This window comes from Cryptomeria japonica, chromosome 3 (genome assembly GCF_030272615.1).
Source record: "Cryptomeria japonica chromosome 3, Sugi_1.0, whole genome shotgun sequence".
Lineage (NCBI taxonomy): Eukaryota > Viridiplantae > Streptophyta > Pinopsida > Cupressales > Cupressaceae > Cryptomeria > Cryptomeria japonica.
In genome coordinates, this window is record NC_081407.1 from 1,001,207,228 (window position 1) to 1,001,279,316 (window position 72,089).

General features: G+C 36.0%; 1 protein-coding gene across 1 annotated transcript; it reads left to right on the forward strand.

Annotated features, from left to right (window-relative positions):
* The first annotated feature begins 2,114 nt into the window (after positions 1–2,114).
* Positions 2,115–41,920, forward strand: LOC131077770 (TMV resistance protein N-like). The gene is made up of 3 exons (XM_058015321.2): positions 2,115–2,331; positions 39,471–40,843; positions 41,108–41,920. The coding sequence occupies exons 1-3, from the start codon at positions 2,115–2,117 to the stop codon at positions 41,918–41,920; spliced, it is 2,403 nt and encodes an 800-aa protein (XP_057871304.2).
* Positions 41,921–72,089: the final 30,169 nt, after the last annotated feature.

The following is a 72,089-nucleotide window of genomic DNA, read 5'->3' on the forward strand; positions in this document are numbered from 1 at the left end:
CTTTGCTGAGTAAGTACTTTAGTGGATCAATCTTGGCAATGAGCTATACTTTATGTGTTAACAAATAGTGCCTTAGTTTAGTAGCTGCCAAGATTACTGCTAGGCAAGATCGCTCAATAGGTGTGTAATTAAGCTCATATCCAACCAGTGTGTGAGAGATGTAGTAAATAACACACTCTTTCCCTTCTGCATTATGTTGAGCCAGTAGCACACCCAATGCTATACTTGTTGCTGAAATATAAAGCAATAGAGGTCTACTTGGATCTGGTGGGATCAACAATGGTGTATTCATGAGATAGTCTTTAAGCATCTAAAATGCTTGTTGGCATTTGTTATCCCATTGAAAGTGGATGTCCTTGTGTAGTAGGTGCATAAAGGGGTGACACTTATTTTCTAGTTGTGCAATGAATCTTCAGATGGATTGTAGCCGCCTTTGTAATGTCCTTAGTTGACTGATGTTCCTAGGAGGTGGCATGTCCATGATTGCTTTGACTTTTGTAGGTTCGACTTCAATGCCTTTGCTTGAGACAATGTATCCTAGAAGCTTCCCTGAGGTTACTCCAAAGACACATTTTTTTGGGTTGAGTTGAACAATGATATTGTTGTAGTCTATCAAAGATTTTCTCTAATATTTATAGATGACCTTCTCATGTTAAGGATTTTGCCAATAAGTCATCGACATAATCTTCCATGATGGTGTGCATCATATCATGAAATATGGTGGTCATTTCTCTTTGATAGGTCGCTCCTGCATTCTTTAGACCAAAAGGCATTACATTCCAGCAGTATGTTCCCCATGTACATGTGAAGGATGTCTTATGTTGATCCTCTGGTGTGATTTTTATCTGGTTCTACCCGGAAAAACCATCCATGAGAGAAAGCATGACATGTCCTGCTGTTAGGTTTACAATGATGTCGATGTTTGGTAGGGGGAAATCATCTTTAGGACATGCCTTGTTTAGATCTTTGAAGTCACAAATACAGATGCCCCCATTGGGTTTGCCGACAGGCACAATGTTGGATATCTAATCTACATAATCAATTGGTCTAATAAAACCAACATCAAGGAGTTTCTTAAGTTCTACTTTGACTAGTACTATAATTTGGGGATGCATCTTGCGAAGTTTCTATTTGACAGGCTTAGCTCCTTCTACTACGATGAGGTGATGCATGACTAAATCAGGATCGAGACCAGGCATGTCAACATATGACCATGCAAAGTTGATCTGACGCTTCTGAAAGAATTTGACAAACTTAGGTTGTTCCTCTAGAGTTAATAGAGATGCCAAATGTATGTGGTGAGGAGTTTCAGGAGTCCCCACGTTGAATTCTTTGGTTTCCTCAATGAGGATTGTTGATCATTCCTATTGTGTACTGGAGGGGAGAATGTCAAACCTTTCATCCTCAGGCACCTCAGAGAGGTTTTCACCATGGGATATGCTCTTTCTTTTTACTTTTGTGGGATCAAACAGTGCCATAGTGTGGTTTTTGCTAGAAGATCCATGTTTTATTATTATATTTTTGCTACTGAAAGGTTTGGCATCCACCCCAAATTATGTTGCACTATTAAGTTCTATGGCGAATCCAACTTTGTGATCCCCACTTGTTATGTTATCTCATAGTTCCAAAAAGTCAATGATCGCCTCAACATTTTGGAAGTGGTCAAGGTAGGGGGATTAGGTTGGTTCCATTTGATGAGTTCAGGATGGATAATGGGCATTACCTCATCAATCAGGTTAAGTTCATTAGATGTGTCAGTGAGGGTTAAGACATTATGGTGAAGGTCATTGATGGTACTCTCCTTGTCAGAATCAGGCGTAGGATGAGATGTAGGGTCTGTGGAAGGTGTTTCCAGTTCAGGAACCCAAGAGGTCTTTATCTGTGCTTCTTTGTAAATAGGGATGTCTTTGTGAGGTGGAGGTAGTGATGCATCTTCCTCATCTGAAGTATTAAGCTGTACGGAATCAAATTCCCACTCATGTGAGTCAATCTCTGAGTCACTTTCTAGTAGCCGATTACTGTACCATACTGGGATATCCTTTGAGTTAAACACTGCAGGTGTGATCGGTTGATGTACCCTTGTGGATGAAATGATCGGTGCTGAAGGAAGGATTATGGGGATTAGTGAATTCAATATAGAGAGTATTGGTAGTGTTGTATCTGCTGCTTCTGTTGGAATTGCCAGTGTTGTCGCCACTTCTAGGGGTTCAGATACTGCTAATGGTGCCATTGATGTAGTTGCTATTGCTAATTGGGTTGCTGGTTTGAATGGTGGGATAATTGGTGCTGTGGAGGGTATTGCTGGGATTTTTTGCCTTATTGGGGCAGTTGGTACAGTGCTTGGTGTTATTTTTATAATCAAAGGTGGCCTCTTTGTAGTAGGTTGATATAGAGGTTTGTTGGGTTTCCCTTTAAATCTGAGCTTAGGAAGGATCTCCTTTTGAAAGCCTAAGCCCGTGTTATCTTTGGGCTTTAATTCTGGCTGCAATGGTTCATGTCTTCCTTGCTTGCAAGGTCCTAACACACTCTGACCATCATAGCCCATTCTTTGCATAATGAGAAGGCCTTTTCCATATTGATCTGTGGGAAGCTTAGCTTGTGGGATGTCGGTGGTAATAGGATCTTTATAGATCCATTCTGCTAAGTCCTCATCTTTGGTCTCTTCTTCTTGACTCTTTCCAAGGATAAAAGGCATCAAAGGGCATGCCAGTTCGACCAGTGGTGCTTGTAGTAACCTTTGTGGTTTACCATGAGTTCTAGGGGAAATCGGTAGTTGCCCAACACAAAAAAGTTGGCTTAGATTGTACTCCCCATGACCTTCCTCTGTTATTTTCATCTTGAGCTTCTCTTACTTGGGTATAATGGTGTTTGAACTGGAAAGAGAAGTGGGACTTGTAGACACTCAAAATTGTCCAGTCTAATTAAATAAATATTTTATTTATTTAATTATCTAAGCCTAATTCTTCTATTAATTAAATAAATTTTTATTTATTTAATTAATTCATTTATCCTCTTCTAGCCTTATTTCTCATTTAAATAAATTCATTTATTTATTTAAATTATCCCTTTCCTAAATTAAATAAATATTTTATTTATTTAATTGTCCTATTTCTTCTATTAATTAAATAAATCTTTATTTATTTAATTAATTCATTATCTTTTTCTACACATGACACATGTCATTCATCTCTTAATTCCTACACTACCTACCTCTTTCATTATTTTACTATTTCTTTTACCTACCCTCTAATCCTAGCCGACCTCTCTTTTTACGCCTCTCAATCTTAACCCTCCATTTCATATTGTGTCTTCTATTTAAGGAGATGCTTCCTTCATTGTCAAAGCTAATCAACAATTTTGGAGGACTTAGCTACACTACAATCCTACTTGCAACCACATTCTGTTCTTTGTTGAGCTCTTGTGCATATAAAAATCTGAGAGCAAATGTACATCAAGCAAGATCAATGGAGATAGGAAGAATGGAGATCAAAACCCTATTGGACATGTGATGGTATAATCTTTGTGATTTTGAGTTATTTGCATTGTCTTAGGTAATCTTCATATGTTATGGTGGATCTTTGATCATTGTTAGGCTAGGGTTTAGTGGTTGGATTCATTTAGCCTTTCAATATTGTTGTTATTGTTATCCATTTTCACCATGAACAGGACTTACGTAGGACGTGGCTGGGATAGCTTCTCTATTGTTGGGAATGGTAATCTCTAGTTGATGGTTGATATTGTTGCAATATGCAAATGGATTTGTATCTCCCAGGACTGTAATTTCTACACCATTATGTGGGAACTTGATACATTGATGATAGGTGGATGGAACAACTTGCATGGCGTGTATCCAAGGTCTTCCTAACAACAAATTGTATGGCAGAGGAAGGTCCAGAACTTGACATATGATGTGCTTTATTACTGGGCCCACTTGGATCAGTAGCACAATTGCACATTTGGATGACTGCTCTGCATCATCATAAGCTTTGATTATTATCTTTTTGTGGGGATCCACTGATTCAATGGTATAGACCAGTGTTGTGACCAATTGTAGTGTACAGATATTCAGGCATGCTCCATTATTGATCAAGACTCGCTTGATCCTATGTTGGTTGATAAACCCTTCAATGTGGAGTGAGGCGTTACGAGGTTACTGGAAGGATGTGTTGTCACTTTCAGAGAAAGTGAGACAAGGTGATGACCTTAGATTTCCAACCATGGCTTGGAACTAATCTGTATTTAGGTTTGTAGGGACTGACACCTCTTGGAGAGCTTGATCCAAGATTGTTTTATGAGATGGGGATAGGTGCAATAGCTCTAAGATAGATATTAGTGCGGACGTTTTGTCTAATTGGTCCACAAGGTTATACTGCTTTGGGATAGATGTGGTGCTTTGTGGAGCTGCTTTTATGGTGATCTTGCTATGACGTGTAATAACATTGCAGGTGGAGGTGGTATTTTTGATGGTAATAGTTGAAATTCGTTTACTAGCATCATAGAGGTGATTCATAGTGTAATTATAAGTGGCGCGCGTATAATCAGTGGTATTTGCGTTTCGCCCTAAAGTGGAAGGACTCCTTTGATCTTGTGATGGAAGAGGATTTTTAAACATGAGATGATCATTGTTTGTTGTCTTTGGGTCGTGTCCTTCGATTTCGATCTCACCTCGGTCAATAAGATCTTGAATAAGATCCTTCAATCTATGACAATTGCTTGTCTTATGCCCTTTCCCTTGATGGAAATCACAATGTTCAGTATCCCTCCACCATGAAGGTTTGACCTGAGGTTCATAATTTGATGTTTTGGGTAAGGTCACCAGATTTTGAGAAACCAACTAACGTAACACTGTTTCGATGGGTTCCCCTAAGGGAGTGTATGTTCGTTTTGGTTTAAAATTTTGTTGACGTTGTCTAGGTTCCTCTTGAGGTACGTTGCATCCCTGATTTGGAGTAGCAACTATGTTATTCTTGGGTGGGGGGTTCTATCTTGCAAATCAAACCATAGGTTGTACACTTTTGATAGTTCGTGCATCCACAACTCCATTGTTGATGACGTTTTTGTTTTTGTTCCAGAAGTTAGGCTTGTCACTATTGAAGCATGGGCAAGGGCCATCCTTTGGCTCGTTATATATCTTGATAAGCGCTTTTTTGATAAGAGCCTGCTCACATTTTAAACCTTTGGTGATCATGTCATTAAAAGAATCTATGTCTTTTACATCTACGTGAAATTCCATTTCATCATTTAAGTTGGAAATAAATATTTCCACTAGTTCTTGTTCACGTAATAGAAGGGAATGTCTGCTAGAAATTTGATGCCATCATTGCAGAAAGATTGAAAATAGCTCACTTGGCTTTTGTTTAGTGTTACATAGATCAACCACTGTGATATTACATTCAATATTGTGCAAGTAGTGTGCTAGGAACTTCTGGATGAGTTCTTCAAATGTCCTAATGCCATCGGGTAATCGGGAAAACCATGATGTGGTTGTAAGGCGCATTAGGTATGTATCCTCGTATGCCACTTCGAGGCAAGCTGAATGGAATTCTCTAACATGATCACGAGGATCTCCTTTTCCTCTATACTTTTCGAACTTGGGTGTTTCAAACCCTTGTGGAAAAGGTGGCATATGAAAATTCCTACCAAAGGGATAGGGACAAATGTCATTAAGTGAAAACTGATTAGTTCTCACACCACTTGATAGTTTTGATACTAAATGTTAAGTACAAATGCCAAGCTAACAAGATGAGAGGGGGGGGGGGGTGAATCATACAAACTTAATCTTCCATAAAATCAATAGATTCAACCTCGGTAACCTTATCAAAAAAATAGTAAAGCATACAAACTCATAAATAGATAAGATTACAAACATATAACACCAGATTTAACATGGAAACCCAAATAGGGAAAAACCACTCTGGGATTTCGGACCCACTAAGAAATATACTCTTCTAGAGTATGCTCGGTTAAAAGAAAATCCTATTAAAGATTACAAACACATTGCTAGATGTGACCTGGTTAAGGGATTTCCCTCAGATCTGTTAGGATCTTCACCTTGTTAGAAGTGACCTTGTTAAAGGATTTCAAATACTCAATTAGAATGTCACCTTGCTAGAGGGTTTTACAAATAAGACTGTTAAGTCCACTCAGTTAAGAGATTTTCTGTCACTTTACAAAATAATAGTAATAAAAATATATCTGCAACTTCACATCTAAAAATGCTAAAGAAAATTCTTATTTTCTCAATACAATCTAGTCATAGGACTTATCTTGTCCCTCTGCTAGGCTCTATACTCTGTTAATCAAACAGGTCTTCAAGCTTTTGTGCTCGATAATCACTATGTTGCATCCCTGTGCTTACACTTGCCCACATACATTGTTTATCAACAATTCCTTATAAACAATTTGCTAACCACTTAATCTCCTTGATCACATTTCCCATGATCAATCATAGCCATCAGATCTTCAATCTTGACCAGGTTCAATGTATCCTTCGATCTGAAAATGTTTTACCTCACCTTGGAACTTGTGCTAAGGTATTGTAGTTCAATCTGAGCTGTAGATCTTCCTGCTGATCTTCCATTGCCATAGATTCTTAACAAACTTCATGCACGGCTTACCACTCATTTAATCAACTCCAGCTCATCAGCTTCCTTCATTAAATAACACTTTTAATTATTTAATGCATTCCGTTACAGCTCGATTGCAACTCGGTAAATACTAAACTTCACTCGGTAGACATTCCGCCTTCATTAACCGATAGTGATAACCTTAGGGTTTACCAACTAGGTTCCTTAGGGTTTACCGACTAGGTTCTTTGCTCGGTAACATAGTATAGTATTAACCTTACAATCAACAACATATGTAGGATATCAAAACAATCTAAACATCATGATCTCATCATTGTCTAGCTCGGTAATAGTTGCCCATTGAATAACTTATTCCTCCTCTTATTCATCACATTCTTTCTGTGTCTTTTACTGACATCTTTATTCTCATCAAATCATACTTCTTAAGATATGGCAACATCATACTAAATTAGAAAATCATTTTCTTGACATCAATGACAAAATAATAATATTAAGACAGTAAACATCCTTAATCAGTTATATCCATAATCATCAACAACCTTCTCAATATCCTTGATGAAATGCCAACAATCTCTCATTGTAATTGGAATGCCAACAATCTCCCCCTTTGGCATTGATGGCAAAACCAATTGATTTAACCTCACTGATTCGGATTCAGATTGCTGTAAGATTTTGAAATGCTCTCCCCCTGTCATTAGTCTTCTCCCCCATACATTAGTCTTCTCCCCTTTTGACAACAATGCCAAAAAGTAAAAGAACTAAAACATAATTTCTTCCACTGAGAAGTGAATTCCTTGCTATTATGTATCTACTCAGTCTTGGTCAGAGCAATATGTCTTCAATTCCTGTTCCTTGTATTTAGTTTCTGCACACCTTTAGAAAACTTCCTAAAGTGTGTAAATAAGCATCAATCCACACATAATATTCTGTAGATTCATCGAATTGATGCTTTCATCGAACTCTGTCAGTGAGTAGAAGATAGGGGTAGGACCCCTAACTTGCTTTTGAGATACTCAAAAGTGTCCCTTGGCAGTGGTTTGGTGAAGATATCTGCTATTTGCTCTTTTGTGCTAACATACTCCAACACCACTGTCTTCTCTTGAGCTTCTTCTCTAAGATAATGATATTTGATAGAGATTGCTTTGTCTTAGAGTGCATTACAAGATTCTTTGAAATGTTAATGGTACTAGTATTATCACAGAATATAGTTACTGGCTCGGTAACTTTATCATTTATGCCTTCCAACAGTTGTTTGATCCATGCTATATTAGTGCAATTCAATGCTGCAGCAACATATTCAGCTTCTGCTGTTGACTGTGAAACACATCCTTGTTTCTTGCTAAGCCAACTTACTAGTCTTTCTCCTAAAAAGAAAGCTCCTCCACTTGTGCTTTTCCTGTCATCAATGTTGCCTGCCCAATCAACATCAGTATACACTTTTAAATCAAAATCATTTCTCTTGTCATAGACTAAGCCATAATCTTCAGTGCCTCTCAGGTATCTGAAAATTCTTTTGATTGCTGTCATATGTGTTTCCTTGGGATCTGCAGAAAATCTTGCAACTATACCTACTGCATGTGCTATATCTGACTTGCTGTGAATAACATATTGCAACTTTCCAATCATAGATTGGTAAAGTGTCTCATCAACAGATGCAGATTCATCATTCTTTGATAATTTGCAGTTGGTAGTCATAGGAGTACTTACTAGTTTTGAGTCCTCCATTCCAAATTTCTTCAAGATTTCCTTTATGTACTTGGATTGAGTAATGAAAATCTCATCTTTCATTTGCAGTATCTGTAAACCTATAAAATACTTTATCTCACCAATTAGTGACATCTCAAATTCTTTGCACATTTCATTACCAAAGTTTTTGCATAGAGAATCATTCCCAAAAAATATAATGTCATCAACAAATATGGCTGAGATCAGTATTCCATTGTCTTCATCATTCTTCGTGTACATATTGCTATTTTCACTTGTTCTTATAAAACCAATCTTGATCAAATAAGAGTGCAATCTCTCATACCATGCTCTAGGTGCTTGTTTCAAACCATATAATGCTTTGTTCAATTTACATACCTGATCTTTATTCTTGTCTTCAACAAATCCTTCAAGTTGTTCAATATAAACTTCTTCTTCTAATATACCATTCATAAATGTAGATTTGACATCCATTTGATATACCTTGAAATTTTTGAAAGCAACATATGCCAACAATGTTCTTACTCCTTCAAGTCTTGCCACAAGTGCAAAGGTCTCGCCATAATCAATTCCTTCTTCCTGAGCATATCCTTTGCAAACTAGTCTTGCTTTATTTCAAATGACCTCACCTTTTTCATTTAGCTTGTTTTTGAAAATCCACTTTGTACCGATTACATTTTTTTCCTTCAGACTTGGGACTAGTGTCCATGTGTCATTCTTCTTGATTTGATCAATCTCTTCTATCATAGCATTTACCCAATCTTCACTGTTAAATGCCTCTTTCACTATTCTCGGTTCAAATTCAGATATTAGACTTGTTCTGTCTCAGTTTGTTCCTTGTCATCACTGGATCATCCTTATCTCCTATAATTTGACTTGATGCATGATTCCTTCTGACATACTTGGCTAATATAGGCTCGGTAGGCTCTGTATGATCTTCTTCATCACTCGGTAACTGAGTATCCTCTTTATTTTCTTCAATAACTCTCTCGGTAGGACTTGTTGGTTGAACATAGACAAATTCTTCATAATCTTCTGGTTCCTTGGAATTTCCTTCATCATTTCTTTCTGTAAATTCATCAATTTTCACATTTGCACTTTCTACTATTTTGTTGGATGATTTGATTAGACATTTAAATGCTTTTCTTCTAGAAGAATAACCAAGAAATGTTCCTTGTTCACTTTTCTAATCAAACTTTCCATTTCTATCATCTTTGTGTACATAGCATCTACTTCCAAAGATTTTGAAGTAACTTACATTAGGTTTCTTGTCATACCAGATTTCATATGGTGTCTTCAAAGTTCCTTTCTTCAGTTGTACTCAGTTCAGGGTGTAAACTATTGTGCTTATTGCTTCTCTCCAAAATGTTTGAGGTACCTTCTTTTCTATCATCAAGGTTTTGGCACAATCCACAATAGATCTGTTTCTTCTCTCAGCTATCCCATTTTGCTATCATGTTCTTGGTGTAGAGACTTGTCTTTTTATACCATGATCATTGCAGAATAAGTTAAACTCATCCGAGGTAAACTCTCCTCCTCTATCTAATCTAAGACATTTCAGTTGTCTTCCTATTTCATTTTCAACTCTTGCCTTGTACCATTTAAACATTTGAAAAGCTTCTGATTTTTCTTTTGAAAACATAATTGACATCATCCTTGAATAATCATCCACAAATAATATGAAATATTTATCACCATAATAACTCTGAACTTTCATAGGACCACAAAGATCAGTATGCACAAGATCTAAAATTCCCTTAGAAGTGTAGGACTTACTTGTAAAGCTTGATCTTGTCATCTTACCCATCTGGCATCCTCGACATATAGCATTTTCCATTTTCTCAAGACTCAGTAGACCTCTTACTCGGTGCTTCTTACTTATTTTGATCAGATTATCAAAATTTACATGACAAAACCTTTTATGCCATAACTAGGTATCATCTGTCTTTGCATAAAGACAATTATTCCGAGTTGAGTCAAGGTGAAATGTGTTACCTTTTGTTTGTGTCCCGGTAGCAGCCAACTTTCCATGCTTGTCAAGAACTTTGACATTTCCTTTTTGAAACTCTATTCGGTATCCTGTATTGTTTAGCTGTGCTACACTCAATAAATTATATTTCAAACCTTGAACCCAGTAAACATCATTGCATTTAGCATTGTTAAGAAGTGTTATGGATCCTTTACCTTTTACCGAACATGGTGCATCATTACCAAATCTTACATAACCTCCATCATAATCCTCTAATTTAACAAACTTGAGTTTATCACCTGTCATGTGATGTGAGCATCCACTATCTATGATCCAAGAATCATTTTTACTTATGTGAGATATTAAAGCTTTTTCTTCATACCTTTCTTTATCTGATCCATCTTTGATAGCCACATAAACTACTTCCTCTGTATCAGTTTCATCTGATTTATCATCATTGGATTCCTCATCGACAATTAGGCATGATTTTCAATCGCTTCTTCTGAAGTCTTGGTGTCCTTTGTAATGATTATCTTTCTGTCTGTCATCTCAGTAATCTCTCTTTTCACTAGATTCTTTGTCAGGACAGTTAGAAGCCATGCGTCCAATTCTATCATAGTTAAAACATTTCAAAGGAAACTTTCCTTTGTACTTATCTTTTCCTCTTGGTAGCCTTCTGGCTAATAGTGCTTCAAATTCTTCTTGCTTTCTGATTTCTTCATAAAGTTTGTGTACCTCCTCCATGTTTTTATGAAATATTTCACTTGCTCCACTATGATTCCCTTCAGCATACTTATACTTTCTATCATTGTAATCATCAGATTCATCAAGATGGAAAGAACTAAATTCAAATTCAACTTTATTTACCGAAGACCCATTGTTATCAAAATTACTTAGCTCAAATGCATGTAGCTTACCAATAGTAGCATCCAAAGAAACCAACATATTGGGTACAGACTTTAATTCATTGATTGCAGAGACTCGGATTGCATAAGCTGGTAGAAGGGTTCTTAACAACTTACTTGTTATATCTTTTTCTTCAATGGTTCCTCCTACTCCTTTGATTTGATCGACAAACTCCTTTAGTCTTGTACTGTATGGTTATGTTTTCACCTTCATTCATCCTCATAGATTCAAGTTGTCCTCTTAGACTATCCACTTTTGCTCTTTGAACATGTTCATCACTGCCATACACAGATATGAGCTTGTCCCACATTGCCTTGGCATCATTGCAGCCTTCTAGATCATTAAACTTTGAGTCGGTCAATGCAGATGTTATTTCAATCATTGCTTGAATATGTTCTTGCTTTGCCTTTATCTCTTCCATTGTCAATGGATAGGTGCTCAGTGTAATGAAATCATTCTCTGGATAATATACAACATATTATCCAACTCCTGATAAGTGCAGCTTCATCCTTTTCTACCATGTAGAGAAACTTGACTTGTTCAGCTTCGGTGCATCCCTCTTATACATCTTTAATCTTTTCCTCAAGTGCCTTTAAACTTTTTTTTCTAGAATCCAAAGCTCTGATACCAATTGATAGTTCTGATACTAAATGTTAAGTACAAATGCCAAGCTGACAAGATGAGAGGGGGGGTGAATCATGCAAACTTAATCTTCCATAAAATCAATAGATTCAACCTCAGTAACCTTATCAAAAAAATAGTAAAGCATGCAGACTCATAAACAGATAAGATCACAAACATATAACACCAGATTTAATGTGGAAACCCAAATAGGGAAAAACCACTGTGGGATTTTGGACCCACTAAGAAATATACTCTTCTAGAGTATGCTCGGTTAAAAGCAAATCCTATTAAAGATTACAAACACATTGCTTGATGTGACCCAGTTAAGGGATTTCCCTCAGATCTATTAGGATCTTCACCTTGTTAGAAGTGACCTTGTTAAAGGATTTCAAACACTCAATCAGAATGTCACCTTGCTAGAGGGTTTTACAAATAAGACTGTTAAGTCCACTCGGTTAAGAGATTTTCTGTCACTTTACAAAATAATAGTAATAAAAATATATCTGCAACTTCACATCTAAAAATGCTAAAGCAAATTCTTATTTGCTCAATACAATCTAGTCATAGGACTTATCTTGTCCCTCTGCTAGGCTCTATACTCTGTTAAACAAACAAGTCTTCAAGCTTCTGTGCTCGATAATCACTATGTAGCATCCCTATGCTTACACTTGCCCGCATACATTGTTTATCAACAATTCCTTATTTATAAACAATTTGCTAACCACTTAATCTCCTTGATCACATTTCCCATGATCAATCATAGCCATCAGATCTTCAATCTTGACTAGGTTCATTGTATCCTTCAATCTGAAAATGTTTTACCTCGCCTTGGAACTTGCATACATTTCTTGGAACTTGTGCTAAGGTATTGCGGTTCAATTTGAGCTGTAGATCTTCCTGCTGATCTTCCATTGCCATAGATTCTTAACAAACTTCATGCACGGCTTACCACTCATTTAATCAACTCTAGCTCATCAGCTTCCTTCATTAAATAACGCTTTTAATCATTTAATGCATTTTGTTACAGCTCGGTTGCAACTCGGTAAATACTAAACTTGACTCGGTAGACATTCTGCCTTCATTAACCGAGAGCGATAACCTTAGGGTTTACCGACTAGGTTCTTTGCTCGGTAACATAGTATAGTATTAACCTTACAATCAACAACATATGTAGGATATCAAAACAATCTAAACATCATGATCTCATCATTGTCTAACTCAGTAATAGTTTCCCATTGAATAACTTATTCCTCCTCTTATTCATCACATTCTTTGTGTCTTTTACCGACATCTTTATTCTCATCAAATCATACTTCTTAAGATATGGCAACATCATACTGAATTAGAAAATCAATTTCTTGACATCAATGACAAAATAATAATATTAAGACAATAAACATCCTTAATTAGTTATATCCATAATCATCAATAACCTTCTCAATATCCTTGATGAAATGCCAACAATCTCTCATTTTAAATGGAATGCCAACACCACTATGAAGTTGTTGGGCGAGATTCTCAACTTGTCGCTGCAACATGTCTATTTCATTTGGAGGAGGAGGAGGTGGGGGATTACCTTGATGAAGGTTGTATCTGATGTGATCTTGACCTCTTTCATCCTCATTGTGACTTTGGCATTCTGATGCTTGCCTTAGTTGTGTAACATCAAAGTCAGAGGGTAGTTTGGCTCCTTCTTGAGCAAGTCTTTAAAAGTGAGCATCAACATTGCTCCTGAGTATTTCATCAAATAGTTGATTAAAGAGAGGGTTGTGTTGTGCCCTTTCTATTGCCGCAGGAGTAGGAGTACTTGGGTTTTCGTCATTAGTGTTTCCTCCAAGGGCTTCTTGGAATTCATTAAGGTTTTGCTCCTCTTCTTCTTCAATTTCCATTCGCCTAGTCCGTGATCTGGTATGAGCCATTTTGTTACAAGTTTTTGGTGAAGTCTGGTGAAAATGATGATGAGTTGTTGATGAAATGAGAGATTTATGTTTGGTGAAGTGCTTTGCATACGGATCCCTAGCACTAAAGGTAGATTTTACCAAAGTTCTTTCTTGACTTGCTTGTTGTGTTGGTTTTGACAAAGTTTGATGTGATAAGGTTTTAGAGAAATCTGAGATGTGTTACAGACTCAACTACCTAGTAATGAGAGGATTCACTTATAGACTAGTTTTAATCTGCGTAGAAATGCCTCTTAGGATGAGTTTATCCTAGATGTAGAGACACTCTAAAAAGTGATATGTTTTGTGTTTGATTTCAAGCAATATCGAAAATAGAACTTAGGATGAAAACCTTTTGATGTTTTGAGAGTTGGAATGGATTGATGATATGTGAATGAGGGAATGGATGAGATGCTAACTTCAATAAAAGCTCCATGTTACATATGGAACAAATTCTACCTCTTCTCTTTCAGGAGTTGGTGGTTCTTCCTGAGCTATGTTATAGGTGAAGCAAATGTCTAGAAAGAAGTCAGGATTGATCTTGCCTCCGTTGTTCTTGTGATAACTCAAAGCTCGATATTGCATAAAAGCTTTGTGGTTTAATGACTCTTGATCAAACTCGTTTGATTTCCCTTGAAGATAGAGACGCATGTGACGTAGAAAAGCTCTATGAGAGACAAATATTTGTCTATTGAGATAGAAGAATCTCCTTCTTTTGATGAGAGCTTTTGAACTTAATGGTCTTCTCTTCAAGTTGACATGTTGATGAATATTCTTCTTTCTCAAGATGTGAAGAATGGTCATATATTTTGATACCTTGTTTTTGCACTTTGTTTTGATCTCTTGTTTTCCTAAAAATGTTTTGTGTTGGATGAATACTTTGTTTTGGAATTGGATTTTTGATGTTTTGTTTGACAAGAAAACAAAGCAAGCATACAAACACAAGAATGTTGCCTCAAAAGGCACAAGTAAGTATGGGTCTTGATCAACCCAATCTCTTTTGAACTTTTATGACCCTTTCCTTTAAATGTATTTTAGGTGTCTTTCCAAAGCCTGAAGTCAGCTCAATTTGCACTGGTCTTGACTAAAATGAAAACACTTCAAACACTCTTTATCCCTAAGGTCAAATGGCCAGTTGCGATAATTTCAGCCCACATCTTGATATTTCTTCAACTTTGGTACTACATACCTTATGAATCCCGTGGCAGGTAAGGATGTGATATACTAAGTCTTGCATGAGCATAACAAATAGATGATCCCTATCATGGGGGAGTCACCACTTTCATCAAGCCACAAGTGACTTTTCAAAAAACTATGTTTCTACTCAAGGAAATATGTATGGTGAGTATCCTGGGAGCAAAACCATCTATGCTCTTGCATTGAACTTATCACAAATATCCTCAATCAATAGAACGGGTGGGCTACTACATAAAGGTGTTTAGTAACGTTTGATGTTTTTGGACATAAGTTCATTATGCAGTGACTTACTTAAGAGCCTTGTAACTTGTGGTGGGTCCCATTTGTTCTTTTGGCAAGTTACACTGTAGGAACAAATATACCCAAGGCTACAACTTTTGCTCACACCTGATTTCTATAGCAGCTCGAAGGATTTACCGCGCGAGGTCATTCCCAAGAGTGATGTGTCTCTTGGTAGGCCTCTCTTAAAAAGATAAAATTTGAGTGTTACTAAGACTTTTCTCTTGCACCTAGGACCACGAGAGCCAAGGGAGAGGATAGTGTGTGTTAGAAGTAGGACCACTTGACAAACTCTTTTGCACAAGTGTGCCAAACACAAAAGACACTTGTTCTTTTTAACTTGTCATTGCAATGGTGATCTAACTATTTGAAGATGTTGCTCCAACAACCATGATGTTCTTTTTAACTTCAAAGGCAATATGTTTGAATAAACTAGGAATTTGAAATCCTGGTCAACGGAAATTGAAACTTGTATGCATGAAGTAAATCATTTTGCAAAAATGAGACAAGTTGATTGTTCTTTTTACTTGTACCAAATCGAAGTGTTGATTGTAAATTTTTAATTCTAGATTTGATGCAAGGAAATCAAATTTTGTTTTGTTGATTTTAAACACCAAAAGAAGATGAATCCTAACTTGCAAGAAATAACATTTGTTTTGTGAATTTTATAGCACGAAATGAAGATTTTTGTTTCCTAACTTGCAAGTAAACAAAATTGTGTTGTGAATTTTATAGCACCAAATGAAAGTTCTTGTTTCCTAACTTGCAAGTAAACAAAATTGTGTTGTGAATTTTATAGCACCAAAAATGAAGTGTTTTTGATTTTTAAGTAACAAAAAGGGTTAGTTTAAAACCTGCACATGAAACGAAAAGTTAGTAAAATCTGAAAATATGGTGGGCTTCCACAAGCCTAAAAAAAAATATTATCGGTTACAAGGTCTTTTTTTACAACGTTCTGTTACAATAGCGCTACTCTATGTGACAATAGAAGTGCTACTTAACACAAATGCGCTAAAGTATTGACACAAGCGCTAATGTATAATGTTTAAACAACAATACAAGTGCGCTAAAATATGGACAAAAGTGCTACTTAATAGGCAAAAGCGCTAATATATGGGCAATAGCACTAAATTTGAGACAATAGCGCTATTGTTTTTACAATAGCGCTAAAAGATCAAATTGCAAAAGCGCTAAAGCACGAACAAAAGCACTAAAGCGCGACCTGTGTGTCAAGCTAAATAGTCAAAAAGTTAGTTTGTTTCAAAAATTTGTTTTTTGATTCACGTCGGGTTCACCAAATGATGCTTTGCAAAATGGACAACATTAGACTAAAACTTGTGGTCGTATAACACACAAAAACACAAGAAACAAAGACAAAGATTAGTGTTAATAAACCAAAAACTAGTCTAAGCAGGCATATCAAAAGAGATACTAAAAACATGATGAAATATCTAACTATGGAAGCAAATACAACAAGGCATCTCCAAATTCCTTCTCTCATGCTCTTAGCTCCTTCTCCCTTGTTCCTCTCCTCTCCAAGTTCCAAATTAGTGTAGCTCTCAGCAACTTTTTGCACTGTGGATGTCTTATGGAGATTCAAGATCAAAAATACTTATGAACTTATGCTATGCAAGTGTAAAATAAGCTAAATATGAGATGCTATGAAATGAACTAAGATTTATTTTAGTCCAAAATGACAATATATTAGTGATTTATGCTAAAATGCTCTCTAAAAATGACTAGATTAAATGCATACAAGTTTTCAAGATCTCGATTATGAAGAAATGAGCTCTATTTATAAGAAAAATGGAGCAATGGATGGTTGAGATTGAGTAATCTCAACAAGGGTCAAGATTGAATGATATTCAATCCATGTGAGGGCTTTCAACCCAATCCCAGGATGACAAGTGTCAACATGAGATGGGTTGAGAGGAGAGGGAAGACACATTAAATGCTTGACATGACCTGATAGTTAACTTGGGAGTTAAGGTTAAGGTTGGGTTGAGTGAATAAATTCATTATCCAAAGAATAATGCTTTTATCCAATGGATAAACTCTTGTGCAAAGGTTAAAGGGATAACCATGGTCAAAGCAATAAATGCTTGAGGGGACACATGGATGCAAGTTGAATTAACCATAAATGGTCATGTAAAAGCCATAAATGGTCATGTAAGAGCCATTAGTGGTTTGGAAGACTTTAGAGGTTAAATTGTTGAACACACAAAGCACTTAATGCTTTTCAAAGACTTTGAAGTCTTTGAGAAGTGACTTCAAGTTGCTTAGGAATGTGACAATAATTAGGGGATGGATTAGGCTAATTAGGAAGAGGTTAGAAGAATCTAGAAGAGGATTAGGATTGCAAGTGGGTTTGGTGGGTGAAAGAAAATAGGATTTAAATTAAAATAAAATTCATTTATTTCAACTTGTGGTTGCAAGTTGCATTTGTAGGAAAATGCAAGGGGGGGGGTGAATGATTTTAAATAAATGTTTTTAATTATTTTTTTAAAAGAGGAAAGGGGGATTTAAATGAAATAAATAGGATTTTATTCATTTAATTGGATGTGAATTTGGTTTAATGAATTAATTAAAATAAATTGAATAATTTATTTAATTAATAGGAGAATGATTTGAGGATGAATTAATTAAATGTTAATTTAATTAACTGATGGGTAGTGGATTTTTAATCAAATAAATAGCAAATATTCATTTAATTAAAATGGACATATTTATGTGACTACAAAAGTATTTATTTAATTTAGGAAAAGGATAATTTAGATAAATAAATGTATTTATTTAAATGAGAAATAAGGCTAGAAGAGGATAAATGAATTAATTAAATAAATAAAAATTTATTTAATTAATAGAAGAATTAGGTTAAATTAATTAAATAAATAAAATATTTATTTAATTAGACAGGACAATTTTAGGTGTCTATAGGTGTAATGTATTGTTTTTAGGTCTCCTAGGGTGCATAGAGGGCCTTTTGAGCGTCGTAGTACACTTGAGTGCAAAGTTGCATTCTCAGGATGAAAAAGATGTAAAGTTGCTAAGCAACATTTGCAATTTTGCAAAAAGTTGCATTTTTGTTGATTGGCAGTGAAGAAGTTGGTTCTAACCAATTGAATCATGTTTTTTAAAGCCAAAAAAAACATCATTGTATGGGTTGGAAGATCTTGGAATGCAAAACAAGTTTTGGTTGTAAGGAAAATCTTGTTTGAACCATTTTTTATTGTTGTCTTTGTTTTTGCTGTGTTGTGTGGTCCACTACGGACTTGTCAGAAGAATCTAATTGTAGGGCATGAGATATTGGTGAGTCTACTTTCCAACAAGGTAGATTAGAAAGTTTGATTGTGTCTGGTTGTAGAGATTCAATCCATTCTCTGTGACTACATGTAAAACCCTTATAAGCTAGGGTTTAAGTGAGAGATGGCTCTAACCTGAGCATCCACTGATGGCACCAGTTGAAATCCTATGGAATGCTAGGTTAGGGTATATAAATATGTTTAGTATAGGTGTTTTGGTTTTGTAGAACTTTGTGGTGAATTTACAATGATAGCCTAGACTCATAGCTAGGAGTTGGTGAGACTAGGACAGCAGGAGATGTGCGTTTTCAGAGCACATATGGATTGGTGGAGCCAAAATTGACACATGGTTGGAGACCTCTTTGAATTCCCTTAAATAATTCTTGTTTTATTTTTGCAGATGTTTAGACTAGTGAAGCTTTCCAAAGCCATGTTTGCAAGTCACTCGGATAGGCCTAAAACCCTTAGAAATAGGACAGTATTGGAAACCCCATGTGTACAGAGAACCCAGATGGAATTTTACAATATTGTATGAAAATATGAAAAGGGTGCCCATAAATGTAATTTATTTGTGGCCTTGTGTGGGAAGATTTGAAACTAAGCCTTTAAAACCGTAATAGGAGGGCTAATAGAATTAGGCCCGTTTGGAGCCGGTATAGTCAAAGAAACCTTGGAAAGGCTTGGTGATGGGTTTAAAGGTGATTAAACTCCTAAAAGTCATCAAAGACACCGTGTAACTTAATTCTACAATCTTGGAACCAGTTTGAGATCAAAGCTCCTTTGCAGAGGTTTGTTGGAGCACTTGGAAGTGGAGTTAGGGATTGAGGTGGAATCCTCAATAGGAAGTATTGTAGGAAAACACTTGTGGCTATACCTTGGAGGCAAGCCAATGTTAATTAGGCATTGAAGGTCTAACTAGTAGAACCCTTACCAAGTACCATTGGATGGGCTTGAGGAGTTAGAGGGTTGGTGAGAGAAACAAAGGCAACTAGGTGATTTGGATCTACTCCAAGAATCTCTGCATCAATGGTGGTTCAGAGAAAAGAAGAGTTATTGCTGGTGGGGACTCTCTTCTCGGTCTCAGTTCATATTTTTTGTGCAATAGCTTCTCCTTTCTTGGGGATGAGGATGACATGCAATATTTTTCATGAATTACATCTCATGGAATGTTCGAGGTCTCATAGACCTCACCAGAAAGTATTTTGTTATAGATGTTCATCAACGTGTTTTAGGCCTGGATGCTCTCTGCCTCGAGGAAGTTAAAATTGTTGGTTTCATTCTTACTACTGCATGTCGTGTTATTTGACCGGATAGCCTAGTTTTTGCTTCCCAGCATGAGGCTGGTCGAGGTGGAGTTGCTACTCTCCTTTCACCTCGTTGGTTTTCTGCGGTTATTTCTCACAATTTTGATCCCATGCATCGTGTTGTATGGGTTTTGCTATCAATTGATAATCATTCCATTGGGATTGTTAATGTTTATGCTCCCAATGATGCGGTTGATAGATCACACTTATGGCATTAGATTGCTAATACTCTGCCACCTGCAACTTGGGTCATATGTGGTGACTTCAATATGGTTGACGTGGCGACCGATAAGGATGAAATTTTGCCTTTTCAATGGATAGCTGGCGAGAGGGAAGCCTGGTACTATATGCATAATAAGTTGGGTCTTTTCGATCCCAACACCGACTGCTACCGCCTAGGTGGGGTATGTCACACTTGGTCTAATTTCAGAGCTAGCTCAGACATAATCTTTAAAAGGCTTGATCGTGCTATGATAATTGCACAATCTTTTTTTTTTCTAAAGATCAAGATCTGCCCGTCACTCCTCTCATTGATGTGACGCTGTCCGATCACTTCCCCATAAAGTTTAACATTGAATGGCAGCCAGCTAGGTCACATCCTTCCAAGACGTAGTTCTACCTCAACACATCTCTCTTGCATCATCAGGCCACGATGGCCCACATTCAAAGGGTTTGGAGTTTGGAACCAAGGCCTCATCATCACACTGGTTGGATTGAGTGGTGGAATGATGCCATTAACTACTCTATGAGGTTTCTGTGCATTTATGGTAGACAACTTGCCATGTATCGTAGGCTCTCGTATGATGCGACCACTAAAGATCTCTGTCCTGCCTCAAAATCTCTAGCCTTGAATCATTTCGATTCTAGCTTGGAACTTCAGTTAGCCTAGCTCCATCATTAGAAACAAGTTGCAGATAATTACTTTGCCAAAGGAGCTCAAATCAGAGCCAGGTTACATTGGCTCAAGGTGGGTGACAGGGCCTCCAAGTAATTTTTCTTGGCTTTGCATGCTCGTCATACCTCTATAGGGATTAAGAAAATAAAAAAGGGGCATGCTGTTCTCACTAAGTTGCCTGATATTCTACAAGCGTTTGTCTGTCATTATGAGAATGTGTTCACAGCACAGGGAAACTCTTCAGCCAGAGCCCAAGCTTTGCAAGATTGCTTAGCTATTGTTCCCAAAAGGTTTTCCGAGTCTCAATAGACCTTTTGTGATCTCTTATTAACCATTGATGATATCAAGGAAGCCATTTTTTCTATGGTAGATGATAAAGCCCCTGGGTGTGATGGTTTCCCTTGCAATTTCTACAAAGCCCTTTGGCCTTGTGTTGGTCCTGACCTACATAAGGTCTACCTTGAAGCTTTTCACTCCCAGTCCCTAGGAAAGATGCTTAACTGGGGTAACATCAAGTTTATCCCTAAGGATGGGGATCCAGAGGACATTTGCAATTGGAGGCCTATTACCTTTCTCAATGTCTTGTATAAGATCATTGCCAAAGCCTTGGCTCTCAAGATTCGTCATCTCCTGCCTTTGATTGTTCGTCCTGAGAAGACTAGATTTATCAAGTCCAGGTTTATTTTGGATAATATTATTGCTGTTTGGGAAGGGATGGACTAGGCCCGATGCTCCAAACAACGGGATATCTTCCTTAAGATTGACTTCGCTAAAGCCTATGATCGCATTGAGTGACCATTTATTTTGGCTATGCTCAAAGCTCTTGGCTTCGGCCCCATATTCATTCAGTCTGTCCATATGTTATTCAGAGATGCCTCATCCTACATCACCATCAATGGTCATTAGTCTGAGGCTTTTGGTATTTTTAGATCCATTTGCCAGGGCTATCCTCTGGCTCCTGCTTTATATGTTCTTGCGACGGAGGGTTTTGGGTACTTACTTGCTAATGCCATCTCTGTTGGACATGTCCGTGGAATCTCCCTGCATGAGTCACCTTCTCAACTTGTCAATGGACATTTTGTGGATGACTCCTTTCTCACTCTCATTGAGGAAGAAGATAATGTTCAGGCTGCTCTTCAATTTTTAGACACTTTTTGCTTGGCTTCCGGCTCGGCCATTCAATGGCACAAGACACAATGTTATAGGCAGTCTTTTCTTCCCGCCCCACCTTGGATTCTTCAATATGGCTAGAAATGGCTTCATCATGGAGAAATTTTTCACTTTCTGGGCATTCCTTTTTCCTTTCAAGCTTCTCTTGTGGATCTTTGGAATGTTGTTTTAGCCAGGATTGAGAAAATATTAGCCTATTTAATTACCTAGCCTTTCTCTCTGGCTGGAAAATTTAAAATTTGTTCAAAGGTTTTGGCTGCCACTCATGTCTATTACTCTTCATGTTGGGCTCCTTCCAAGGCCTCTTACATGAATTTGGAAAGATATTTGTGGGCTTTTCTTTGGGCCTCTGGTTCCGACCATTGAGGTTTTCACAGAGTCGCTTGGGAATATTGTTGCCTTCCCAAGGAGTCTGGAGGACTCAGCCTTATTTCTACCTAGAAAAAATGGCTTTCTTTATGTGCTAAATGGATCATCAGATCCTTATCTAGCGACGAGGCTTGAAAAATCCTTCTTCAACATTGCATTTCTTCAGGGTTTCCTACCAACAGAATGACTTGGAAGGGGATTGGTTTTCAAACCGTTCTCATTATGAAAGACCCAGTTCAAATCCAGGATACTTTTGTTGTTAAAAGAATTTGGCGTGCTTGGGAAGCTATTAAGCCTTGGCTTCGGTGGGCAGGTGATGGTTTTCATGATGAGATTTCCATGAATCAACACAACCTCTGGTGGTCACCTCTTTTTCAAGTGCAAGGGTTACTGCTGGCCAAAATCTAGGGTGTTAGTGCTCTGCATTTTCACAAACGCGGTATTTGAATACCTAAGGACCTGTTTTCTAGAGTTTCTATGAGTCTTCGGTCATGGGATGACCTCCAGGTCTAGTTTTGTTGTCTCGACTTGATCGAAAAACTTATGACCTTCTGGTTTTGGCCTTACACTCACACTTGTTACATAAGCTTGACATTCAGTTTGTTAGACCTTGGTGGAAGGATTGGAAGTGGTATCCTTGGACTCCTTTCATCAGCTACAAACCCAAAATGGGTTATCTTTGGTTGGTGCCCCATTTACCTATGGTCCATATTCTTAACCTATGGTGGCATTTGCAATATTCTCATAAATCCTGGAGACTTAGGTTTCTTTCTATTTGGTCCACCACCATTGAATCCAAGATTGCAAACTTTGCTTGGTGTGTTCTTTTTCAAGGGTTGCCTTTGGGTTCTAGACTCAAGTATTTGGGGGTTCCTGATCCCCGGTGCACTTTTTGTGGTCATCCAGAAACTTTTATGCACTTTTTTGGTTATGTAGAAGAGATCAACAGTATTGGAGTTGGATTCATGATTTCTTTCGGCCTTTTCGGTTTGAGCCCTTTTCTTGGCATATGGCTCTTTTGGGAGATTTGCCTAGAATCCCCTTCAAGTTTTCCCAGATATGGCATGCTTTCAGAATGAAGATCCTATTTACTCTTTGGAAAGATAGAAATGTTCTTTTTACTCACAGCTCTTTGGATATTAATGTCTCGCTCTATGCTAAAGCTTGCATTTGTAATAATGTATTAATGCAGATTTAGGTACAAGCCGATAAAGTGGCTTTTGAGGTGGGCCACTTACATGAGCTCCTTCAGCATTGGAGCAGTGTCCCTTGTGCATTTGCTAGAGTGCCATCGGATTTTGTTTCTGCCGACTGCACTTTGCCTTGCGGCCGCCACCTTGGTCGAAGCTCCTCTGCTCGATGCTCTCAGACCCCACGGTCCCAGGTTCCTCGCCGCTCCTTTGATGGGGGAGATGATGCGTGGAGGCACCACTCGACTTCTTCTCCATGATGTGGCTCTACCTCGGGGTGGCCTTCGACTGCTCCTATTACTTTGTCTTATGCTGTCGGTGTTGGTTCTAGGTGGCTTGCAGCCACCACCTCTAAATTTCCCTGCCTAGCTCTGGCTATTTCGCCTCCCAGGCGGGAGGTAGGAGAAGAAGAAAAAGGCCTAGAAGATGGATGGTTCGTGTTGGACCTGACTCCTAGCCTTGATGATGTATGGGGCAAGAAATATGATCAAGATCCTCCCCCCTCAGTTTTCATTGCTTTGGCTGCTTGAGGAAGTTTTTTGATGAATAGCTTTGTTTTTTTGGCTCCGGCTTCTTTCCGTCTCGCGGGGTGAGCTTTTATCCCTTGGCCTTTTTTTGTGAATATGTACTTTAATATTATTATCTAATAGAGATGGCCTATTCATAAAAAAAACCACTTTGTGGCTCTATGGGAAAGTACCTTGGTGAAAACCTATTTTCAGACATCAAGATAAATAAGTTAGATCCACCATCTATTTGGATTCTCATCGCGCCTCCTTACATACTTACATCGCCCATCCATATCATTTTTTCCCATCACCTTTCTTCATTCTGTGCAAGCACTCTTTGCTTCGGTTGTTCCTTCCACATCCTTTCATTGATACTCCATCCATGCTCCCTCCCATTGAGATGATGAGATATATTCCAAACCATGAATAAGGATTAGTCACCCATCACACTGAGATTATCCTATTAATTTGAGAGATTCTTCTTGACTTGTGCATCAACCAAGCACCCATCCATACTATGTTAATCAAATCTCAACGACCATGTCCCTGTCTACATATGCTTGCACTTCCATATACTTTGTTGCCACATTTTAATTCATCTCTATTATCGTTTCCCATCGGGATGCATCCTTCCCATGTCTGACAGTTTATCAAAATCCATTTCTTACTCTTGGCAAGAGATATCAATCAGCCATGTGTATGTTGTTTGCATGCTTGATCTTTTCACTTTGATTTTTCTTTTATGTCCCATGACTATGCCTATTTGGGACTACCTTGATCATTCTATATCTTGGTATGTCCTGGGTTGGTGTATATTGGGGCATCTTTTTATGTTATGGTGTGTTGGATGATTTCTCTTGTACGATCCCATATTCTTGCATTTACACCATCACTGGTGTTTGCGAACCTATGTGCATTGAGACAACCTATTGTTTTTTAGTCTATTCCATGCATCAAATATTCACAACATCCTGATTTCTATAATCAGTGATGGAGATTGTCTATTGCAATATCAAAACTAGGTTTGCTCTCCACATTTTACACAACAAACCCCACCCATCCATTCATGTCTTTACCATTTAAGTCCATTTGTCCTGAGACTCCAAATTATTCATTTTTCCACCCCTTCATCATCCTTATCATTTTCACAGCCTTAATTATCTAGTCCTCCTATCCATTTTGAGAGCACACCCATGTTCTTAGAACCTTCATGTCCTCTCAATGGGGCATACCACTACCTCCTTGTCATCCTTCCAAGCACCCACCTATGACTAGGGCATCATGCTACTACTCTTAATCTTTTTTATACACTATATTTTATTCTTCTTTGATATAACATCACTTCATGATGCTATATCAAAGGGGGCAAAATGTAGATGCCTAAAATTAATTAAATTAATATTTAATTAATTTAGCCTTTTCACATAATTAATTAAATTAACTATGTTAGTCCTCTTGTTCATAATATTAATTAAATTATATTTTAATTAATTTTATCATTATAGTCCTTATGATTAATTTACCAAAATTAATTATATTCCTTATTCTTCTAAAATTATTTCAACCTTAATCAATATTTCTTCTAAATCCTAATTAGCTAATTAGTTCCAATTAATGAGCTACTCCCCTGATTCCTACAAATCACCCCCCTTAATCCCATTATCTAGCCTAATTAATTGTACTCTAATCATGATTATCATTTCCTCTAGTTTTATATTCTTCCACTCACTCTCTCTCCTCATATCCCATTGCACTTTAATCCCTTATTAACCCACCTAATTTGTCCTCTTAATCATTTTTATATCCCTAATCACCTTGATTAGAGATGGGTGAACTCTTTTCCATAAATGGCTTTCCCATCCCATTCTCCAAACCTTAAAAGCCACCAACTTTGGCTCTTTCAAGGAATGTCAAATCTGTTGAATCTCCCCAATACCCTCTTCGCAAGGAATTTTTAATTCTTTTTTCCTTTATTCTTCTCACACATCCTCTTATTTTGGAATTTTTAATTCCTCTTGTCCTCTCTCAAGGAATTTAATATTCCTTCCGACTCTAGACCCAAGGTAATTGGGAAACTCTTCTCCATGTACTTGAGAATTGTGGAGACAAAAAATGCCTTTATGACAAATCTCTTTGATTTCCCACTTTGTCCTCTCAATCTTACCCCACCTTTTTTCAATCCTATCCCTTCATCCATCAGATCCTGGCCATTAATTCAGGGCCCCTCCAATCTATAAATTGGAGTCACCACTCATCACAAATCATCCACCTTTTGAGTATTCTTATGCTATCAATTTTAGATAAAAAATCATTCATCATAACCTTGCTATGCCCAAATTTCATCACACTTTATCATCCAAATCTAAATCAATATCCTTTTATTATCTATCTTAGAGAGCAATCCACATTTCCCCATCTCAAGGAGAAAATCAAGTGGACCATTTGGCATACACCACTTCAAGCTCAATCGGAGTAGGCGAGAAGAAGGTATAAGGTTATTTTCTTATCTTGAGTGCTTTTGTTGTATTTTCATGATTTGTTTATGCAACTAACCTTTTCACCATTTGCTCCACTACACTAGTTATAATTAGGTGGTGTTGGCTTGTTTAGGGGTTTCAATTATTGACTTGTTATTGGACCCATTGGAGTTGTTTTAGTACTTATATGTGTAAATATAAGTCTAATTAATCAATACATAAGGTCTTGTAGAAGAAATTTGACTATGTTGTCGTTTTGATCCTATGTGTGCTAGATAACTCTCTCTAATGTATGAAACAAATTAGACATATAACTAGTTTAGTACTTGACAATAATTTGATCTAGAGAATTCCATATGGCCAAATCTATAAACCTTGTCATCATCCCATGAAACTATATTCTTTGTTGTAAGGGTGTCCAAGTGGAATAATAGACTAGATGTGATTGGATTATCCCAAGAATTTTAAGAACCTTGATCTTATGGTGGAAAATAATCTGAAATCGAATCCCTTGCATAAATAAATGAATTAAAGGTTGGTTATGACTTATGCACTATATACATTATTCATAGTAATCTTCTAGATTTGTATCCTATTCAATTTTCATAAGTACATAGGGTACTAACTATCGAAATGAATACTAATAGGTCCTAGACATTTTCACATAGTCATTTGATGGAGAATTGAAAACTGTATGATATATATATTCTTGTATAAAATTTGATACTATTGAATTGAAAGCTAACAATATTAAATTTAGCAACTAGATAATATGGACCTTGAGTTCATTTTGGATCCTTAGTCCTTACATGTAATTAAGTTGTATTTTACCTTCAAAGGAATTCCAAGTATTTTAACATTGATTCATGAATGGATTTAATAAGCATCTCACTCAATGTACAAAACTTCAAATTTGATTAGAGCTGTATCATCCCTCATAGATATATAAAACTTTTTAAATTATTTTATTAGGATTTTATATGCTAGTTATAAGCTTAAGGGAGTCCTTATCATTAGTGTCCTAAGACTCTAATGCAATATCATTATGTTCATGTGTGTGTGTTGTGTAATGCCACATAGTCAAAGAATTGACTTAGATCCTTCATATTTTTTCCTAATTTAGGACTAACATAAGATATCAATCATTAATCTAGTGTAAATTAAAAGTTTAGGGAGCAAAGCATAAGTCATGTCTAAGTTTGAAAATCCTCTTCATGAGCTTCTTTCTTGATATTTTATTTTATTTTAGGTGCTTAGTTCCTTCCTCATCTATTTACAATAATTACCCTATTTTTTATTCTCTCCTTCCTCGACACTCTTCCTATAATAAAAGAATCTTCTACACAATTACCAATACAACAAAAGATATCTACACTACCTTTTGTGTGTGTGAAAACTGGACCTGTATCTGTATCTGGAATACACAACACTTCAATTAAGTCATTATATGCATGGTTAGTAAATCAATAATCAATGAATAATAAACCATTACAAAGCGACCCATTGCCTTCTAGTAGATGCGAGTTTAGATTGCTCTCAGATTGCTAAGCTATCTAGTGACTAGACAACACCTAAACAAAGGATTTTTAAATATATATGAGAATGAATATGAGCTAAATGGATGCAAGATTTAAGCTAGATATGCAAGATTAATCTAACATGATTTAAGCAATATGAAATAGCTAATATGCAATATCTCAATGCAAATTCTCAATGAACCTAGAGCAAAAATAGCATAATAACAATATATTCTCCATGATTTTTGAATGAGAGATGAGAGCCTGAATTTATAGAAAATTCAAAAAGAAACCAAAGGCTGAGATCAAATGATGATGAGCGGTCAAGATTTTCCAAGAGGAAGCACAATCCAGGTGAATTGATGTGATTGGATGGTTTTCTCAGTTTTAAAGGAAATTGAACTAAAATTAAGATAAAATCAGGAAAAAATTGATTTATTCTCTATTTCATTCAATTTTAATATTTAATTGTTTTAATTGCTTTCTTTGAGATTATTTATCAATTTTTAATTTGTTTTTCAAGATTATCTCGAATTGATTTCTTTTCTCAAAATTTTAATTCTTTTTTTTGTCAATTAATTCCTTTTTTGAAGATTTGTGCTCATAATTTCCAATTCCTCTTTCTTGATTTGTTTCCTTTTTTGAAGATTAATGGTAATTTTTATTTTAATTTTAAATTAATTCCTCTTTTTTGATGATTTAATGGAAATTTGATTTATTTAATTAAATATGCAAAAGATATTTAATTAAAATAAATAAGATAATTGTTTAAAATGATTTACTTAGAATGATTTAATTAATTAAATAAATATTTAATTAATATTGGTTGATTAATTTTGCCATGTGACATTTGATGATTAAAGAATTAATTGTATGCTCAAGATTTATTTAATTGCTTTTTGTTAGGACCTTGGTGATGTTGTCGAGATTAGGGGCCCATGGTTTAGATGACCATTTTTAGGGTATTACATTTACCCCTCTTTGAATTAATGTGTGAGCAGCGCGTTGGTTCAAAGAATAGTTGATGTCTAGGAGATTCCAGTTTTGAACTTGATTGATCATGAACCAGATGAAGAGCAAGGTGTTTAGCTTGATTTGAAGCGATGAAGCTAAACAAAGTTGATTAAAGAGATACCAATCCCAAACTTCATTGAACTAGGAATGATAGAGAGAAAAGATACCGAACTTGAACTTGATTGATCAAGAAGCGGATCTTATTGATCTCGAACTTGATTGAACTAGACACAGTGAGTGAAGATAAAATCGATCTTGAACTTGATTGATCAAGACACGATGAGCGAAGATAAACTGTTCAACTTGATTCAATGTGATGAAACTGAACACTTGCTTATATTAAGCATGATCAAAGATACTCTTTAAACCCTTGATTGAGTTTAAATGAATAATTAGCTTGATTAAAAATGATGAAACTGATTAACATTAAGAGACTGATTTAGACAAGGACAATATCAGCTTGATTTTAAGCGATGAAACTGATATGCCCCTAGAGATTGATTCGATTCAGATGGTCGAGAAATCTCAACTTGATATAAAGAGATGAAGTTGAGATGCCCCTAGTGATGAGGTCTTGTTTGATGTTTAGAAAAGATTAGCTGCTCGACTTGCAACGAAGATTTTTGAAAGAAATTCTCAACTTTGAGGTCATGAGTATGCCCCCTCGGGAGCGAAATTGAAAGATAGCGAGGGTTGTGCAGTGATTTTAAGCAATTTTTTTGAGCACAAAGATTAATGTTGAAGATTAAAATCAAAGTTAATGTGAGAATTAAATTGAGATCTAGCGTTGATTAACGACAAATTGAGTGCAAATTGAAGAAGAGAATGAGCAGTTGATGAAAGTGCTAAGTGGTCAATGTCGTGAAATTTTGATGAGAGAATTGACATCAAATTTTGATTTTGATCCCGAAAATGGACTCAGGACAACCGATTTACGAGCTCTTGATTTGATTTCATCGTACTTGTGTTGATTTATTATGAGATGTTGTTCTATATGCTTTATTCTATATGTATGCATATCTTTCTAGTATAGATGAATGAATGCAAATGGAATATGGATGTTTATTTTTATTTCTTTTTATGCAAATAAATGATGATGCAAATAAATGAGGAGAATGGGTAACTAGTAATGTAAATGTTTATTTTTCTTCATGCAATAATATGAATGTAAATAAGTATAAAATGAAATGTATGGATCTATATAAGATGCTCATGTATGCAGCTAATATCTCAATACACAAGTACTCGATCGAAGAAACGATGATGAAAAAGAGATCACTTAGCTAAGAAATGATGATGCTTTCAACTCTCATTCAGAAGATAAAGAGATCATTGTTACCATACCAAAATCACTCCAAATTCACAAAATGCAGAATGAAATGCAAAATGAGATGCAAAATGAAATGCAACCTAAACCTAGTCACTGGATTTGAAATGCTTAAAGTTTCATCACTGAGTGTTTTACAACCACAACAGGCAGATTAGAGTTCCTTGCTTTTCATGTGCAATATTAATTATCTTGTCCGCAATGACCCTTTTTTCGTTCATATCCTTGGACAAATTTTGCAGGGACCTAGATTGCATGATAAAGAAATTCCCTCAAAACAGATAAAGAAATGATGGGAACCTCCCTGTAGCATTCAAATAAGCGGAGTCAAGGTATGTGTGGTGATTTCACCTTAATGTGAAGGCACTTATCATAGACACCCAGCTGATTAGATGTTTTCAGATCATCAGAATCATTCCTACAAGCAGAAAACAAAGAAAATATTATGCCCCCAATCCTTGCTCCTCTTAGTCAAGATAGACTTCCTCGAGTTACTCAGAGGGAATAATAAGTGAAAGCCAATGTAAAAGACAACACACAAAGAAAATTTCATGCATATCTCAAACAATTTAGTGATTGTTTTGAGTAGTCTTGTTTTGCTTGTGTACTCAGTGATAAAACTCTTCAATAGTCAGGAGACAGGTGAGTGACTCGGAGTGGATGACCGGGTATCACTGACGTAAAGATGACTTGGTTGATATTGCTTAGGGCATGTAAATTGCTCTCTCGATTAACCTAAGACTAGGACATTGATCAGTTTCAAGCCATGAGGGTTCCAACAAACCAGGATGTCACAAAAGTGACTGAAATATGTACAAGGGAAAGCAAAGATGCATGAAAGCAGGAATGCCAACATTGTGTTGATAGATGGAGCGCTTGAGTACAAGAGGCGTTTGTTTGCCAGGTTTTCACATGCTTGGCAGCGATTCATTTTTTTTTTTACCAAGGTGCCTGTTTACCAGGTTTTCACCAAGGCATTTTCTCTCTTTTCCCCTTTTTTTTTTTTTTTTTTTTTTTTTTTTAAATTTCTTCAGGACTTTTTCCTGATTTTTAGGTATTTTTCAGGACTTTTTCCAATTTTTAGGATTTTTTAATGTTTGCCGCTAGTGTCTAGCAAGGAAAAAGGGATTTTGAGTACATGAATGGATAAGCGAATGATGGTGGACGCTTTCAAGGACTATCTCACAATATTAATCCAAGCACAAGGTCCAGATATAGCAATGTAAAGCAAGGATTTTAGCGATGTAAAGTGATGTAAAGCAAGGATATAGCGTAATGAAGCCATATGGTCCAAAGAAGTGGCCATGTCAAGAGGTTTGTGGAAAGCATGTTTTTGCATTTTGTCCATGGTGTTGATCAAGATCAAGGAATAGATCTGGATAAGGGACAAATAGGATAATCAAGATCAAAGGTGGTAATGAAGGATGTAAGCAAGCAATGGATAGGAGATAAAGGGTCTGGATCAAGTGTAATAGATAGGACACATGAAGCCTGCAAGGATCCTTAACCTTGTCAAGATCAAAGGTGGAAAAGGGATATGAATGTAGATAAGAGCGAATGAGGGATAATGGAGGATGAAGGATAATAGATGGATGTAAATGGATGGAACTTGCCCCCAGTGTAAAGTGCAAAAGGATAATGGATTACGCATGATGCCTGTTTGCCATGTTTTAATCATGGTACTTGCCCAAGGCACCACAAGAAGTGGTTTTCACTCGTGGACGAAATTATTTCTCTTTACTTTTTTTTTCTGATTTTTTTTTTTTTGAAGATAATGGAGGCATTGTAGGGGATGGAAGAAGGACCCCATTGTCTTGCTTCTTTGGATGGTACCCTTAGAATATGAGTTGCAATAGACCATGGCTATGAAGGTATGCTCAAATATGTTGGCAGGATAATGAAATGAAACTAGTGCAAGGATTTATGCAAAGGATTGGATAAGAGGGATGGAAGGGTGAAAAAGAGGTGTTGGATAATGGATGGGATGTTGGAAGAATTGTGTAAGGCTAGATGGAAATGTTGGAAAGATCAACATTGACACACATCTTGAGGGATGGTGGACATATGGAAGAGAAGTGAATCTCAGATTTTGAGATTTGGATGGAGGAAAGGTTACAGACTTTGGGGCATAAGAACCCAAAATGGATGAAGGAGGTGATGGAGGAATAGACTTGGAAGGTTTGGATGGAGGAACAACAATTTTGGATGCCAATATTGATTTTTCTTTAGACTTTTGTGCTTCAAGTAGCCACTTAGGGATCCACATGGCTTTTGATTTTTGATGCTTTTGTAGTTCCTTAGAGTGCATTGCTTGTACGAGTGCCTTAGGAACCCATATAAATTTTGACTTTTCTTCTTTCTTTGTGGGCCTTCATGGTGTTTTGCATTTTTATTTTTCTTTTTGGATCATATTTTTCTTTATTTTTACATGTCGATTGGATGGGACATATTGATCCTTGAATACATGTGGATTACTTGACTTATGACTTTTATGCTTGGCATCCAAATTGCTTGGAGGGAGATGCATGGATAGATAGGAATGATATGGAGGTCTTTTAGGTGGATGGAAGGTACACAAAGATGTGTGCCTTTGTTGATCCTGCATAAGGGATGGAGGGATATAGTGACCTAGAATGGATGGAAGCAATGATGGAGAAAGCATATATTTGGATTTAACTGGAGAAATGTAGGATTTATGAGAGATACCAACATCTTGAGAAATGTCCCTCAGGCCATGAACTTTAACATTTTCTTTAATATGGAGGGGTTCTTGCTTGTGGAGATTTACCCCTTTTCCTTTATAAATATTTTGACTTGTAGGATACACTTTGCTTTGGAAAGAAGGTGCGAGTCCATTATGAGATGGAGGTGGAATGTAGGGAATGATAGGATCATGAGAGGGATTTGTAGGCATGATGGATCCTTGAGGTGAATATGGAGGATTATGACAAGGAGATGAAGGGATACTTTGATCTTGACATGGAAGAGGACCATTGGATAGAGTAGAAAGGGTGTTTGACTCTTCATTTTGAATAGGACCATTTGAAAAGGTGGAAGAGGCATCATGATCTTGCTTAGGAAGTGGATTAGGAATGAGATTTGGAAGGATGCTTTGTTCTTGAGATGGAAGAGGACCATCTTGGAAGAAATGGAAAGGTATAAGGGGATCATCATGGGATTCTAGTGAAATAAGATCTTTTTCAATCATTAGATGGGATTGATGAGTTTTGGTGTCTTGATCTTGATTTATGATAGGACTTGTTTCTTCATTTTTCAGGTTATCCTCTTGACATGGAGTCACTTCTAAGGAAGGGATAGGATTTTTCATAGGCGTAGGGGATTCTTGGAAGGTATCCATATTTTGACATGATGGGGAAGCATTTTGGAAAGGGCCTTTTGTAGTGGGTATGATTGCAATTGGAGTGCATGATGGCATAGGATTTGGGATTTTTAAATCATGTGAGGAACTTGTATCAATATTGGCATTAACTTGGATTTCCATAGGAGATAGCCCTTGAAGGTAAACATGAGAAGTTTCATTGTTTGAAGGAGATGGTATGGATTGTTGCTGAGAAGTCTTAGGAGATGAAGGCGTCATGGAAAGGATGAAGGCCACATATTGAGCCTTGCTAGACATAGGTTCATGATTTTGATCATGCTTAGAAGTAGTTCCTTCTTTTTCTTTAGGTGAGTCATTAAGATCTTCAATTTCAATGACACTATTATCAATGAGATCTTGAATCTTATGTTTTAATTCCATACACATTGAAGTCTTATGTTTGTTATGCCTATGATGTGCACAGTAATTACTCAAAAATTCACATCCCCATGTGGTCTTTTTAGGCAATATGATAAGATTATGCTCAAGAAGCTCTTTCAAAGTTGACTCAATAGATTGCCCTAAAGGTGTAAATTGTCTATCTAGAGGATATTTGGAGGAAATGTCTTTATGTCTTGGTGAAGGTGTCTTGTGAGCTTGTTTGAGATTTGACTTTTGATTGTCAATTATTTGTTGGCTTTTGATTGTCAAATCATATAATCGTTTTAGAATTCCTTGAAGTTTCTCGCTCTTGATATCATGCATTTGTTTTTCAAATGGAGTGATTTATTTTGTTGGATTTTCATGTCATATATTTCTTTCTTGATATCTTGATCCATTTGAGCTAAGGTAGCCATGGGAATTGGAGCTAAGGTAGCCATGGGATTCTTACTTTTGTCAAAATTTTTAGAAGAGCTTCTGGTTTGAACAAGCATTTACAATTGACAGGATCGAGAGCTAGATGTGTTGCAAAAGTCAAGATCAAATTGTAGCTAGTTGTTCATTTAACGTAGTGATCTGAGAGAAGTAACTAAGATCTGGTCTAGTTTCAGGAATGATCTATCCTGTGTAAGACGTTATATAAGTTACTTAGGTTTGATAAGATGTTGTTTGAAATAGCTTAAAGATGATCAATAAAATCATGCAACGCAACGACAGGGGTACACTATCAAGACTGTTTATGCTCAGGAGGATGATAACCAGTTTTATGCTCGCTGTAGACCATTTTAGGCAAGTTTGACTATTCGGGACTGATAAAATCAGGAATTCATATGACAGAGGATTGGACAGAGATGAGATTCTGACAGACAGAGTTTCAATGACTGACAAAGACTAGTTTTTGATAAGGACTAAGTTTTTGATATTTGACAGAGACCAGTTTTGGACATAGACAATTTATCATTGGTTTGTTGATTTGTTTTGTCTAGTTTTAGTATTTCGGTTTCAGTTTCAAGAATGAAAACACAGAAAACAAGTAAGATATATAATAATTCAATCACAACACGCTAACCCTATGGAAATTGGTGAGAGAAGAAAACCTTTGCTTGTAGACTTAGGTACACACCCAATAGCTAATCAGAATATGACCGCTGAGTCTCACGCAATGGATTCTCAACGCCGTATTAACTGACTCCAAACGCTAATGGGGGCACGAAATGACAAGTATCTTGGGAGAGTTACTATCTCTCTTGCACAAAGATTATCCCCCTTTCGGAGGTGAACCAGGTAGCTTCTATCTTATAGTTCTTAGTTAGGAATTCCGTTTGAAAATTACCCCTTGAAGTCATGCAAGCATGATTGAGGCCTATAGCCCAAAAAGGTACCGAAACAAGCTGTAGTCACATAAACGTGATTGAGATCGCGAGGCCCTACAAAATGTTCGATATGAGAGATCTCAAAGAGAAAACTCAAATAATCCCATCCTCTGAGACTTTAATCACCAGAGGCCTATTTATTATAGTGAGTTGGAATGCTCAGGTCCAGCTGTACTCACTTGGGTCATTCTCATAGGGTGATTAATTTTTCCCACTGTGACAGGCCTGCTAAAGGTACAAAAATCTCAAAACTTAGAAAAAAGCTTCAAGGGTCTAGATTTCTAATTGTCTATAAAAGACAAGAGCATACTCTCCTACCTCTTAGATTTTTCTGAAAACACAAAAGACAGATTTGTTCTTTAACCAGATAGAAATTTAAGTGCCTAAAAATTAATTTAAAGAATACATGATGTTTGTTCGATTCTCTTTAGGCAACCTGCAAAAGCAACGCATCAGTAGTCATGTTGTTTTTTATTCTTTGATAGACGTATGTTTGATTGATAAATTCTTTGTCAAGAGGACCTGCAAACATTAAAATCCCAAAATTAGTTGCCAAAATAACATTAAAAAAAATCATCAAAAGAAAATTCTAGCATGCAAACTATAAATTAAACTAATCTAACAAGAATTTCCATTTTTTATGACTATCCTAGTTATGACAGTTTTGATAGTACTGCACTCTGTCGCTTATAACTTTCCAACCAGAGCTAATTAGGAAAATCACTTTGGTGGAAATGTGGAAAACTTGGTTTTACAGAACATATTAAAATTTGGTTTAGAGTCAACGGTTCAATAAAAAGTTATGTTCTCCGAACAGAGACCATTTTTTACTATCACAGAAGAATAAGTAAAATGATAGTACTGCACTCTATCTTTCCTAACTTTCAAACCCAAAATTCTTAGGAAAATCGCTTCAGCTAAAGTGTAGAAACCTTGGTTTTCAACAACATATCAAAAATTGGTTTAGATCCAACTATTCAATAAAAAGTTATGCCCTCCAAAACGAGACCATTTTTGACTGTCACAGAAGAACAAGCAAAAAGAAAGATTTTTATTTGCAAATTTAACATATGTTTATTAGTTATAAAAACCAAACATTAAATTTGTTCAAGAAACATTAGAAATCTTGTAGTCATAGCTTCGAGCTCCACGTTGGGCACTAAAAATGTGTGTGTGAAACGTGGACTTGTATCTGTATCTGGAATACACAACACTTCAATTAAGTCATTATATGCATGGTTAGTAAATCAATAATCAATGAATAATAAACCATTACAAAGTAACCCATTTACTTCTAGTAGATGCAAGTTTAGATTGCTCTCAAATTGCTAAGCTATCTAGTGACTAGACAACACCTAAATGAAGTATTTTTAAATCTATATGAGTATGAATATGAGCTAAATGGATGCAAGATTTAAGCTAGATATGCAAGATTAATATAACATGATTTAAGCAATATATGAATATTTAAGCTAAATGATTTAAGCAATATGAAATAACTAATATGCAATATCTCAATGCAAAATCTCAATGAACCTAGAGCAAAAATAGCATAATAACAATATATTCTCCAGGATTTTTGAATGAGATATGAGAGTCTACATTTATAGAAAATTCAGAAAGAAACCAAAGGCTGAGATCAAATGATGATGAGTGGTCAAGATTTTCCAAGAGGAAGCACAATCTAGGTGAATTGATGTGATTGGATGCTTTTCTCAGTTTTAAAGGAAATTGAACTAAAATTAAGATTAAATCAGTTTTTTTGAACTAAAATTAAGATAAAATCAGGAAAAAACTGATTTATTCTCTATTTCATTCAATTTTAATATTTAATTGTTTTAATTGCTTTTTTTGAGATTATTTATCAATTTTTAATTTGTTTTTCAAGATGATCTCCAATTGATTTCTTTCTCAAATTTTTAATTCTTTTTTTTTTGTCAATTAATTCCTTTTTTGATTTATTTCCTTTTTTGAAGATTTGTGCTCATAATTTCCAATTCCTCTTTCTTGATTTGTTTCCTTTTTTGAAGATTTATGACAATTTTTATTTATTTTTTAAATTAATTCCTCTTTTTTGATGATTTAATGGCAAATTGATTTATTTAATTAAATATGCAAAAGATATTTAATTAAAATAAATAAGATAATTGTTTAAAATGATTTACTTGGAATGATTTAATTAATTAAATAAATATTTAATTAATATTGGTTGATTAATTTTGCCATGTGACATTTAATGATTAAAGAATTAATTATGCGCTCAAGATTTATTTAATTGCCTTTGGTTAGGACCTTGGTGACGTTGTCGAGATTAGGGGCCCATGGTTTAGATGACCATTTTTAGGGTATTACACCTTTCACCAATCTTCAAAATTTATAGAGGATAGAGATCTTTTAGTTTTAAACTTTATTCAATGTCATGTGATGTTTTCATCTCTCCACAAACCAAACCTTAGACTATGAGACCAAAGTTGATACAACTGTAATGCAAGGTCTCAAGTGACAATATGTCCGATCATAGAGCAAAGAGACTCATAATAGAAAATATACTTGCAACAAGAAATAAGATAATCGTTTGATAAAATAATACATTCAAAATTTTAACTTAAAATAATATAAAACTAAAATAAGTATCAATCTACATCTATATGTTCTAAACATGAAAAAACAAAAATATAAATAAAAACAAGAAAAAATGAAGAATGGCATGGTGGAAAAATAATTTTGAATGAACTTTAACACCATTGCCAATAGGAAACTATAGATGAATTGTAAAGGTTGTTAACTTGGTACTAAGAAGCATTATCGTATATTGAAATATCAATATCTGAATGAGAGTAAAATACTGATTTAAATTCAGATTTTTTTTTCATTTATATGTTTGGGTTTACTTCTTTGCATATACGCCTAGTAGGGCAGTTGCAGCTACATCTGACAAAATTCCTCTATCGTTTTTCCTCTAATTATTAGATGTCCATACCCTGTTGCAAAGCTCCCATTTTCGCACAGGCTGGGATGATGCTGGCAAAGTTTGTGGAGTTTCGCCTTAGCTTTGAAAGTTTTCTAAGTCCTTTTTGACAAATGCATTTGGTGCATAGCCTGCAATGAAATCATTCCACGAAACCACATATTTCTGCACCGCTCAAACAGTTCACGTGCCTGTTCTATGCTTCCACATTTTGCATACAAAAAGTCGAGCGTTTCTATTATAGTTTGATGGATGCCCATGTCCTGTTTTGAAGCTCCCATTGTCATTGGTTATAAAACAATTATGAATTAGAATATGAAGCAGCAATGTTTTATGCGATTACACGCATCCACTTGACGTCGCGCGGGAACTAACTGAATTCAAAATTAACGGCAACTACCGTTTGAGCAGGAACAGACGCTGCCGGATGCTGATGATAGGAACGGGCCAAACCAGCTTAAAATAAGATAAAAATTTGCTTGCAGAGGCTCATCCTCTTTTGGTGCAGTATCTTTCTTGTATCTTTCTTGCTTTTGCTGTAGAGGTTTATCATCTGAAAGAGGACAAATCCTTAAGAAGTAGTGTACCCATGACAGCCAAGGATTAACCATGGTGACCGGAAATTTGGACAGAAGCTTTCTGAAGCTAAATTTAAATACTGCGTGTATAATACCGGGGGAGAGAAACGATAATATCGAGGTAGAAATTTGGAGGGTAGTTTAATGAAGGAAATGGCTATCCAGCAGATAGAATGATCATTTTCTGTTTTCAGAAACACAAAAATTAAAAAAAACAATGGTATTGTGTTTTCCAATTTATTTTCTGAAAGCATTAAATAGTCACATCAGATACCTTGGAAATAACAAATCTGCCGAGTATTATTAGTAACCAAGAATACTTACCTTGGAAATAACAAAACTGCGAGTGTTCCAAAGCTTCTTTGGACTTACTAACCAAGCATGCATTGGAAGCCCCGTCGTTGACATCTAATTCATTTGTTCGCCTTAGGCAAGGGGCCGACTGGTTTTTATTCTCTTTTGTAAAATTTGATGTTCCTACTGTTTACCTTATTCTTAAAGAATTGCTTTTAAGGATTGAGACGTCATTTAACTTATGTTACTGAATTTTCTAATCCGTGTTTAAGGGAGGGAGGAGCTTGCATCGAAAACAATTTGCGTTTCTTGATCGCGAAAATGGATTGTTTTTCTGAGTATAAGCCCCCAACATCAAAAATCCCTTTCCAGAATAAGAGATACCATGTTTTCCTGAGCTTCAGGGGGCCTGATGTGAGGCAAACATTTGTACACCATTTGTCCGAATCCTTATATGCTACGGGAATACGTTTTTACTATGATGACCTACTTGAGCAAGCAATTGAGGATGCTACCATTCCCTTCTTTACCACAAATTATGCTTCGCCAGCCTGGTGTCTGCGGGAGCTGAAGCACATGTGCAATTCCAAAACGGTCAGAAAACCCCTTTCTTACGACGTCCAGCCGCGCCACGTTCGACACGCAAACCACCAACCAAAATTAGGCGGTGAAACGCGTGCAAACCGCGAAGCTACAGCAGTGTGCAAAAGTGAGGCAAAAGCAGAGGACCAAAGAGATGCAGGAGGACAGGGCGAGAGAGAAGCAAGAGCAGAGGCAGAAAATGAGACAAACCCATATAGTGAGGAATTGAAAGAGCACCTCCGTAAGGGCCGACATCCACTTTGGTTGATCGACGAGTGGGGACAATCGTTGAAGAATATTTGTTATCTCAGGGGATACCTTGAAAATGGACAGTCTATTGACAACGCCTTGAAGCGGGCAATTGAGGATAGCGCTATCTGCATCCCCATCTTCAGCAAAAATTATGCTTCCTCACCGCATTGCCTGCAGGAGCTCACGCACATGTGTAAATGCAAAGCGCTCATCATTCCCCTCTTTTATGACGTCCAGCCGTTCCAAGTTCGAACCGCAGAGAGTGAAAGCCAGGGAAGTAGATATGCCGAAGTATTGCGGGTACACTACTCTACAGGCCGATATCCACCAGAAGCCATGGAGGAGTGGAAACAGGCACTGCATCAAATTACCAGTCTGCCTGGGTGGACGCTTGACACCAGATCCTGCTTGGAGGGAGATCTGGTGAAACGCATAGTCTGTGATGTTACCAACACATTGGATGAAATCCCCTTACACAATGTTGCAAAACATCCCGTCCAGCTTGACAACAAGATACAAGACGTCATACGCTTGCTGAAGCTGCACAACAAAACTGATGTGCTCACATTGGGTATTTGGGGAATGGGTGGCTGTGGCAAAACAGTCATTGCAAAGGCCGTCTTCAACAATATCTTTCAAAGTTTTGATTGCTGCTCTTTTCTATCCGACGTGCGGAAAATGTCCCAGAAGAAATTTCAAGAGCATATCATCAGAGACAAAGTTAAGAGTTTCGATGAAGACTGGTCGATGATTGCGCAGGTTGTACCAATAATTTACAAAATCGAGTTGATAAATGCTTTCTGGACTCTATTTTTAGAGTGTTGTTTTTTAATAAGGTTTCCAAGTCTTCAAAAGTTGGCGTTCTAGTTAATGAGTCGGCTCTGCAAGTAAAACTCGGAGCATTTTTTTTGTTAATTTTTCTCCGTAGCCCTTGGGCTTTGTTTATGGTTATGATTTTGTTTTTTGTTAAGAATTTGCTCCATGTTATGTTTATGATTGGCTTTCCTCGGATTTTCAACGCAGGTTTCGGTAGCGAAGCGCGCCCTGGTGATTTTAGATGATATCGATGATAGCAAGCAGCTGGAGTTGCTAACGTGGGAAAATTGGGGCGGTCCGGGAAGCAGAATTATTGTAACAACCCGCGATAAGCACGTATTAAACCTGGCACGGATTAATGCTGTTTACAAGATGGAAAGACTAGATCATGATGATGCTCTACGTTTGTTCAATTGGCATGCATTTTTGAGTCCCGAGCCAGATAAAAAGTTTAAAGAACAATCAGAAAGGATTGTGGAGGCCTGTGGCGGTCTGCCTCTGGCAATTGTAGCCGTGGGAGGTCATTTGCATGACAAAAAGGAATCCCTTGACTACTGGAGAGAAGCGTTGAGTACCCCGCAGAGCATCTGTCACCAAAAAATTTACGACGTGCTCAAGATTAGCTATGATAATCTCAGTTATCAAGAGAAAAGGATATTTCTCGATATCGCTTGCATTTTCACAGGTAAAGAGACAAAGCAGGCCATCCGGCACTGGAAAAGATTCAAGTGGGATGCGTATACGGCCATAACAAATCTTGAGCATAAATCGCTTATAACCATTGGCAATGATAATGTATTCATGATGCACAAACTTCTCCGAGATATGGGGAAGGCGATCAGAGGAGCGGATAAGAGCTCACCGTTCTCTTTCAACTTTCTCACTGGGTTGATCCTTCCCACTGATTTCTGCCGAATGTTTGCTACAAATAAAAGATTTGAGACCGCAAGGGAGGGTGAAAACCCATTTCCAGGTGGAAGAAATGTGCAGGAATCTGCGGAGGATAGACGTTGTTGGTGATTCTTAGTACACGCTGGAGTCTAAATGGCTTGTACGCTTCCTTACTGCTCCAAATAAAATAAATTTTCTTTCCAATGTTTGGCATGTCAAATAGCTGGCACGTGGCTCATAGGGTTTCTGATTCTAAATGTGTTGTCAATCTTCTAGCGTTGTTTAAATACATTTCCGCCTCTAAAATTTTCTCTTTGACCCATTCTTCTCATCTCGTAAGAGCTGTTCTAAATTTCATTGATAGCAATTATTGTAAAATGCGTTAATGGAGAAATCAAAACGCTTACATTTTACTAGATTAAAATGAAGTAGAATGTTTTGTATAAATTTTGGTATAGTAGTGAATACTTTGAAAACACAATATCTAAGTATAATTTCAATTATAAATAACCAAGAGTTTAGTTTAGATATATATTCAAAATCGATGATCTCTAAATTGAAATATAGATAGAACAATTAAAATAAATGTTTAGTTTAAAGTTAAAGAGAGGGAGATTGATATGTTTATGACATAGGTATATAAATAGAATTTAAGATTAAGTATAGTGAAATAAAATTGTGATGGATGTGTTTTGTAAAAATCAGAATTACACAATTAAAGATTGAGGTCACAAAGGTGACCTTAATTTTTTTGAGAGTATCATTGATTTTTTCGTATGGTCTTGATTTTTTTGTGTAGTGTTTACCTTTGTATCTTCAAAACTTTGATGTGCTTGTCTTTCTACCTAAAAATCAAAGACATCGTTGAAAGAATATACACAATCATAGTAAAGTTGAAAAATACACTTTACATAATAGAAAATATATCAAACATAAAATTAATCCATTGCATTCATTTTCTATATGATTTGCATAGTATATTGTCACATATATAGATTCAGTAATATAATTGAAATCTAAACAATGGTCTATTAACAAATAACTAACTACATTAATCAGTTTTTATTATCCTTCATTCTTCCTCATAATGAATATTAGAAAAAAAATGGTCATTATTCCATCAATAATGATGTTGATAGCCACCAGTAGAACTTGTTAGATGTGATCTAAGATCATACTATTCTACAGCAATCTTATATCACTAAAAAGATTTACACATTCTTTTTAAAGTTTCCTACTTTCATCTTAGTCTATTTGCTATTTGTAGCTAAAATCAACTTTCTTTATCAAGAGTGTAACAAAATCTAGTTTTAGGCACATTTTTATTCATTCACTAGTAGATGTGTCAATAAATCATCAATATGTTGTTTTAAATACAAATAAACATGTTATGGTTTTTTAATTTAAAAAAAATAAAAATAAGTTACTATGAAAAGGTGATAGTGGTAATGTGTTTTTTCTATAGGGAGTGCTTATTTTCTATCCTTAGACTAGTTCATTTCTATTACAAGGACTATTGATATTTTTTTTATTGTAGATTCATATATTTCTACTAAATGGACTATGCATTTTTTTAATTGAAAGATCTATGTTTTTTATCTACAACTTGTTATTATAGTTGCAAGAGGATTGTATGTTGTTTTAAGTGTTTATGTTTGTAAACTAGTAGAATTTACAATTTAGTTAAGATTTATGAACAAAAAAAATTTAACTACTTTCAAAAGAGGATTGAGACTAGATTCTTATTGTTTATTAATTAAATTGGAAATATTAAAAAAAATTAAATGAAATTGATAATTTTTAGAAATAGAAGAATGATGTGCATTTTTTTTATTATAGAAATAGAAAAAGAAGGAAGAAAGGGACCTAGTTGCACATGATGCTTTTGTAGGTTTTGATAGGACAATTTATTCAATTCCATGATAACATTATAGACGACCTATTTTACCAGTCATCCTTCATATATATATATGTGCTCTCATGAGTCCACCTGTTGATAATAGAAACTTTCTTCAATGACTTTCCTCATTGCTCCATGATCAAAACTAGATATCGACCCTTATGAGAGCATGCTCTTTCAACACCTCACTATATTGGTCTGTCTCACTTTCTCCTTCTACTCCTATTTCCCTTTGGTCCTATTCTCTAGCTTCACCAGCTAGTCTAGGTTGGCTATTTGTCTCACATTCATCCTCCACTCTTTCATTTCTTTGGTTGTCTTCCCTTTCCTCACTTTCCTCCTTTTCTCTTTCATCTCATTGGCCCTTTGCTATATTGGAGTAATTAATTTCTCCCACTTTACATGAGAAGAAACATAGTTTTTGCATGAGAACATGAGATTTTTGTATGACTTTAAAATAGGATTGCTAAATATAGATTTTGTGTGAAGTTGCATGAAAAGTTAGAATTTCTTAATTATTTCTTAAACCTCTATCTATTGAGGCATTTATAATGCATTCTCTGTCTCTCATTTCTAATCGGTTGATGCTTGATTTTCTGATCAACAATTTTATGTAATCATTTGAATGAATAGAACGTTAATTTAATCATTTGGTATCGAAGCTTGATTCAATAAAGTTACTTGGGTTTAAGAATTTATAAAAGAGGAAATAAAAGAGAAGCTTACACAAGTTGGAAGACAAAATCAAGATGTAGATGTTGTTGAGAGTTGATCTCAAGATCAAAAATATCATTGGAACTGTGTCGAGTCAACTAGTGTTTGAAATTAAGGAGAAGATTGTTGCGGTAATTAATTTCTCCCATTATATAAATTTTGCATGAAGTTGTGCATGATGAGTTAGAATTTCTTAACTATTTTTTAGACTTCTATTATTTCAAGGCATTTCTAATGCATTCTTTGTCTCCGGTCTCTAATCAATTGATCTTTGATCTTGTGATCAAGAAGTTTATGTAGTCATTTGAATGAAGAGAAAGTTATTTTTTTCATTTGGTATTAAAGCCACTCGGTTTAAGAATTGATAGAGTAAGTAAGAGAGAAGTTGTGCAAGTTAGAAGATGGAAGACGAAATCAAGGTGTAGATGTTGAGTGAAGATCTCAAGATCATAGATATCATTGTTTTTGTGATGAGTCAACTAGTGGTTGAAATTAAGGGGAAGATTATTGGAGTAATTAATATCTCCCACTTTAATTGAGGAGAAGTGCAGTTTTTGCATGAGAACATGAGCTTTTTGCATGACTTTTAAAAAGGACTGTTAAATGTATAAAATTCCATGATAAGTTAGAATTTGTTAATTGTTAATTCTATTTATTGAAGCATTTGTAATGCACTCTTTGTCTCTATCTTTAATCAGCTGATCTATGATCTTATGATAAAAAAATTAATGATAAAAAAATTATATAATCACTTCAATTCAATTGTATATTATTGCTGTTAGCAAATTTCTATCTAATAAATTTTTCAGGCGCTTGCCTCGCTCTCTTCCTCTGCCCTTGTATTTCTTTGGTCCTCTGCCCTTGCCTCACTTTCCTAACCTGCTATAGCTTCATCGCTTGCACTAGTTTCTACGTTGCAAAATAGGGGTTTGATGACCGCTGTGATTTTACGAGTCCACCCGTTGATATTAGAAACCTCCTTCAACGATCTTCCCCACTCGTCGATACTGTAAAGTAGATATCCACGTTCACAGCAGTTTGTCTCACTTTTCCCCTCTGCTCCTGCTTCCCTTTGGTCCTCTGCTCTATATTCACTGTTTGCACTCGGTTCACCGGCTGGTTTTGATTGGCTGTGTACGTGTCGAACCTGGTGCAGATGGACATCGTAAAAGAGGGGTTCGATGGCCGCTTTGGAATTGCACATGTGCGTGAGCTCCTGCAGACACAACGCTGATGAAGCATAATTTGTGCTAGAGATGATGATGCAGATATCGCTATCATCAATTGTCTGCTTCAAGGCGTCCTCGATAGACTTTTCCGTTTTCATGCTTCGCTCGTCCAAATAAGCATTTATCCCTGCGTCAGCTAAAGATTGAAAGAAGTGATCCACAAAAGTTTTCCGAACGTCGATTCCCCTGAAGCTAAGGAAAACATCATACTTCTTCCGGGAGGTTTTTAGCATGATTAAATGCTTCTGGGCAACGTTTGATCTATTGGCATATTAATTTCCTCACATGAATGTGTGATCAACTGTAGTTTGAACTGCAGATCAATTTCTTCACATGCATGTGATCAACTGTAGTTTGAACTGCAGATCAACTGTAGCTTAAACTGCAGTTTATTGTAGGAGATAAAAATAAAATGTTGATAATTTTTTTACTTGCATGAGAAAAACTCTAGTTTGCAAAAGCTAAAAATAAGAGCTCTAAAAATAGAATTTATATCAAGATTTTAACGACAGTTGAAGATATATTTTTCTAAAAATATAATTTGTATAAAATGTTAACTGTATGTTTGCTTTTTTATTTTTAGCTGGCAGTGTTGGCGTACGTGGACTCCAGCTGGACTCTAGTAATCTCCCCTGCCTCTGTAACTTATCTACTCCAACTACCATATTTACTTCTCCTTCTCGTATTCTCTTCTACTCTGTCTTTTGTTTATGCATCTAGATGGTTCGATATTAAGGCGAACATTCCAGAAAAGTCTTTTTTGCTGTGAACAAAGCTCTGTTTTTAAAAGAGAGCAGAAACTGTAATACTCTGTTTTGGATGAATGATTGTGTAATGTAAAGAGAGCACTGGCAGCTCTGTTTATTATTAAGGCATAATATAAACTGTTTTATACTCTGTTCTTCCTTATTGTTCTTTCTCCCCTTCAAACTGGTATCAAAGCAAGGTTAAAGGGTTTAGCGGAAACAAAGGAGTCTGACCCACAATCGCTGGTTGGAGATATTGAAGTTGTTCATCAGAGATTGGGCCTGCAGGATTAAGAGATCGTTGTGAAGATCGACTATTGTTAATAGGGGAATCGTTTGATGTTTCAAGTCAAAAGGTATTTTGCAGTCATTGCAAAACCAAAACAAGGGTTTTTAATTGTTGATGACAAAGGTAATTTTATAGATCGCAGTCAAAGCATGAAGATTGCTGGAAACAAAGAAGATCACCAACAAAAGGTTGAGATCGCCACCAGTTAAAGAAAATCACTTGCTGCTGAAGCTGCAGATCGTTGGAATCTCAAAAGATAATTGTAATTGTTGGAACTAGGGTTTTAAGCTATCGATTTAAGGAGTAACTCACAGTTAATTTTGAAGAGAAAGGTTCGTGGATTATTGAAGAGTGCAGAAGCCTGAACTGGAGTAGGAGACGCTTGCTGGAAATTATCAACCATTGAAGCTAGGGATAGGTAATTGTTGGAAAAAAATCTTTTCTGCTATAGCAAGAAGACAAAGAAAAAAACAAAGAAAAGCAGAGGCAAAGTTTTATTTTGAGAAAATAATGGCAGGAATAGGTGGAAGTATTTCACAACCACAGATTCCAATTTTTAATGGCAAAAATTATGACTATTGGATTATTAAAATGAAAACTTTATTCTGCTCCCAGGGCATTTGGAACTTTGTTGAAAATGGGTTCCCTGAACCGGCAAATCAACAAGCATATCAAGCACTTACACAAGCTGAGAAAGACTTGCTAGAGGAAAACAAGAAGAAAGATGCAAAGGCACTATTTTTCATTCAACAAGCAATGGAGGAATCAATCTTTCCAAAGGTTGTAGCTGCCACAAGATCAAAGCAAGCATGGGACAGTTTGCAAATAGCATACCAAGGCACAAGCAAGGTAATAATGGCAAAATTAAAAATACTTAGAAGGGATTTTGAAAATCTGCAAATGAAGGACTCATATTCAATAGATTCATTTTTCACTCATGCAATGTCAATAGTAAATCAACTAAGGTCCTATGGAGACAATATTGAAGATCAAAAGATTGTAGAGAAAATACTTAGAAGTCTGCCTGGCAAGTTTGATGCAGTTGTAATAGCCATTCAAGAGGCCAAAGATCTTTCTCAACTATCAGTAGATGAATTAATGGGGTCACTCTTAGTGCATGAGCAAAGAATAAATCGATCAGGGACATCATCATTGGAAAATGCATTCAAGACTCAACTTTCATTTGGGAAAACAAGAGGGAGATCAAATCATAGTAGAGGTAGAGGACGTTTTGCACCAAGGGGAGGAAGAGAAAATACACAATTTGAAAGTAGAAGACCAGCATCGAGCCCACATGCCCACTCTACACCAACAAGAGGAAGGGGGAGCAGTCATTCTCATAGCCATCATCAAGGAGAAAGGTATGATAAATCAAACATCCAATGTTATTATTGCAATAAATTTGGGCATTTTGCATCCGAATGTAGAAAAAAACAATATGATATGAACAAGCAAAAGGCGCACTTTACAAATGAAAACCAGACACACACTAGTGAGCAAGACACCATATTGATAACATGCAATGTAGCACAAGAGAGTTCCAAAGAAGTATGGTTCCTATATAGCGGTTGTAGTAGTCATATGAGTTGTAATAAGGAGATGTTTGCAACAATGGATGACTCAGTAAAATCAGAAGTAAAATTGGGAAATGATCAACGAGTTTCAGTCATGGGCAAAGGGTCAATTAACATAAGAACTAAGCAAGGTGAAGAGAAGCATATTTATAATGTATATTATGTTCCTGGATTGCAACACAACCTCATAAGCATTGGACAACTAGTGCAAAAAGGATATAGAATATACTTTGAAAATGGTGAATGTGTGATTCTAGACAAGAAACCAAGCAATAGGCTGATTGCAAAAGTAGAAATGACAAAAAACAGGATGTTTCCATTAAGAATTCAAAGTGAACTATTTGTAGAGCCACAAGGATTACAAAAGGTTGCTGAATTAGCTTTCAAACCCTCATATAAAACTGAAACTTGGTTATGGCATTTAAGGCTTGGGCATTTAAACTTCAAAGGGTTACAACTGTTATACAAGAAGAAAATGGTATATGGGCTGCCACCAATAGAGCCACTTAAGACCACATGTGAGAGTTGTATATTGGCAAAGCAACATAGAAAACAATTTCCAGTTGGAGAGTCTTATAGGGCAAAACATCCACTTGAGATAGTGCATTCAGACCTTTGTGGACCTATGCAAACACCTTCCAAAGGTGGAAAGCTTTATTTCTTGACATTCATTGATGATTTTAGCAGAAAAGTACGGGTTTATTTCTTGAAGTATAAATCAAATGTATTTGTTGTTTTTAAGGAGTTCAAGGCAAAAGTTGAGAAAGAAAGTGGATACTATATTAAAACATTGAGAACTGATCAAGGTGGAGAGTACATATCAATTGATTTTCAGAATTTTTGCAAAGAAAATGGCATAAATAAACAATTTACAGCAAGGTATACTCCTCAACAAAATGGAGTAGCTGAGAGAAAGAATAAAACAATTATGGAAATGGCATGAAGTATGATAAAAGCAAAACATCTACCAAATGAGTATTGGGCGGAAGCAGTTGCATGCTCGGTATACATATTAAATAGGTGTCCAACAAAAGCAGTGATAAATAAAACACCGGAAGAAGCCTGGAGCAAAAGGAAGCACAACATATCACATTTAAGAGTTTTTGGTTGTGTGGCATACTCCTTGATACCTCAAGAGTTGAGAAAGAAACTAGATGATAGAGGAGAGAAGTGCATATTTGTGGGATATAGTGAACAATCCAAGGCATATAAGTTGTACAATCCTATCACAAAGAAGTTGATTATAAGCCGTGATGTTGAGTTTGTTGAAGATGAAGCATGGGATGGCAGCATAGACAAAACAACTGCAGTTGCAGCTAGTGTTCCACAAGAGAATGAAGAGAATGAAACTCAAGTTGAGTATCGTACAATACAAGCAAATGTACCTACAACACCTTCTAGAGAACCTAGCACTCCAAATGCTACAACACCAGCAAGTAATAATAGCAGTGAATCTTCTAATCCAACCCTTGCATCACTAAGATCAAGATCCATAAACACTTCAAAGAAGACACGTAGTCTAAGGGAGATTTATGATGAAATCCAAGAGGCTGAAAATGATGATATATGCACTAATTTTGCATTCCTGATACAAGTTGATCCAATTTACTTTGAAGATGCTGTTAAAGATGACAAATGGATTGCAGCCATGGATGAAGAAATCCAATCCATTGAAAAGAATCAAACTTGGGATCTAGTTGAGCTTCCTAAAGACAAGGATGTGATTGGAGTTAAGTGGGTATACAAAACAAAGTATAATGCTAACGGAAAAGTAGAGAAACACAAGGCAAGACTAGTGGCTAAAGGCTTTGCACAACAATCGGGCATAGACTACAATGAAACATTTGCACCCATGGCAAGATTGGATACAATAAGAATGGTCTTATCTATAGCAGCTCAAAACAAATGGAAAGTTTTCCATATGGACATTAAATCAGCATTCTTGAATGGCATTTTAGAAGAAGAAGTGTATGTAAATCAGCCACCTGGTTATGAAATTTTGGGACAAGAACATAAGGCATACAAAATGAAAAAGGCCCTATATGGTTTGAATCAAGCTCCTAGAGCTTGGTACAGCAGGATAGATTCTTATTTTGTGAACAATGGTTTTGGGAAAGTGTGGCAATGAACCAACTTTGTATGTCAAAGAGAATGACAAAAAGGAAATCTTGATAGTTTGTTTGTATGTAGATGATTTGATATTCACAGGTAATATGTCCATTGACTCATTCAAGGCAGCCATGAAAAAGGAATTTGATATGATTGATTTGGGGCTCATGAGATACTTTCTTGGCATGGAGGTCAGTCAAACTGATCAAGGCATTTTCATATGTCAAAGCAAGTATGCTAATGATTTGATGAAGAGATTTAAGATGACAAATGTGAATCCAACACCTACACTTGTTGCTTTGGGTTTAAAACTTAGCAAGGATGACAAAAGTCCTAGTGTTGATGCAACTTTATTCAAAAGTTTAGTTGGCAGCCTCATGTATTTAACTGCCACAAGACCGGATATTATGTATGGGGTTAGTCTTATTTCTAGATTCATGGATAAACCAAAAGAATCACATTGGAAAACTGGAAAAAGAATTTTAAGGTATATAGCGGGAACAAAGAGTTATGGGATTTTATATACAACTTCAAATGACTACAAACTGACTGGATATACAGATAGTGATTGGGGAGGTAGCATGGATGATAGAAAAAGCACTTCTGGGCATATCTTTCATCTTGGTTCCGGTGCTATCTCTTGGGCATCAAAGAAACAACCAATTGTCACCCTCTCATCAACTGAAGTAGAGTATGTTGTAGCCACATCAGTAGCTTGCCAAGTAGTATGGATGAGAAGAGTACTTTCAGATTTGGGGCATCAACAAGAAGAACCTACAAAAATCTATTGTGATAACAATTCCGCAATTGCTTTATCTAAAAATCATGTCTTTCATAAACAGAGCAAGCATATTGATACAAGATATCATTTTATTCAAGAATTGGTGAACAATGGTGATATATATCTTCAGTTTTGCAGGTCCAATGAACAACTAGCAGACATTTTCACAAAGCCACTTGCAAAGAATGTTTTTGAACACCTCAGAAAAGGAATTGGTATTGTAGACATATATGGCAGTGAAGATTAAGGGGGAGTGTTGGCGTACGTGGACTCCAGCTGGACTCTAGTAATCTCCCCTGCCTCTGTAACTTATCTACTCCAACTACCATATTTACTTCTCCTTCTCGTATTCTCTTCTACTTTGTCTTTTGTTTATGCATCTAGATGGTTCGATATTAAGGCGCACATTCCAGAAAGGTCTTTTTTGCTGTGAACAAAGCTCTGTTTTTAAAAGAGAGCAGAAACTGTAATACTCTGTTTTGGATGAATGATTGTTTAATGTAAAGAGAGCACTGGCAGCTCTGTTTATTATTAAGGCATAATATAAACTGTTTTATACTCTGTTCTTCCTTATTGTTCTTTCTCCCCTTCAGGCAGTGCCAAAAACTTCTACATAAAGAAGTAAATTGTAATTAAATCTTTGTATTCAGTTTTGAATGAATATAAATTTTTCTGTTTTTTGAAACAATTCTATGTTTATTGTTATGTAACAATTTAAGTCTATTTTTATTTTATTCATTATCACAAGAAATGATCTAGCATGAAGATCGGGATGGAAAATGATGATAGACTTGCAGACTTATTCAATATAAGTTCCTCTAATACCAGTGGAAGGGAGGGAGTTTAAGGTCCCCTAAAGCTAAAGAAAACATCGTACTTCTTTCGGAATCCATTTCAAAGTGCTTTTGGACAACTTTTGATCCTAATAAACGATGACGATCTACAGATTTAATTTAATATGAGTTCCTCTGATAACAAGGGAGGGGAAGAAAGTTTAAGAAGATTCCTCTTTTCACATTTGTTGTGATGTTCAACTGAAAGAGGAGAAATTCTTCGGTAGAAGTGCACCCATCTCAGGGCAAGGATTAACTATGGACACATAAAACTTGGTGGGGAACTTGGTGAAGATACTAAGGGTGCCAACAACTTTAAAAATTCCGATAATAACAAGGCAGAGAAGTGAAAATTATAAGGTTACCAATAAATTTGAAAAATGCAATAACGCCTAGGCAGGTAGTTATAAGGAATTCGGGAATTGCCATGTGACTTAGAATTTTTTTTTATCTTTACAAAATAATTAATCTTTAAGTTATAATATGTTAGGATATTTTTCATATATAATAAGTAATTTAATAAAAATATCTTATGTTTAAATTAGTATGTTATTAAATTTTATGTGTTTTAATTTTTTTTGCACCTTGTTTAGAAAGTATGATAGTTATTGTAGTGATTCCTTTTACTATATTTAAATTTTAATGAAAAAATATTTTATTAAAAAATAGAACATTGTATATGTTGAAATTATTTATAGTGATTTCTTTTACATAATATAATTTTTTTTCACAATCTAAGAATTTTTTTTGTTTTTGACTAATATGTTATTTAATTTTATTCATTAGTTTGTTTTACTGAATAGTAGTTAAAAAAAAGCTAGTTCTTATATTCTATAAATATAGGTTTTTCCTTTTCATATATAATATTTGGCTTTGTTAGTTGATAGACTACCTTTGATTTTATTGATTAGCAACTCATCTTAGATAGTGTTCTCTATCTTGTTGTTTTATTTTTTTTATAAATACTTGGTTATAGTCCTTAAGCAAAAGTTAGTTGAACCAACTATTCTCACAATAATTACTTTTAACATAAACACAAGTTTAAATGTTATAAAGAAGATCTAATTGATCTTTTTTGAGTTGCATCACCTCTTTTATTTTGTTTCTCTATAACCCTTTTGTGTTCTATTATTTTTCTCTACAATTTTAACCTTAGATAAGAACCCACCCCCTTGAGAGATTGTTGACGTGTTTAAGCTGTATTTGACATTATCACCCAAATTTGACATATCCAACCCTCCCTCTCTTATTCATAAGAGAATTTTTTTTTGCATACACAAGATTTTAGCAATTTCAAAGAATATTTTCTCACTATAGAATAGAAGGATTATTAGGCTACATTTACAAATATTTGTAAAAAGATATATATCTATGCAGGAATTGAAATTAGATCACCTTTAAACGATTGCATTCCTTAATTTAAGGTCTTATATAAAAATTATTAATTTTTTTTCAATGTCATGACCATTCAATTTACTCTTGATCAGGTTGATTCTCTTTAACATTTGGAAATATAAAAAACTCTACTACTTTTTAAGATGCTAAGGTGATCATAATTTATCGCTTTTTTAAAGTCATGATATTTAATAATGTAACTATGCAAACTCAAATGCATGAAAAGAAAGTTACACTCCAAGTTTCCCACTTCCAAGTGTTGTAAGATCATTGGGATTAATGTTCCATGTGTTGTTGCTAGAGTTTATCTAACTTTCATCTCCACTAGAGGTTGCTCTCTACCTCATAGGTATAATTGAAGATGCAACTAGTCTACTCGTGGAAATTAAGATACTTAATTCCCAAGCCTATCCACCTTCTTCGAGAAGAAATCACGCTCTACAAATTTTATCACAACCCACTCAACATCATTCTACTTCTCCCTCAACTTTTTATGGTAGGATTACTAGCTAGCAAGACTCTAACAAGTTCCATTCAATTATCTTTTGTTATTTCTCATATTCGAGTTGATATTGAAGATAATCAAGATGATTATGTTCAAGATGGTAATCATGGTTAGAATAGGCCTACATCCTTTTGTCAAAAAAAATGATGGTTAGGACTCACCATGGATATTTCAAATCCGACTAATGTATGGGGAAAACTTGATTATTAGATCCATATTCCCTCCCCTCCTCTACTTTTTTTATGGTTTAGTAATCATTTATAATTATGTTATACTTTGTTTTGAATTGTAACCTCATTTCAACATTTGAAATATGACTATATCCATCCACCTTTTTAAAAAAAAATTATACAACACTATCCTTTAATTACTAATATATATGAATACTCATTACAAAAATTGTAGTAATTATAATTTTTTTTTGGAATAATGTAAAAGGGAACAATTTTAACTGAGGTGCTTAAATGTCAACATTGGATCTCTATTTATAGATATATTATTAAAAAAGAAAAATATTTTCCGAGTCGTGCAATGCTTCTTTGTGTTGATAAAATTGTAGAAGCAAAATGAAAGAAGGAATTGTAGAAAATAAGAACAAAATTTAAAAGATCTAAAATCACAGAAGAAGAACACAAGCTTAATAGTTGTTCACCTAATAATGTCTACATCCACTTTCAATAGGGATTCTCTTTATATTAATCATCAATACAAACTGCATTCAAGTAGTAACATCTTTTATAATTTAGCCCCATCTCCAAAATGTAAAAATCTACCAAAACGGTCAACTTCTAAATTAGCAAATACGTGATGAAAAAGAAGTCAGTTACAAAAGGCATCCATTTTGAGTGTGAGAGAAACTACCATTATAATTAGAAGGAATATTTGGGCTTCACCCAACCCAACAATCTCCCAGTTGAAGACCAAATAGCTACTTAGAGATATCCCCCACTCCAGGTTTATTGTTAGAGTTGGACAAGTCCCAGAGAAGCTCTATAGAATTTAAACTTCTCCCTGGGTATGACCTATGTCAACATATCAGTTGGATTCAAATTCGTGTCAATTTTCTTCACCTGCAATTTACCTTCACCAATAAAATGTCTAATAAAATGATATTTCACATCTATGTGCTTTGTCCGATTGTGAAAAGCCGAATTTTGGACCAAGTGAATAACACTATTTCTATAAAAAAAAAGAGTAAAAATTGATTGTTTACACCATAATTCACTTAAAAAACACTACAACCATACCATTTCCTTTTATCCTTCAACAAGAGAAATATATTCAGCCTCAGAAGAAGAAAGTGCAACCACCTATTGCTACCGAGAAATCCAACTTATTAGTGCCCCAACAAAGGTAAACATATAACTAGTAATAGAACACTATATATCCAAATCTCCAGCCATATCTGAGTCAACATAACCTCGCAGCTGAGTGTCCTTGCCACCAAAACATAAAACATGATCGAAAGTGCCTTTCAAGTGCCTAAAGATCTACTGGACTACGTGCCAATGTGATTTACTCTAATTACTCAAAAATTTGCTCACAACTCCCATTGCATGAGCAATATCTGGATGAGTATAAACCATGACATACATGAGAATGCCAAAAACTGATGAATATGGAACATACTTCATGTGTTTTTGATCCTCTTATGTTTTAGGACACATTGCTGAAGATAAGCGAAAATGATCAGCTAAAGGAGTACTAACGGACTTGGCATTTTTCATATTGAACCTATCTAAGATTTTGAGAATATATTTTTCTTGAGATAATCTAAATTCTCTTTTATTTCTATCCCTGATAATATTCATCCCAAGAATCCTCTTTTCTGCCCCTAAATATTTCATGGCAAAGCATTGAGCTAAATGTTGTTTCAATTCACAAACAATCTTCACACTAGTGCCAACAACCAACATATCATTAACATAAAGTAAAATAATAATAAACTCACCATTAGCAAGCTTCTTATAATAAACACATGGGTTTGATTTACAACGACTGAAATGTTATTGAGTCATGAAGCTATCAAACTTAAGGTACCACTGCCTTGGGGCTTGCTTGAGCCCATACAAACTCTACTTCAATCTGCAATATAAATGTTCTTGACCTTGCTATGCAAAACCTTTAGGCTGCTCCATATACAATTCCTCTTCAATATCTCCATGAAGAAATGTTGTTTAGACATCAATTTTCTCAAGCTCAAGGTCCCATAAAGCTTCCAACCCTAACACTGCTTGAATAGTGTGCATTTTCACAACTAGTGGGAAAATATCATTAAAATCAATTCCTTTTTCCTGATAAAATCCCTTCACGACAAATCTGGCCCTATATCGTGGATGACCTCCATCTACTTATTTCAATTTGTACACCCATTCATTCTTTAGTGGTTTTCAATGTGGGGGAAGAGGATCCAAATCCCATGTTTCATTTACTCTCAGAGACTCCATTTCATCGTTCATTGCCTCAATCCATTTCACTGAATTTGCATCTTTGCAATCTTGTTTAAAAGTCGAAGGCTCTGCCTCATCAGAGAGCAATAATTCATAGTCATCGAATTTCGTTGGTTGCTTTCTCTCCCGAGTAGATCTCCTTAGTTGAGGATCCACTTCTGCTTGCAAATTACTCCGTTGTTCTACATATTCTTCATTACTCTGCCTTTTGTATATTGCCTTGTTGGTGTACATATTTCGGGTCCCTTTTCCCAAATCAACCTTCATTACTCCGCCTCTGTATATTGCCCTATTGGTGCATATATTTCAGGTCCCTTTTCCCAAATCAACCTTCTAAAAGCACTTCATTTACATGTGCTTGAGTTTGAAAAGATTGCAAGATAGTGTCAAAAAGTTGCGTATAACTTTGATGAGGTAGCAATCTATTTAAAGGAGGTAGATATGTAATTATAGGAGGCAAATTATTAACATGTAGAGGTTGCGTGCTACAAAATGAAGGCGACATTTGACTGTGAGGAGACAATGCTGAATTGAAAGAATGATGCGCACTAATATGTGAAGGATGCTCCCCAAAATAATCCTGTGCACCAATAGTGGATGTCATCACATAAGAGCTAAAGGCTTTGTACCAGTATAAACAGGGCCACCTATGCTTGAAGGGTGTGCACAAACAGTTGAATGCTGGGCAAGCTATGATGAAAGACTTGTGGAAGGCAACGTTCTACTTGTTGAAGGTTGTAGAATAGTATTTTGGTGCTATGTAAAAATTAAAGATTATTGAAAACTAATAGTAGACCTGCCTTTGTAACATTTCCTCATGTTTTATCTACATCATTGCCAAATTATCAAATAAATCAACATCTAAATATGCATTTGAAGATGTGACCTATGGCTGCAAACTTGGAATTTTTTTCTCATTAAATACAACATCCTGATTGTGAATAATCATTTTGGTGATAGGATCCCACAGCCTGAAACCAAATTAATCCTCTCCATAGCCTAGAAATATGCACCTCTTGTATTTGAAACCAAATTTTGTTCAATGTTCCTTAGGAATATGAACAAATGCTTCACAACCAAACCCATGCAAATGATGATAAGAATTTCTTTTTCCGAGATATCTTTCCTCTAGAATATCAAACTCCAATAGAAATGAGGAAGTGTGATTGATTAAATAAACTATAGTATTACACGCTTCTACACAAAAATATAATGTAGTGGTGCATGAATATGCATGCTTGTTTTTCCATTTTTCACTGGTATTCAAAGTGCCAAAGACCTCTATATATTGAGTTAGAATTGTAATATTTTCTTGGTTTCTGATCTCTATGATCAGTTGATCCTTGATCTTGTTATGAAGAGGATTTGTAATTCACTGAATGAATATAAAGTTTTATTATCTGTTGAGCAACAATTGCTATGTTTATTACTATGTAACAATTTGTCTTTATTTTTTCATTTTCTTCATTATCTGAGCCATGTTCAACAAATTATCTGGGTTAAATTGCTAAAGATGTAGAAAGTTCCAAGGAGATCTAACTAGTAAGGAGGAAGGTCAATGAGATGAGAAGATCGTCATTTTCAAGATGAACCTTTGCTACCACATTTGAAGTCACAAGAAGCTTGTAGATCAAACAATGATGATTTTCATGTTATAGATCATTGTTTTCTTGAACAAAATGTGATCCATAACAAGTGATAGGCCAAAAGTGGGGTAAGGAGTAAAAAAGATTTAATATTTAATTATTGTGTTTACTTTGGTCTAAATGTCAATCCGGGGGCATAAAATTTTGAAAGGCACAATGGCTATATGCACAAGGGTTGCAAGTAGTGAGATGAGTGTAGATGAAACGCAACTATAAAATACAAAACACCGATTTAAATTGTTGCAATAATTCTGTATATTTTAAAATCTACTACAAGAGTTGTACACGGTGCTATAGGAGCTTTGTAGATTTCTGCAACTATGAAATAAAGAATTTAAAACCAAGCTGAAAACATGGAAATGAAAATAACTCACTTATTAACACTCATAAAAATTACTCGCACATTTTAATAAATAAAACAAAGCACAATATTAAAATAAAATATAGAATATAAAAATTAATATCACTACCATTTCAAGAGAGTGGGCCCTCCTCTCAAATGTTCCATAAAGTGACAAAAGTAATTTACTACAAACTCCTTAAGACTTCATATATTTTTCGCGACCATCTATATAATTTTTAGAACCCTATTTTGTAGCTTCGTATCCTATTCTTATGGCACTATCTATGGCTTGTGGGTTGGAATAAAATCAACCATAAAATAGGAGTTTGTCGTGTCATAAAAAAAGGAGCTTGTTGTGCCATAAAAATAGCTTTTTTTTGGCCTCTATTCATCACAATTATTTTAGTTGTAACAACAAATAATGCATGTTATTGTGTTCCATATGAGTATAACAATAAATCATTTGATGTTAGCACGACAAATAATTAATTAATAAATGAAATTATTTGCTGGGAAATATGGTGACACGAAGTTTGTATGCAGGCAATAGGAAGTTTGTGTCGAAGTTTGCATTCTTCTTTTTCTTCATTTGACATGTTGCGAGATATATTTTTTAACATAATGGAAGCAAATATAAGTAAATACAATCTGACATTTATTATTTATATATTTTATCTAAAAGCTAAATTAAATATTACTTATTTATATTTAATCATATACAACATAAAGTGGTAAATTGGTATGGAAATGGAATATGAAAATGGGTATGAAGGCATATGTAAAAGGGTAAAATATGGCATAAAATATAACATAATGGGCTCTCATCATTCCCCCCAACTTAGCATATTGTATGTCCTCAAGCAATCTTTATTTTTGAGAGTGTGACCTTGGGATTATGGAATTTGCCTTCTTCACCTTTAACTATTATAGATTGAATGCATTATTACATTACTCCTTAATAGTTTTTCCAACTTGAATATTTTCATAATTATATTTTTCCTTAATTTTTTTTTAACTTGCATCTTTCGTTTTAATTTTCATACCTCCTCTAACTGCTTATTTTTCTTCATTTTGCATTTTCATTTTTTTTGTCTTTTTCTCTCCCTTTCATTTTTCTATAGAATTATATTTTTTAAATTCTATATACGAGGTATCGCAAAAGTTTATCTTGATAGTCATGAGCTATCTGAAATGGGAAAAATGATAAGCAATATGAATGATTATGAAGGGTGAAAATAATAGATAGTATGATGAGATAATTGAGGATAATGGATGAAAAGATATGTAATAAGGATGGTATACCTCCTCCCAACTTAAAGGGTTGACCATCCTTAGGAAACAAGGAGAGGATAGGTAGGGGTAAAAGTACAAAGTCATGTCACACTTTTATAAAGGAAATGGCCAATGCTGATTCAACTTTTTAAATTAAATCAATAGAAAGTGAAATATATGTTTTGAATTTTGAAATGATGTAAACTAATCAAATTTATATTCTTATCTCTATTTTATGTTTGTAATTTTAGCAAAAATTTAAAAAATTATTTGAATATAGTTTTTTATAAAGTAAACACTATAATTTAGTTGTCGAAAAAATCCTGAAATTGAAGTTATTAGAAAGACCATACACACACAAGTAACTCACAACACCAGATTTACGAGGAAAACCCAATATGGGAAAAACCTCAGTGAGAAAAGTTGTTGGAGACTACTGCTCCAATCTAGCCTCATAGGTAAAACATAGATTTACAAAGATTTTGGGCACCAACCGCTACACTTTTATGGCACCAACCCAAGGAGCACCAACCCCTACACCAAGCTTCAACTTGGCAATGTATATTAAAATACTATTCAAATACAATTAAGGCTTCTTGTTGCAAATGAATTATGTAACTCTTGAATCAAATAACTCTCTGTTGTCTTTCTCTCCCTTTCACACACAGTCTCTCAACAGACTATGTCACACTAGGATGCCGCCTGCTCTGCCACACCTAACCGATTAGGCTCAACTGCTAGACTATGATACTACCGGTAGAATGCTCTCACCGGTTTGCTTGCTCACTCACACTGCAACTTTCTCAGAACACCTTCTAAAGTTTTCTACTTGCTCGCTCTCACTTCTCTTCTTTTCTCAATCTTCACAGCATCAACAACCTCTTCTGTCTAGAGCTCTCATTTCTTATATTTGTTTTCCCGCCAGAATGCAATTCCAAAACATGAGCAGTTAGGGTTTTCTCTTTCCGACACAATCTTCATGAGATCTAATCCCACCTATCTTGGATCAATCATCTGTCCTTGAAGACCACACCTGCACATGGTTTTCATTATCCAATGCATGTTTTTCTTGGAGTGGCAATCATGAATCAGATTTTCTGTCATGAAGTCAGACGACACATAAAGTGTTCCATAAGTTTCCTTTATGAGAACATCCTGAATCATATTTCCTTTTCCTTGATTCAGGCACCAACTACACACTGATCTTCCTCTGTCATTCCTTCTTCCTCAAGCTGCAATCAGTTAGGTGAAATCCTATGATTTGTGGCTCCTTCATTAATGGCGATTATCCATTTCATCCACCCTATTGATGAGGCTTCACCAACCACAACACGCTTGCCACCTCTGCTCCACATGGCATCACACAGATCAAGACATGGCCCACCAACACATAGTTGGTCCGGCAAACACATATTGGTATATCCCTTTTCTAGTAGAGTGTTCTTCTTCTATTACTCGGTAGAGCATCATGTACCAGTTTCACATCTTCACCTCCAGTGGTATGAGACAACTTTTAACATTCTACCTCTTCATCATAAACAAGCAACCATCCTTTAGACCAGTTGTACTTTATCCTTCATACCGGTAGACCTTCATTCTTTATGCTCACCCTTATGTGGATCTCCATCATTTTGGTTGACATCAATGACAACTTAGTGCCAAAATGCCAACAATCTCCCCTTTGGCATTCATGTCAACTTCTCACGATCAACTCCATATCGGAAAATTTCTCCCCCTTTGACACAATGACAAAGGGTACTTGCGCACTCCGCCTTTGACCCATACCAAGCTCCCCCTAAGTCACATAAAATCTTCCTAGGCAGATGACATAACTCCTAGCTTGTGTTGGAGGTATTCAAACATGCTAACTGGTAACGGTGTGGTGAAAATTTTTGCTACTTGTTCAGCAGTAGGAACATAGTCCACCTTACCTCCTGCCCTTCAACCTTCTCTCAGAGAAAGTGATATTTGATAGAAATATGTTTTGTTCTAGAATGCATGACCGAATTCTTCGCTATGTTGATTGCACTCAAATTGTCACATCGGATGAGAATAGGTTCAGTGATGTCCACCTATATATCTTTGAGAGTTTGCTTCATCCAAAGCACCTAAGAGCAACATGTAGCAGAAGCAATGTACTCAGCTTTAGCAGTAGATAAGGAGACTGAGTCCTGCTTCTTGCTATGCCAAGAGACCAACCGGTCACCTAGAAAGATTGCACCACCGCTTGTGCTCTTTCTATCATCAATGAATCCTACCCAATCAACATCAGTGTATTCTTCTAAGATAAAATCTCCCTGTTTAGGATACCACAAACCATAGTTGAGCGTTCCTTGTAGGTACCTAAAAATTTTGCTAACAACATTCATGTGTGACTTCTTTGGTGCAGCTTGGAAATTGGCTACCATGCATACTCCCTGAACTATATGCGGTCTTGAAGTAGTTAGATACAATGGACTACTTATCATGGATCTGTACAGAGTCTGATCCACTACCGGCGATTCATCATTCTTACTCAATTTGTTGTCGATCACCATGGGGGTACTTACCAGTTTGCACTCTTCCAGTTTGAATTTCTTCAGCATCTCCTTTGCATACTTGGCTTGTGAGATAAATATTCCTTTATCTTTCTATAATATCTGTAAGCCAAGGAAGTAAGTCAATTCACCAACCATTGACATCTCAAATTCTGAGTGCATCTAATTAGCAAACTCTTTGCAGAGAGTATCCTTGTTGCCTCCAAAGATGATGTCATCTACATACACAACCATAATAATCATGTGATTCCCTTATTTCCTTATGTATAGATTATTGTTGGCACTCCCCTTTTTGAATCCTTGATCCTTCAGATATTGATCTAATCTTGAGTACCATGCTTTGGGATCTTTCTTTAAACCATACAGAGTCTTCTTTAACCGACACACAAATGTCTCATCATCATGCAGCATAAATCCTTCCAGTTGCTCCATGTATACTTGTTTTTCTAAATTTCCATTTAGAAAAGCAGATTTTACATCCATTTGATATACTTTATACCCCTTGTAGGAAGAGTAAGCTAGAAACATCCTAATTTCTTCTAATCTAACCACCAGTGCAAATGTTTCTTCAAAATCAATCCCCTCAACTTGAGAGTATCCTTTGCACACTAGTCTAGCTTTATGCCTCACAATTTTACCTTCTTCATTCATCTTGTTTTGGTAGACCCACTTTGTGCCAATGATGTTCTTGTCTTCTGGTCTAGGGACTAATTCCCAAGTCTTATTCTTCTCAATCTGATGTAGTTCTTCTTCTATAGCATCCATCCATTCTTGTCTCTTGCTAGCCTCATTGAAATTTTTGGGTTCAACTTCAGTCATGAGGCATAGGTTGACTTGTTCATCATTCTGGGAAAGTCTTCTTCTAGCTTGCACACCATCACTCTTATTTACCAAAATTTGTTCTTCTAGGTGATTTAGCTGTACATACCATTTGGGAACCTTCTTGTATGCTACCTCTGGTTCAGTATCCTGTCTGAGCTTCACAATATTCATCACCGGAGTCATCATACCGGTTAACTGTGGTTGACATCCTCTATGCATATCTTCATCAACTTTTACATGCATACTCTCAATGACCCTTCTTAGCCTTTTATTGTAGCATTTGTAGGCTTTGTTGTTAGATGAGTAACCAAGAAAGATTCCTTCATCACTCCTGGAGTCAAAAATTCCTAAACCATCCACATCTTTCTTGATAAAGCACTTGCTTTCAAATACTTTGAAGTATTTGATTGACAGCTTCCGATCATACCATAACTCATAAGGTATCATTTTGTTGTTTGTTCTTAATTGAATCCAGTTAAAAGTATATGCAACAGTGTGAACAACTTCTTTCTAGTATGTATCTGACAGACTGGCCTCATTTAACATGGTTTTGGCCATCTCCTTGATTGTCATGTTCTTCCTTTCTACCACACCATTTTGCTGTGGTGTTCTGGGAGCAGAGTATTGCCTTCTAATTCCATGTTTTTCACAATAATCTTCAAATTCATTTGATGTGAACTCTCCACCCATGTCTGATCTTAGACATTTTAATCTGTACCCACTTTCCTTTTCCACCATTTTTTGAAAGATCTTGAATCTTTCAAATGCTTTTGATTTATCTTGTAGAAAGGTGACCCATGTCATCCTTGAGTAGTCATCAATGAAGAGAATAAAGTATCTTTCATTGGCAAGTGCTCTTATTTGAGTTGGACCACACAGATCTGTATGCACAATTTCAAGTGGTTTTGAGGTGTTGTGCTCCTTTGTCTAGAAACTCACTTTTGTTTGCTTACCTTTTATACATTCATTACAAAATGTGTTTACCGGTTTGATGATGGGTGGAATATTCCTCACACACCCCTTTTTGCTTACTGCAACTAAGTTATCAAAGTTGATATGACCTAATCTTCTGTGCCACAACCAACTTTCATCTACTTGACCTAACATACATTGGGACTCATAGCATTCCTTCATATTATAAACATTTCCATCAGTTCTCTTTCCTTCTGCCACAACTTTACCTGTACTATTTTTCTTTATCTGACAACCAGTTGAGTCAAAGGTGAATTTGTAACCTTTGTCACACATCTGACTCACACTCAGCAGATTATACTTGAGGCCTTCCACATAATATACATCATGTGCCTTAAGTTTTCCATCAATTCTTAGTGTTCTTTTTCCCTTTATTTTGATGGAGGAGTTGTCTCCAAACCTTACTGATCCACCATTCCAGTCTTCAAGTTTGATGAATTTCTTTTTGTCACTAGTCATATGGTTTGAACAACCACTATATACCACCCATAGATTTTTCCTTTCAACATGCAAGGCTATACGTACTAAGAGACTTGATTTTGCCTCTTCCTTTTCTTTCTCAACCCAAACTGGTTTGATTTCCTTCTTCTTCTCTACTACTATATTGAGCTTAGGTTTAGTTACAGGCCCTTGATCTAGATTTTCCTTCATTTTCTTGATCTTCTTGTTTTTGCTTAACTTCGCTATGTGTCCAAATTCTTGATAGTTATAGCATTTTACATTTTTATTAAAGGGAATGTCCTTAACATTATTGTAAGGTGTAGGTTTATTCTTCCTACAATCAAAACTCTTATGACCATGTCCATTGCACTGATAGTAGACAACATTCATATCCCGGAGTGTATTAAATGGATTTCTACTTTCATAATTCATAGAAGGCTTATTGTTTAATCTACAGTTAGCTATTTTGTGTCCAAAATTATTGCACCATTAACAATAACCATGAAAATTTGAAATATACCAGTTAAGCTGTCTTGGTCCTGAATGGAACTGCCTCATGGAGGCTTTCCCTTCATGTTGTTGAATCTGGTGAATCCTTCATGATCAATTATGGCATTTCTCCTTAGATGTTCATTTTGGTGCAAGAAGTATGGCCTCCGATTCATTTCTGCATACTGGTTTGAGTGACGATTTCCAACAGCATCTACATATGTCTTTTTGCCGGTATCCTTGTCTACAGTGAATGTCTTCTTTTCTTCACCTTCAATTGAAGAGGTGAACATTATTTCTTTGTCGGATTTATCTTTGTGGGTTGAACTTTGACCTTCTTCAAAACCTAAGCCATCGATGTCTATGGATTTCTTTTGTTTGCTCAATATCTTATCTAAAGCCTCAGTGTTGCCTTCATACTTGCTCCTTATTTTTATTTCTTCCTTGCTTTCTTCAAGCTCCTTTCTGAGCTTTATTATTTCAGCTTCTAGCTCTTGATGCTCCTTTTCTTTATTTGTCATATCAAAGGCTGTAGCTTTACAAATCCTCTTAGTTTCCTCCAGCTGCAGCTTCAAGTCAGATATGACTTGACCAGACTCTTCTAGAGATTTTTTCAAAAGAACTTGTTCATTTACTTCAACAAGCTTAACCCTCTTGAGTTCTCTTCTTGTTTTACTCAATTCTTCAAGAGAACTTATAATTTCTCTCTCCAAATCCACTTCAGCCTCAACATCCTCTTCTTCCTCATCTTCATCAGTTGGTCTATCAAGTGCCATGAAGAGATTGACTTTTCTATTATTCTCATGGTCATCATCTTCTGATGCATTTTCATCATTTGTTGTGTCCTCCTCAAAGGTATATAAATTGTTTTGGTTTTGGTAGCCTCTTCTTCCCTATTGGTAGTCATTCCTTTCACTATCTTTTCTGATAGATCTTATGAACTCTCTTGACTCATCTCCACCGGTTTCTTTGTGAGGACAGTTTGTAGCAAATTGTCCTACCTTTCCACAATTGAAGCACTTAAGTGGTAGCTTTCCTTTGTACCAGCCGGATCCTCTTTTGAGCTTCCTGACAAAGTTTTCTACTTCTTCACCAGAATCTTCACTGTATTCTTTGTGAGAGACAACTTCTTTGCCATTTTTGGTGATGTTGAATGTTGTTTCTTTCCTTGAGGAAGAATCACTAGTTGTTCTCATCTCATAGGCTATTAGGGAGACAAATAGCTCATCCATTGTAAAAGTCTTCAGATCCTTGGCTTCTTCAATGGATGACACCTTAGTATCATATTTGGGAGTGCAAGATCTAAGTATCATTTTTATAAGAATCTCATTTGCAATCTCTTCTCCAAGTCCTCTAATGGTATTCATATTTTCATCAAATCTGTGAAGTTAGTCTGTGATCTTTTCATCATCTTTCATTTTGATGCTTTCAAGTTGACCCCTTAGTGTTTGTAGCTTGGCTTCTTTGACTTTTTCATCTCCCTCAAACAATCTCTACAATTTTTCCCATGTCTCCTTTGCTGAAATATAGTGCATGACTTTGACAAATTCATTATCGGACAATCCACTCAAGATAGCATGTTTTGCCTTTGCATTATTCTCATACTCCTTTTTTGCATCCGGATCAAAGGGAGGAGTATTAGGAACATCATACCCATTCTTGACCGAAATCCACACATCAAAACCAAGAGATGAAATATAGGTCTCCATTCTTCTACTCCAGAAAGCATAATTGGATCCATCAAACATGGGGGCTTTTGAGGAAGCAGACTCACTTCTTGCCATTGTGCTCAAAATCTAGAATCTACCCAAGGTTTAAAGATAACTGGGAACCAGGCTTTGATACCAATTGTTGAACACAGAGTACCACTGAGAGGGGGGTGAATTAGTGGTTCCTAAGTTTTTTCCTCTTGTGATCTAACTTTAGAAAACCAGTTATTTACTTAATCACTTAAACAGTCAAATCGGTAGTACAAGAAAGAAATCCAAAAAAACCATACACACACAAGTAACTCAAAATGCTAGATTTACGAGGAAAACCCAATATGGGAAAAACCTCAGTCAAAAAAGTTGTTGAAGACTACTACTCCAATCCAGTCTCATAGGTAAAACATAGATTTACAAAGATTTTGGGAACCAACCCAAGGATCACCAACCCCTACACTTTTAGGGCACCAACCCAAGGAGCACCAACCCCTGCATCGAGCTTCAACTTGGTAATGTATATTGAAATACTATTTGAATACAATTAAGGCTCCTTGTTGAAAATGAATTCTACAACTCTTGAATCAAATAACTCTAAGTTGCCTTTCTCTCCCTTTCACACATAGTCTCTCAACACACTGTGTCACACTAGGATGCTTCCTACTATGCCACACCTAACCGATTAGGCTCAACTACCAGACTATGATACTGCTGGTAGAATCCTCTCACCGGTTTGCTTGCTCACTCACACTGCAACTTGCTCAAAACACCTTCTAAAGTTTTCTCCTTACTCGCTCTCACTTCTCTTCTTTGATCAATCTTCACAGCATCAACAACCTCTTTTGTCCAGAGGTCTCATTTGTTATATCTGTTTTCCCACCAGAATGCAATTCAAAAACTTGAGCGGTTAGGGTTTTCTCTTTTCGACACAATCTTCATGAGATCCAATCCCCCTTATCTTGGATCAATCACCTGTCCTTGAAGACTGCACCTGCACACGGTTTTTATTATCCAATGCATGTTTTTCTCGAAGTGGCAATCATGAATTAGATTTTCTGTCATGAAGTAAGACGACACATAAAGTGTTCCAAAAGTTTCCTTTATGAGAACATCCTGAGTCGGATTTCCTTTGCCTTGATTTAGGCACCAATTGCACCCTAATCTTCCTCTGTCATTCCTTCTTCCTCAAGCCACAATTAGTCAGGTGCAATCCCATGATTTGTGGCTCCTTCATTAATGGCAATTATATGTTTCATCGACCCTGTCGATGAGGCTTCACCAACCACAACACACTTGCCACCTCTTCTTCACATGGCATCACATGGATCAAGACATGGCCCACCAACACATAGTCGATCCGGCAAACACATACTAGTATATCCCTTTTCTAGTAGAGTGTTCTTCTTCTGTTACCCGGTAGAGAATCCTATACTGGTTTCACATCTTCACCTTTGGTGGTGTGAGACAACTTTTAACATTCTGCCTCTTCATCATAAACAAGCAACCATCCTTCAGACCAGTTTGTACTTTATCCTTCAAACCGGTAGCCTTCATTCTTTATGCTCACCCTTATGTGGATCTCCATCATGTCGGTTGACATCAATGACAACTTAGTGCCAAAATGCCAAGACTATCTACATGTTCTTGTTGGCATATGAACTGGTATGATGACATGATGATATTGTATGTTGTCATTGATGTCAATATGCTAAAGAGTAAACCAGTATATTGAAATGTGAACTGGAAAAGTGAACCGATATGATGTTGTAAACTGGTATATGTGCAAAAGGTGAAGCTGTATGTTTGTCCAATAGAACTGGTATGTTGAAATGTGAACAGGTACATGGAATATGGTATGACTATCGGTTGGTTGAAGTGTTCCAAGCCTGTGAGGTTCAACCGATGACATTGTGTGATGAGGAACAATTTGTGTTGCCACGTCAGCCTTGTGCACATGAAGGATCTTGCATAAGGAGATTGATCCTATCTACCTCAGGAATGTGTGAAGTCTCTGTAAACGGTGGAGAATGCGTGATGGGTTATTGCCTCCATGAAGCGGTGAAGAATGAAAGATGGAGAATGTCTTGAGATCTATTCAAGACCATTGTATTCAAATGCAAAGTGTTCAATCGATAGGATTGAACCATCCAAATTGCTTAACCTAAATGTTTAGGGTTTAGGGTTTATGCTACCAACCTACCTGTTTCCTATAAGGTCGATGTTGTGTTTTATGTTGAAGCTGTTGGCAAATGTTGTGTGTGTATCTAAGTGCAGAGATACATGATTCTTGCTAGACTGGATAAGTGGAGTGATACCTATAGAGTGTGAGTGCAGAAGGAGAAGAGGAACTAAAGCGGATCTACATTGTCATTGCGTGCTGTTACGAGATCATTGTAATACCTGTTGATCTTTAACCACTTCAATAGTTGGAAAATCCCTTAACAGGGTAGCCTTAACCGGCTTGCTGTAAATCCTTTAATAGGGTGACTCAAAGCCATTGAGTTCTTTAAATCCTCTAACAAGGTAACCTTGAACAGGGTTTAACCCTTAACTGGGTATTTTAGCCATCCCTTAACTGGGTGATCCCTAGCAGGATCAGTTCCTAACAGAACTTGTTGTAATAAGTCTTTAACCGGACTAGGCTCCTAATAGAGCGAACTTCTAAAGAGTTCAAAATAGCTTGTGGGTATTCATCCCCATCGTGATTTTTCCCAATTGGGTTTCCACGTGAAAAATATGTGTGTCATGTGTGATGCTTCTTTCATATGATGCTTTGTTATTTTCTGTCAAACAGTGAATCATGATTATGCTGGCAAGTTATTATATTTTTGATGATAGATTACCTATTCATGCATAAGGGTGAAATGGAAGTGTAGTATTGGGTTGAGTGGAAAGCTAAGTGAGTAACCGGTTAATGCTTGTCACAGTCATTCTTAGCTTTACTGGTTATACTCTATTTTAGACCGGTGTCACTGTTTGCTAGTCATTTGCAGTGTTTGTTGTCTAACCAGTTTTAGGAAAGTATTTTTGACTGTACTAATTCACCCCCCCCTCTCAGTACCAGTTTGGTACTCATTGTTCATCATTGAGTTATCAATTGGCATCAGAGTATCCTCCAGGTCCTCTATGTTGTATGCTTAACCGCTTGAGGAAAAGATCCTATTCTAATGATGAAGAGGGAAGGTCCAAAGTTTAACAGAGATAACTTTAAGATATGGATGGACAAAATGAAGATATATATTAAAAGCATGGGTGCTCAACACTGGAGCTATGTTGAGAATGCTTATGTTGTCCCTACCGATACTCTCACTGATGATCAAAGAAGAGAAATCCAGGAGAATGGGCAAGTAATGGAAGCCCATATTAGTAGCCTTTCTGATATTGAGTTTATTGGTGTTTAGGAAAAAGAAAATCCCAAAGAAGTATGGGATACTCTTGAGAATATTTATGACAGTGATGAGCATGTAAAACAGGCTAAAGAAGAAAGCCTTAGAGGAAAGTTTGAAGACATGTGGATGGTTGAAGGTGAGACCATTCAACAATATGGAATAAGAATCAAGACTGTTGTTGGAGATATCAAGAGTGTAGGAGGTAAAATAGATGATGCCACTATTGTTAGCAAAGTCCTGAGATCTTTATTACCAATCTATGCAATAAGGGCTGCAGCTATTTAAGAGTTGAGGTCTATAGACAAGACTAAGGTATCCCTAGACTCCATCATTGTAAAGTTGACTGCTTATGAGTTAAACAGTTTTGATGGTAGTGTTCAAAAGACTGAATCAACCTTTAGAGCATCAGCTGCACCATCTAGAAAAGGCAAAGAAGCAAGCACCAGTAGTGAACCAAGACAGAGCACAGAAATGGATGATGAGAGATTCTAATGGAATTTGAAGCTTTGCTTGCCAAGAGACTTCCTAAGGGAACCGGTAAATACAGAGGTAAACTCCCTTTGAAATGCTTTTCTTGTAACCGGATAGGACACATTGTTGTAAACTATCCTAATGGTGATAGCAAGGGCAAACCAGAGAAGTTCAAGAAGTTCAAAGGAGGAAACCAAAGAAACTGTTTTGTAGCAGTTGATGAAGGTGTCACTGATGAGGAATCAGAAGATGAAGAAAATGAAGACATTATGTTTGTTGCAGTCAAGGAAGATGTGTCTGACAAGAAGGCTCTTGTCTCTCACTTTGATAATTCCAATGAGTGGATTATTGACAATGGCTGTTCTCACCATATGACTAGTGATTGGAGAAAGTTTCTATCTTTGGAAGAGTATGATGGTGGTGTGGTTCGCTTTGGTAATGATGCACCATGCATGGTAAAAGGCAGAGGGTCTATCTCTCTAAATGGAAAGAGCAGTGCTAACAATGTGTATTGGGTTGATGGTCTCAGACACAACCTTTTGAGTGTTGCCTAGCTGAATGATAGTGGACTCACTCTAGATTTCAAGAATGGAGAGTGCAGAATCAAAGGAAAGAATGGTGAGTTGGTGGCCACCGGTATGCAGACCAAAGGTAACCTGTTTCAGCTGAATGCAAATATCAGTACCTGTCTTATGGCTAAGTTTGATGATAGATGGATATGGCATAGGAGACTCTACCATGTAAACTTTGATAACATTGTGAAGGCCAGTAAGATCAAGGTAGTTAGAGGATTGTCGGTGCTGAGCAAACCAAAAAATCCTTTGTGCAGAGAATGTCAACTGGGGAAAATGTCTTCCTCAACCTTCAAAGGTAAATCTTTCACTACAGACAATTTACTTGATCTTGTGCATACTGATTTGTGTGGTCCTATGAAAACCAGGAGTGTGCAGGGAGATAGGTATTTTATGATACTTATAGATGATTGCTCAAGAATGACGTGGGTCACATTCTTGAAGGACAAGTCTGAAACCTTTGGAAAGTTCAAAGCTTTTAGGGCATTGGTAGAAAAGGAAAGTGGTAGAAGAATCAAGTGCTTAAGAACTGATCAAGGAGGGGAATTCACTTCCGATGAATTCAACAAATATTGTGAAGAGAATGGCATCAAGAGGCAACTGTCTGCCCCCAGGACTCCACAACAGAATGGCCTAGCAGAGGGGAACAACCAGACTATGGTTGAAGTGGCTAGAACTATGTTAATCCAAGGAAAGGTTGCTCACACCTTTTGGAGAGAAGCAGTGAGCACTGCAATCTACACAATGAACTGGGTACTCATCAAGAAAGGAAAGGATAAGACTCCCTATGAGTACTAGATCAGTAAGACACCAGTGGTACGCTACTTTAAAGTATTTGGTAGCAAATGTTATATCAAGAGGAGTGAACACCAGAGCAAGTTCGATGCAAAATGTGATGAGGGAATATTCCTAAGATATTCCACCAAGAGTAAAGCTCTCAAATGTTTCAACAATAGGACTTAGAGAATTGTTGAAAGCATCAATGTTAGGGTTGATTAAAACTCTGAGCAACCTGAGGAAACCGACAGTAAGCAAGTAGGAAATGAACTGGTAGTAACCTTCTAGGGACTGGTTGCAAATCAGTCTATCACCAGTAATAGTGCTCCTAGACTGGTA

Bases quoted from the DNA above. Each gene is read 5' to 3' on its own strand.
- LOC131077770 (XM_058015321.2), top strand. From the start codon at position 2,115: ATGGGGATTAGTGAATTCAATATAGAGAGTATTGGTAGTGTTGTATCT. The intron at 2,332-39,470 runs GTACAGTGCTTG...ATTGCTTTTAAG, and splicing joins TTGCCTTATTGGGGCAGTTG to GATTGAGACGTCATTTAACT. The intron at 40,844-41,107 runs GTTGTACCAATA...TTTTCAACGCAG, and splicing joins ACTGGTCGATGATTGCGCAG to GTTTCGGTAGCGAAGCGCGC.